Source organism: Adiantum capillus-veneris, chromosome 24, assembly GCF_014529385.1.
Source record: "Adiantum capillus-veneris isolate H3 chromosome 24, ASM1452938v2, whole genome shotgun sequence".
NCBI classification, from domain to species: domain Eukaryota; kingdom Viridiplantae; phylum Streptophyta; class Polypodiopsida; order Polypodiales; family Pteridaceae; genus Adiantum; species Adiantum capillus-veneris.
In genome coordinates, this window is record NC_140954.1 from 25,223,756 (window position 1) to 25,295,844 (window position 72,089).

The 72,089-nt window shown below is 43.5% G+C and overlaps 1 protein-coding gene across 2 annotated transcripts; it reads left to right on the forward strand.

The window, feature by feature from the left end:
- Positions 1 to 2,466: 2,466 nt before the first annotated feature.
- Positions 2,467 to 48,262, forward strand: LOC147426109 (cytochrome c oxidase assembly factor HCC1-like). 2 transcript variants are annotated; one of them, XM_086498097.1, is made up of 8 exons: positions 2,467 to 2,737; positions 3,408 to 3,542; positions 46,125 to 46,238; positions 46,604 to 46,682; positions 46,782 to 46,985; positions 47,060 to 47,149; positions 47,591 to 47,723; positions 47,862 to 48,262. In XM_086498097.1, the coding sequence occupies exons 1-8, from the start codon at positions 2,660 to 2,662 to the stop codon at positions 47,977 to 47,979; spliced, it is 951 nt and encodes a 316-aa protein (XP_086354223.1). In that variant the 5' UTR covers positions 2,467 to 2,659; the 3' UTR covers positions 47,980 to 48,262. The 2 variants fall into 2 exon arrangements, with proteins under 2 accessions (XP_086354223.1, XP_086354224.1); XM_086498098.1 differs by lacking the exon at positions 46,125 to 46,238 and having other exon boundaries at positions 2,481 to 2,737.
- Positions 48,263 to 72,089: the final 23,827 nt, after the last annotated feature.

A 72,089-nucleotide genomic window follows, 5' to 3' on the forward strand; every position in this document is an offset into this window, starting at 1 on the left:
AGAGAGAGAGAGAGAGAGAGAGTGAGAGAGAGAGAGAGAGAGAGAGAGAGAGAGAGAGAGAGAGAGAGAGAGAGAGAGAGAGAGAGAGAGAGAGAGAGAGAGAGAGAGAGAGAGTGCACGTGCAAGTACACCTCCTAGAGAGGAGTGCTACACAGGCACGACGAGAGAGGAGAGAGTGAGAGAGGAGAAGAAAGACACATACATTGGGTGTAATCTCCCCACGCAAGAGTGAACATTTTGCTCTTGCACACATTTATTTATAGATTTCTTAAATTCTCAAAATGATTACAAATTTTTCGCACGGACATAATAATGACATAGCTCATAAAGAGCACTTAAATAATGAAATATCTATAAACGTGCTATCCTTTCGCATAGTCCATAGTTCACTTATGCTTTTGCCACCAGTCAGCTGGCGCAATAAATAAATATTTTTCCATTTTTATTACAAATGATGCAATTTCAAACGAGGATGTCAATTCCCACTTTTATGGGTAAGTTGAACAAGGATGCCTAGGAGTTCTTAGATAATATAGAAACTGCTTGCCTTATCCCTAGAAGATATTATGAAGCGACAAATTACAAATGTTTCCACTACTCAAGAAAGTAGAAGGCCAAGCGTGACATGATGCCTTCTCTCTCTCTCTCTCTCACACACACACACACACACACACACACACACACACACACACACACACACACACACACACACACACCAAATCAGTGGGAAAAGTTTGATAACAATGCTTTATAGAAACCATAAAGCTGTAATATCATGTAGGGCTAAGAGGCACACTATTGGCAAAGAATAGCCGAAATGTGATTTGGGTAATGGTTGGCCTTTGCATGCCTCGATCTGTAAACCATTACCTGAGTATGGGCCATGTTTGGAAAAATAAAACATAGGAGAATCTATGAAAATTCTTTTCTCTCTCTCTCTCTCTCTCTCTCTCTCTCTCTCTCTCTCTCTCAGACAAGGAGAAATGGCATGGCCGCAAGGGACCCATGTGGCCAGCCACACACACCTTGTTTTCTCAATTTTTGTGGGATCACCAGTTTTGGGTCCACGGAGTTAGCAACACAAAACTCAAGAGGTCTTTGCTGTTTCACCTCATGCGAAGGCTAGGGAAGTGTTGCTACATGTGGCCCTCTTCTTCTCTTCCTCTCTCTATGCACCTCCACACCCTCAAAATAGCTATTTCTATATTGCGACTCACCCTTTGGAGACCCTTTGTCTGGCTTTAACGTAAGTGAGATTGCACCATGATGGGATGTGGCCTTACACAAAGATGTTCCCATGGGAGGGAATTCACGAGGAGATTGCTAGTCAAAAAGGCGTGTCGCGGAGGAGAGGGGACAAAGCAGTGAAGAGGAGGAGGAGGAGGAGGAGAGGAGAGAGAGAGAGAGAGAGAGAGAGAGAGAGAGAGAGAGAGAGAGAGAGAGAGAGAGAGAGAGAGAGAGAGAGAGAGAGAGAGAGAGAGAGAGAGAGAGAGAGAGAGAGAGAGAGAGAGAGAGAGAGAGAGAGAGAAGAGAGAGAGAGAGAGAGAGAGAGGACAAAGCAGTGAAGAGGAGGAGGAGGAGGAGAGAGAGAGAGAGAGAGAGAGGAGAGAGAGAGAGAGAGAGAGAGAGAGAGAGAGAGAGAGAGAGAGAGAGAGAGAAGAAGAAGAAGAAGAAGAAGAAGAAGAAGAGAGAAGATAATTTTAACGTGGTAGAAAACTATCCCAAGAGACCTTAAAGATCTATTCGACAAGGAGAGTTCAACTAATGACAATTTCTTGCAACAGAACAACAACCCCTAATTACTAGTAATCTCTCTCTCTCTCTCTCTCTCTCTCTCTCTCTCTCTCTCGTTCGTGTGGGTGTGCAAAAGGGAGAGGCAGGTCAGGTTCATTTTTGGGGTGGGAGGGGGAGAGGGAATCTTGGCAACTAAATGAATTTTTTAAGAAGAGCTCCTCTAGGGTAAAAGTCCTGATATGCAGACCGGGCCCCAGTATTTGGGACAATCTTTAAGTCCAGCCAAGTCCACATGAAAGAACCCGAAGGGGTGAATGGTGGGGCTGCTTAATTGGTGTGCATGATTCCCATTCGCAGAGATGTGAGTTCAATCCTGGTGCAATCCTAGTTCCAGGCTGCCCTTTTTAGATTGGAGGGGGTGCCTCCAGGTTTTGGTACTCATTTCTTTTACGCAAAGAATCAGAAAACCATATCATTTTTTGTCTATAGATAATCAAACGGAGAAACGCCAACATCGTATGATATCACATTTTTGTACAGATCATTAAACAAAGAAACACCAACATTGCCTAAGATTAGAGGTTCTTAACTATCATTTGCACATTGAATCATTGAAAATGATGCAACACAAGTGACACACAATTAATACTCATCTCACTGCCGAGAATGTGGGATTTACCCTAGGTGAAAGGGAGAGAGCACATGATCTGGCAGAACTGCCCCTTCGAAAATAGGAATAAAATTCCCAAAACCATGGCTAAAATCTTTAGAATTTGAGAAGAAGCCTATAGGTTCTCAGCCTGGTGACTGCAGCAAATGAAGTGCCTTGAGACACACTGCTTTGACTCTCGCTCACTCGCGCGTATATATATGTGCCTTCTTTGCCAACTCTCTAAGTTGCCAGGCTGACTTCGACACAGAGAGCATGGCTCAACACAAGTTCCTAAAGCTGGCTTTCCTCTCACGCTCCTTCGCAAGTCGGCTAAAATCTCCCTCGCTCGAGGTAACCCGTTCCTGCCTTCACCAATTCAGCAGGATAGACTATGAATGTATTTCCCGCTTTGCTGTATGTTAAGTTCTATGGAAATGTATGCAGGAGAATCTCTATGCGCTTACTTGTAGATGCACGATTCTGTGTATGCACGTATACATGCATGTTTTCTTGTAAATCCTCGTCAATGGAAATGTAGAGAACACGTCTCCTTGCATGTATGTATGCCTGCTATGAACGCACATACATGTTCATATTCAAATACTTAGTATGTTGTTGTAAATTCTCGTCAATGGAAATGTAGAGAACATGTCTCCTTCCATGTATGTATGCCTGCTATGAACGCACGTACATGTTCATATTCAAATATTTAGTATGCTGTTGTGCACACACTATATATGTATGAGTGTGCATTTAGGCTTTGTGTTAAGTTTAATGTGTTTGTTATCCACTGTATAGTATGTATCCTTTTGTGTTGGCTCTTATACATATTTTTGATCCTCTTGTATGAGCATATCTTCATGACATGGACTCCTTGTGGATATGTTTTCTTACATGTATGTGCATTGACATGTATTTATGCAGTTTATATGTATGTATCAATTTTAAATGCCATTTTATTGCTCAGTGCACATCTTGTTGTTTTCTAGCTTAGTAAAATGTTATTTGTCTTCTTGTCCAGCATTTGGTAAACCTGCACATACATCGAGTTTTAGCTTCAAGCTATTCTACAGCTTCTGAGGATGGCAGAAACAAAGCATTTTATAACCAGATAATGAAAATTTCATGTGAGAATCCAAGAAATACAAAACTGTTGGTAAGTCTTTGCACGCTTGCATCTTTTCATCTATGAAAATTCTGTATGAAACCTCATAATTAGTGGGGTAAGTTTTAGCTTGCAGTCTGGAACATCACTATGGGATGGATAATTAGTTTTGGTGTTTTGATGGGTACTTGTCTAGAGGTGAAACATTTTTGGCATGATTGTTTTCTAATGTCGGCTTGTGTTTCGCCATGTTTAGCCTTGGGTTTTGGCTCAGTTCCATAGCCACATAGGCTCCTTTTGCCATAGGGTACCTTCCCCCCTTGGACTACAGTGCCCTTCCAGAGCCCTAATAGCTAGCAGGCCTCTTTCTCCTATTTTTCCTCATTTATGGGATTTGTGCAGGGTTGTGGGTGCTGAGGGCTGGGTCGGGCAGCCAAGGGCAGGCCTACATATATGGGGCCAGGGGGGCCTTCACTAGCGCATGTAGATCAGTCCTAGTAGGGGGGCGCCCTCCCTTGGGTGCCCAATTGGGCAGCCCAGCGGCTAGTAGGTAGGAGGGGGGCAGCCCAGTGTTTTCGGGCAGCCTCCCATACCTGCGCTTTTGGGGCAGCTGGCAGCCAGCCATGCCAGCGTTTTTGGCCTATGTAGAGGGCAACAGGTGCTCCTTCCATAGGGGTGGTGGGTAGTAGATTCTCCTCTTTTCTTCCCCTCAGGGCATCCCATCTTAGCCATAGGTAGAGTACCTTTTTGATGGTGCTGGCCTAGGAGAGCAAAGATTTCCACCGTCACTAGAGGGCAGCCTTGAGGCGTCTCTCTCTCTCTCTCTCTCTCTCTCTCTCTCTCTCTCTCTCTCTGTGCCAAGGGGTGGATCTGTGTTGGGGTTTCCATCCCATGTTGAGGCCGTGTCAGTGGCATTGTTGGTAGTAGTCGCAGTTGTGTGTACCTCGGGTCTATCCAGTTGGCATGTTAGTTTTATGCCGAAAAACCGCCCTTGGTCACTTGTATGAACAAATTGTTATCAGCATGGAGAGCCTTTCCCAGATCTCTCTCTCTCTCTCTCAGATGTCCTACCTCTTTCTACCTCAGTGATCTCTCTTCTCCGCAGGTGCCTTGTTCATGTGTGTGGCATTGTAGGTGTTCTAGATCGGAGTCGAGGTGTTCACCAGATCACGAGCTAGTTCTTGTCTTCATTGCATCTCCCGCTGCCACCTTTAACATGGTATTAGAGCCCTATGGTGATACGACCACCTTGGATGCTTGGATTTGGCTGATCCGGTGCCGTTTTGGACATGATTGAGAGAGAAGAAGCTTGCCGTTTTCTCCTGTTTTTCTCCAAGTTTGGGGCAGATTTGGGTATGTGGAGGCCTTGGATCCTTGTCTACGACTTCCCCGTCCTTACCCTTGGTTACCTTAACCTCTTTTCACCGAGGGGAACCTTATGGAGGCTTCAAGATGTGTGGCAGTGCTGGATTGCTTTGGCTTTCCCAGATGGAGTCATATTGCGGTGCCTTCCTGCAAGGGGAGAAAGCATACGGTTGTTGGATCCAGAGGTGGAGTCATTCTTCTCTAGCCCGTCGTGATTCCATTTGACGAGCCGTCAATTCTTGTTAGCCCCGTACAATGCATACTACCATCCAGAACCTCGTCGAGGCAAAAAACCCAACAGATGGCACATTTACCGATGCAGTCAAGTGCCAGATAAGTGGCCCCTGACAAGCATTCAATTGACCATATCTTGCACATTTGGGATTCGATTCTCAACCGGTAGGACCGGCATGCTCCACAACTCGAGTACTTCACATTTACTTGCTAAAACCAGCCTTGGCCACTCGTCCTCATTTGCCCTGGCCGTTGGGGATCTGTAAAACCTTCTAGATTGAAACTATCATAACTTTTGTCACGATTGTGACTATGTTAACAGCAATACATCTACTCCTAGTTGCAAATACGTGAAGTGCCATGCCAAGGAGGACCCCTGCGCTTGGATGGTCACACCCCTTCGCCCAAAGGACGTATCTCTTCGCCAAAAGCCACACTCCTTAGACGACTGGTCACACCCCTTCGCTCTACGGGTGCGACTCTTCGCCCAATGGTTGCAGCTCTTCGCCGAAAGGACGTGTCTTTACGTCTAAAGCATAGTTACATGGGACGGCGGGTCGGGGTCGGGAACGGGGTCGGGACGGCAAAAGTCAGGAAACGGGGACGGGGGTTGGAACGACAAAAAAAAAAAGAGAGTTTTTTTGGCATTTTTTGTCCTACACACATGCCACACACATAGAGCATCACTTTGACCATAAATTTACACTAAATAGACCAAAGAACACGAGTCATATAGGCTGAAATGTGCTAATAAAACATCGATGATCGATGGATACAAAATGAGAAGTGCATGCCACAAGGGCTCAAGAGTCAAAAAGCCTAAAGGACTTAGGACAAGCCTGAGGCCTCAAGGATAACAAAAAGTACAAAGGGCTATGTAGTAGGTAGAGTCGTAGACTCAAGAGTCTAGACTCGAGAGTTGAGTGATCAATGATCATCAAACTCAAGAAGTGCTCGCCTGCTGAATCTCCACATCGTCGTCGTAGTCGAGGTCGTCAGCAACGTATGAGGGCTCCGGCTCGGGAGGCTCGCATTGAGCTCGAAATCCTCCTCTAGCTCCTCCAAAAGAGTATCGGCCATAGATGGATTCTCTTGTGCCATCTCCCACTCAGTGAAAGGATCTGCCTTGTGTGTGATGCTCTTGGCAAGCATGCGCAAGTTAGCGCTCACAAACACCAAATCATTGGCCCTCTGAACGCCAAGGCGATTCCTCTTCTTAGAGGCAATGTGGCTGTACACACTCCATAGTTGCTCCAAGCAACTAGTGGTACATGCTTGGCTAAGGACACGAACAGCCAAGCGCTGCAAATGTGGGCCATCTCCTCCATAGTCCTCCCACCAACAAACCGAGCCAATCTTGTTGCGATCAAGCTGTGCATCTCTACACATCTATAGGAGCCCTTCTTTTGCCTGTAGTTGAGTAGCTCGTCTCTAATCTTGCGCCTAATGTCACTGCTAGGCTCAAGGCGCTCCAATGCAAGCCGCCATCCTTTGCTCACCTCCTTGTCGGTCTCTTGACGCCTTCCTTGAAACTCAGGGTCAAGCACATAAGCTGCCGCATGAAGTGGAGAGTAGTATCCATTCCACCCTCGACACACACAAGCCATGAATTCTCCGCATACTGAACAGGGTCAGGCACAAGCTTCTCAAGTGCCTCTATCATCCGATCCATGGCTTCGTAGACTTTGCCAATGCATGGCTGCAAGCCATCCACCACTCGAAGTAGGTGTAGAATAGGCTTGACCATGGCGTCAAGAGTCTTCACCTCCTCCCACCAAGCGGCGCCGTCGGCCCATTCTCGGCATTTCAATCCTACTGCTGATGTAGACTCCGCATGGCCTGGAACTCATCACTGAGAAAGAGGCCCCTTAAGGCTCCCGCCACATGTAGACAAGCGGCCTAGCATAAGCCAATTGAATGCAAATCTTGTCTCTGAATATTTGAGCAAAGACAAACTGGCTCCTCTTTGAGAATTCATGGCGCACTTTTTGATGGTTGAGCACAAAGGAGACAATTCGAGAGGCGTCACCAATGGTGGGTGAAATCCATGACAAGTTCCCTATGTCCTTGAGGAGGTTATTGAGGCAATGCGCCATGCAAAATGTGACATGGATGCTGGGATACATGCCCTCAATGATAGCTCCGGCTGCCCTATTTGACGCCTCTCCATCTGCAACCATACAAAGGACATTCTCCGGGCCGGTGATCTCTATGGTGCTTGTCCACTCCGTAGCAAGCATCTCGGCGGCCTTGCCACTATCGGATGCATCATGTGACTCCACAAAGTACATCTCCCCCGAGAGTAGGCCACCACCCCGTGGATGGACCGCTTGCGGGTGTCGCTCCATCCATCTACAAGAAGAGAGACGCCATTGGTCTCCCACAAATCCTTTGTTGCTTGGGCCTGCTCCACGGCAAGCGTCTCTTTGTCAAGAAGGGTGGTGCGAAAGCCTCTCCGATGAAGGTGGCACATAAGAGGAGCCATATTCCCCTATTTTCGTAACCATGGTTCGAAAGTATGGAGACCTATCCACACAAAATAGAGCATGTTGCGTTAGTATGGAGAGTCGAGAAATTATAACCCATTATGAATACAAAATGGAAGATTGCAATGTGCATATGCCAAGGGAAACTCACCGCGAAGCATGGAAGACAATGTGGTCGTGGAAGAAGAATCGGGCAACCGACCTATCTACCTCTTCCTTCAATTTAGGATTCCAATTTTCGTTGAGAGTGGTTTGGCGATGCGGAAGGGAAGAGGACGGTGTAGATCCATGGCTCTTGAAGGTTCGAGAGATGTCGTCAAGGTTGGCTTCCCTTTGCCTCTCGCGGTGTCGCCGTGGCGGAGGGATCAACGGCAACAAAATGGCCCCTCTTGGCCGCTTCCGCAACCTCATACACCGTGAGTTTCTCAAGAAGATCCAACCTCTTCTCGGGAGCTACATGAGGGCAAAACTTCACCTCGTGACCGGTTCATGAAGAAGATGGGCTCGCACTTTGTTTGAACCACCCGATCTCTTGTATGGACATAGCTTTCACGTCCATGGTCTTGCACCGCCACCTTGCCACGCGAGCTAAAGTCGACTTCATCCCACCACGACCACGTTTGCACGGCGGGCCTCCTTCGAGAAGAAGCGGCTTGAGAAGTGGAGTTGGCTTGAGATGACATGATGGTGGAGAGACTCGAGAGAGTAGAGCTTAGAAGTTAGAAGGGTTAGAGGAGAGCTTGTGTGGAGAGAGAGTAAAGGAGAGCTTCAAAGTGGGTAGAAGAGGGAGAGGAGAGCTTCAAAGTTCAAACTTGAGCCTTGAGCTTGAGGAAATGGAATGAGCTTGAGCCTTGAGCTTGAGGGAAATGGAATGAGCATTGAGCATTGAGACTATGAGTATTAAGAGGCCCAAGGGAGCCTTTTATAGCCTCCCAAGGGCCAAGGCTTAAAAAATATGGCAGTTGGGGCTGCACAGAGCCGTTGCAAACGGTAAAAAAACGGTCACTTTTTTGAATCCGACCCCGGCCGACCCCTGCCGTCCCCGTCCGACCCCGGCCGTCCCCGGTCCGTCCCCCCTGCGACCCGCCCGTCCGGCCCGTTTTTCCGTCCGTCCCTCGGCGTTCCCAGCCGTTCCCGGCCCGGTTACGGCCGTTCCCCGGCCCTAGGGCCCGTCCCCCCGTCCCCTGTAACTATGGTCTAAAGTCATGTCTCTTCACCAAGAGACTTGTCTTTTCATTTATGTCTCTTTGTCTCCTGTATAAGGAGCCCTTGTATCACACATTCAATCAATCAAACACAGAGTCTTCTAAGTCTTGTCTCGAGTACAGTTCAAGTTTCTTAAGTCTTAATCATGAGTTTAAGTACTTAATAAAGGATTAGTACCTAGAATCCTTACAGTGGTATCAGAGCAAAATTTTTCCCGGGACCCGAAGGTTGTGAGCCTCTCACCCTCGCCGCTACCCTCTCCCGCCCTTCCCGGAGTTGCATGGAAGCAGAAGAAAGATGGTACGCATGTGCATACAAGCATGAGGTAACTTAAATTTATCCTGTTCCAATTACATACATATAGAACAAAGGACAGGGATGCAAATGTGGGTGTGCGGGAGTGCCACATACCTGGCCTCCTCATCGGGTGGTGTCCCTTCGGGATTGTGCGCGCACCTCTTCCTGTGAAAGGACGGTACCTCTTCACCTTGCTCGCACCCTTTCGCATACGGGTGTGTCGCTTTGCCTGTGTGCCCATTCACTCAGCAAGGGGCTGAATTCCCTTTGCTGGCTGCTGCATATCCAAAGGGCGCCTCTTCGCGAGAGGGCACCAAGGAAGCCACCCCTTCCCAAAGATCGCACCCCTTCCCTAAGAGTCACGCACATCGGAGGCTGAATTTCCTGCAAACGCTGGCTGGCTGAATTTGCTGCACTGGCTGTATGAAGGGCTGAATCGCTGGCGTGTGGGCTGGGCTGAAACGCTGCATGCTCTTCACGTACCCCTGGCGCACCCTCATGCTGAAACGCTGAAACGTTGCCATGTTGAATTTCTTACGCTGATGATATTTCGTTGGCAGACTTACGTTAGCACTTAACTTATCATAAGTTCCAAAAACACTTTGGCCGGCCCGATTGTCCATGGTGTGGAAACTTTAAAAAAAAATCAGCCAAAGGGTTTTTTTTGAATTGGCCGGCCAGCCTCATATAAAAAACCCCATGTGAGCACTCTGATACATTAAAAAAAAGTGCTCTAGAAAAAAAAAGGCAGCAATTTAAACTACGGCACGCTGCTCTTATCCTCTCACTCAGCGCTGGCCTCTTCTCTCCCTCCTACCTATGTACTGTACACGGTCATGGAAGACGCCCATATCTGAGTGCCCATTCCGCATCTCCGGATGTCACGTGACACATCCAACCCTATGTGTCCGTGGACAAGCTACACCATAACAGGGTTCCCGTCAGTCCAGTCAGTCTAGATTAGAAGTGATCTGGCACTTTTGTGAGTCTATTCGTAGACCGTGCATGCCCAGTCACTTAGCAATAGATGCATATCCTCTGGTTGCACACAGCATGATCATCAATATTCCCATAAGAATCCATTAGAATCAGTTAGGGGATTTTTCCAATGCATTTAGCCTATTTTCCCTATTTTTGACATTTTTCACTTATTAATTTAAGTGACTTCCCAACAAAAGTAGGTAGGGCAATTTGGGTAAGAAAATATATAAGCAAACCAAAGCTAGCACTCTTTGGCAGATGAGCAAGGAGCACAACAGGCCACAGGTAGCAGGTACTCCCTTTCTCTCAGCAAGAATCCCTCAAGCACCTCATTGCCAGCATCCCCTTCACCCTAGTGTTTTTGCCATCGCCAGCCCCCACACTTGCTGGCGTTTTTCAGCATTGCTTGACCGCAGCAGATACCTACACCTAGCCTTCCCAGATCGCCACCAAAGCTGCAAATCAGCAGTGTTTTCAGCCTTCAATTGCAGCAGCAGATCAGCGTTTTTTATCAGCCTATCTCAGCGTTTTCAACAGCCTAAAAACGCAGATTCAGCCTCTTTAAAACGCAGCCAAACCTGCGTTTTCAGCAGTCCCAAATCAGCCACAGATTTCCAGCAATAGCATGTTTGTGTACAACAGATAGAAGATCACCGATTTCAGCCCTTAAATCACCGTCGTCGTCACCGACATAGTCCAAGTTGCATCAGTTTCCATGCATCATCATTGTACCACCTTGTGCAATCAATCGTAGACCACTCTTGCCAACGAGAGTGGGGCCTTCGGAGGAGGGTTTTACGTCTCTGGTGTCGTATCTCTCTTCTCTCTTTCTCTCAGTCTCATACACTTGCACGCACAATATCCACTCACTTTGTTCGTGATCATATCACTCTCCATAAAGAACCGAAGGCTCTCCCTTCCATAAGAACTAAAAGGAACCTTGAGCAAATATGGATCAGTAATCTTGAGAAAATACAACATTCATTCCGCTGCACCTTACATTGGTATCAAAGCTTTGGAAGTGTTTTGTATCACTCAAGGAAAGAACCACAAGAATTTTTTTGCTTGTTGCGGTCGCACGAACCCAAGTTCGCTTGGGCGTGCTGATTCCTAATCGTGTTTTTTGAAGAGTGACAAGAATCCCAAGAAAGAAGGGCTTGTCCAGTCTACCCTTGTGTCTCTTTTCACTCATTGAGAGCGGACCGTGCACTTAGCGGCCGGCCAATCGACGTGAGGTGGAAAAAAGCAACCTTGGTGTGAGCGCAAGGCCGCCAAGGGGTGCGCCCGCGGAAAAGAGTAGAACTCGGGTGAAGAGAAGATCCTTCTCAAACGCGATTTGCAAGCAAAAGAAAACCTCAAGAACCTCAAGACCCTCAAGAACCCAAGTTCCTCGTGAACTTAAGAACCAAAGATCATAGTGCATAGTCGTCACTCGAAGCGGAATAGATACTTCGCATATAGGTGATGAGCATGAGAGAGGCGACGAAGGATTCTTCCCACCAGGAGATTTTTCCAACCCTCCCCCTTCGCCATCTACGCCACGAGTTGGACCCACGTCTATGGAGAGGATGGTCAAGTCGATGTTGGACATGATGGCACAACAACAAGAAACGAATCGAGTTGCGTTGGCACAACTCGCAAGCAAAGCAGAAGAACAAGCAGCTAAGGACCGTGAGCGTGACGAAAGAAACGCAAGACTTGCCGCAGAACAAGCAGCTAGGGACCATGAGCGCGACGAAAGAAACGCAAGACTTGCCGCACAACAAGAAGACAATCGCCTTGCTTTAGAACGCGAGCGCGACGCACACAAAGAAAGAAAACAACAAAGAAAGGCGGAAGAGATAGCAAGAAGCGCAGCCTTTGAGGTCGAGCGTGCAGCTTAAAGAATTGTTTTGGAGACCAAGCGTGAAGCTCAAAGAGAGCTATGCACTCAAGAATTGCTTCGATAAGTGCTAGCTTCGAAGACCGAACCATCGAAAGATCGTGGGAGTTCCTCAAGTGGTGCAAGCCACGATGCGGATTCCAACGACCCAGTCACCGAAAAGTCGACTTTTAGTAAGTATGATGATAAGATGGATGCTACGGTTATTCATTCGTGGTTGCATCAATTTAATGCTTATTTTGCGACAACTAAGAAAACAGGAAATAACAAAGTTTTGACGGCAGCTATGTACCTTGCCGGTGATTCCATCAATTGGTACCATGCATGGCAAGAGGCACAGCTAGCCGTGCACCTAGAGGAAGCCAACGAATTCACGCCCCTCTCTTTTAGTTGGGCTGATTTCCAAGACAAGCTCAAGGCGCGGTTTATGCCACCTCAGTACCTCGTACGATTAAAAGAGGATTGGCGCAATCTCAAGCAACATGGTATGCCAATCATGTCTTTTTGTAAACGTGTTTTGTAGCTAGGCACTCAATTACGCAAATCGGATGATGAGCGCAAAGAGGCTTTTCTCTTTGGGTTAGACGAATACATAAAGTTTGATGTTGAAGTCTTCGACCCCGCAGATCTCAACAAGGCGGTAGCGATCGCTCTCTCCCAAGAGATGAAGCACAACAAGGGAAAGCCTAAGGAGAACAAGTCTTCTCAAGGGACATCTCAGAATTCTCAGAACGCATAGAATGGTAAGAACGGTATGAATGGTAATTCTTCTAGCCCATCTTCCTCTAATTCCTCGGAAAAGAATTCTCACAATGAATCTAAGGGTAAAGCTAAAGCACCTGCAAAACCTAAGCTAACCCCTGATGAAAAAGCTTCACAAGGAATTGTAGGAGGATATATCACGGGCTGAAGAACAAGTGATCTATGCTAAAAAAGGTAGATGTTTTCAATGTCACGTCAAGGGTCACATTAAGAAGGCCTGTCCTAAGACAATCCCACCTAAAGAACAAAAGTCACCCACAGCAACCACAAGCACTATCACAAACCAACCTACATCTTCTCCCGACTCTGATACACACATTGATGAGTCTCTCAAGAAGTGTTATGGTTATGTAAAGGGGCAGCGTTTTATCATATTGTTTGATCCAGGAAGTATGCATGATGTGATTAGTCCCCCTCTTGTTGAGAGAGCCCGCTTAGAGGTTAGCCAGAAATCTCCTCTCGAGGTTTCTCGCTTCGCTCCTGGTATGGACTCTCTTATCACGAAGGAGTGCCTTGATGTGATGTTTACCGTTCAACAAGCTTCTTTTCGTAGGAAATTTCTTGTGTCTCCTCTCTCAGGATGTGATATGATTTTGGGCATTAAATGGTTTCAACCCTCTCATTGATTTTGAGGCTAACACTCTCACTTTACATGCCAAAACTGATTCCCCCCTCATCATTCGTGCTGAGGAGGGCTTGCATTCTTTGCCTCTCATCTCTCATGTGCAGGTAAAGCGTGAATTATGACGAGGAGCACAAGCGGCATTCATCTATGCTGCTCCACTTTCCCAGAGCATTCAGGCTCCAGCTAAGTATTTAGAGTTTAAACATCTCTTTTTGCAGGATGATCTTCCACCTCGTCTCCCACCCGAGCGGCCGGAGGACCATCGCATCGAGCTTATGGAGGGAGCGCAGCCTGTCAGTAAGGCTCCCTACTGTTTGAACAAGTCACAAGAGGAAGAGTTAGAGCGACAACTCACGGAGTTGGTGGCTAGAGGATTCATACATCCTAGTGTAAGTACTTTTACTGCCCCTATTTTGTTTGTTTGCAAGAAGGATGGTTTGTCTCGTTTGTGTGTTGATTACAGGGCATTAAACAAGATGACCGTCAAGAACAAGTTTCCGATGCCTCGCATTGAGTATATCCTTGATAGGCTCAATGGGGCAAAGGTTTTCAACAAGGTTGATCTCAAAAGTGGACCATCAGGTACGGGTATTCAAGGGCGACATTTTCAAGACCGCTTTTCGCACCGAGCGAGGGCAATGGGAGTATATTGTTGTGTCTTTAGGATTGACAGGTGCCGTGGGTACGTTCAATCGTCTCATGGTAGGTCGTTTCGGCGATATAGTCGGTGTATGTGTGTTCATTTTTTAGATGATATTCTCATTTTTTCTGCATCGTGGGAACAACATTTTCTTTTCTTGGTTTATGTCAAGCATATAGTTCGTACATAGAGAATTTTGCACGCATTGCTGCATCTATGGCTGATGTTTTGAAAGGGGTAAAGACTCGCCGTCAGCGCGTAGACTTGCCCGAGGCAGCCATTGAGGCTTTCGCAGCTCTCAAGGTTGCGGTGACAGAAGCACCGTGTCTTATTCTTGCCTCTTGGGATGATCCCTTTGAGGTATGGACGGATGCGAGCAATGTTGCCATAGGCGCTGTGCTTCAGCAGCATGGTCGTCCTGTAGCTTTCCTTAGCAGGAAGCTCAATAGTGCGGAAAAGAATTATTCAGTTTATGATAAAGAACTTTTGTCTGTTATTCACTCTCTTAAGCATTGGAAGCATTTTCTATATGGTATAGAGTTTATAGTGCGCACAGATCATCAAGCCCTCAAGTGGCTCCAGTCTATGCCTAGTGCACATTGGAGTGATTGCAAAGCACGGTGGTCACAATTTTTTGAGCAATTTGGAGGTTTGATTGAGTATGTGCCTGGAAAAGCTAACCGTGTTGCAGATGCATTGAGTCGCAAAGGACAGATTTTGGCTCTTGAGTCAAGAACCACATTTTCTATTCAGGGTGAGTCTTTTGACAGCATGAAGAATCAGTATGCAGATTCCGAGTTTGGTAAGTATTGGTTGCAGGCTCTTGCTTCCCAAGGGCCCATCAACTATCTCATTCATGATGGATTGTTATTTTTTCGTCAACGTTTATGTCTGTTGCCCTCTCTCAGGCCAACCATTGTCACGTGACACATCCCAACCCTATGTATCCGTGGACAAGCTACACCACAGCAGGGTTCAGTCAGTTCAGTCAAGTCTAGATTAGCAGTGATCTAGCACTTTTGTGCGTCTATTCGTAGACCGTGCATGCCCAGTCACTTAGCATAGATGCATATCCTCTGGTTGCACACAGCATGATCATCGGAATTCTCATCAGAATCCATTAGCATCAGATAGGGGAATTTTTCAGTGCATTTAGCCTATTTTCCTATTTATTGGTTATTTCACTTATTATTTTTAAGTGACTTTCCAACAAAAGTAGGTAGGGCAATTTTGCTAAGTTTCTATATAAGCAAACCCAAGTTAGCACTAAATGGCAGAAGAGGCAGCAGGAGCACCTTGCTCAACAGGCAACTTCTCAGCAAGACCAACCGCCGTGGATACTCTGGCGTTTTCTCCACAGAAGACCTAGCGTTTTTGCATCAGATCAGCCTTGGCGATTTGTGCACAGCAGATCAGCCCCGGCGTCATCACGACACAGCAGATCAGCCTAGCGTTTTTGCATTTGCAGAACCCCGGCGACAGAAGGACCAATTTCAGCCCCTGGCGTTTTTGGATTTAAGCAGCAAATTAAGACCGGCATTATTCACCTAAAGTGTAGCAGATTCAGCCCGTAAAAACCATCAGTTTTCAGCCCTAAGAAACCTCATTCTTCAGCCAAGATGACGCAGCCAAAACAGTCATTTTCAGCCACCAAAACAGTCCCGAAATTCAGCGATTAGAAGATCTCTGATTTCAGCCATTGTCGTCGTCGTCGTCATCGTCATGGTCGTCATCGTCACCGTCGTTGTCATCGGCATAGACCAAGTTGCATAGTCCATTGCATATGCATTGTACACCTTGTGCAATCAAGTTAGACCACTCCTCTCGCTGACGAGAGTGGGGCCTTCGGAGGAGGGTTTTACAACCTTTCGGTGTCGTATCTCTTCTCTCTCCTTCTCTCGGTCTCATTCACTTGCACGCACAATATCCACTCACTTTGTTCGTGATCATAGCACTCTCCATAAGACGGAAAGCTCTCTCTTTCCCTAAGAACCAAAAGGAACCTTGAGCAATAAAGATCACTAATCTTGAGAAAATATAACATTCATTCCGCTGCACCTAACAACCATATTGCATGATGCACATGATTCTCTCACTGGTGGGCACAGGGGAATGAACACCACATTGGAAAAAATTGAACGATTTTTTTATTGGCCTAAAATGCGAAAAGATGTGTTTCGTTATGTCACACAATGCACTATATGTCAAAAAGTAAAAGCTCTTCGGGGTAAGCAACAAGGCCTCTTGCTTCCGTTGCCTATTCCCGATGGACCTTTTCAGGATATTTCTATGGATTTTGTGACTAACATACCAGCAAGTTTGCATTCAAGGAACACTCAATGTTTAACAATTGTCAACAGTCTCAGTGGGAGCTCTATCTTCCATTGGTACAGGCTATTTTGAATGACTCTTTTTCTTCCGTTATTGGTCGAACTCCGTATGAGGCAGCTTTTGGCCGTCCGTTCCAGTCACTTTTGACTCGCTCGGTCAGTCAAATGCCTGATGCCAATGCTGAAAGTCAGTCATTGGATGAGATTTCTGAGAGTGTGAAGCTTCGGCTAAGCAAGGCTCAGGAATCTTATTCACGGTAGGCTAACAAGCATCGTCAGGATGTTTCGATCAAGGAAGGAGATTGGGTGTATTTAAGAATCATGAAGCAACGTCTTAAGCAAGTTGGAAAGAAATGTCCTAAGTTGTCTTTTCGTATGCATGGTCCATTTCCAGTCATTAAAAAGATAAATGAGGTTTCAATGAAATTGCAGTTACCTAACTCATGGTCAATGCACAACGTTTTCCATGTTTCTTGGTTGAAAGTGTTTCAGGGAACACCTCCAAAGGCCATTTCGGAAGAAGAAGAACCGGAGATCATTGATGAAGCTGAAGTCATGGAGCCGGAGCAAGTGTTGTTGCATCGGTTTCGCCATGGTTCGAAGAAGAAAGTACGACAATACTTTTTGAAGTTCAAGGATTGAGAAACCCACGAAGCGGTGTGGGTAGACGAAGAGTTCTTCAAAGATTATCCAGAGTTGTTGGCAGACTACAAGGAAGCCATGCAGCTCTGTACAAGTACCTCACTTTAAAAAGGAGGGGATGTCACATGACACATCCAACCCTATGTATCCGTGGACAAGCTACACCATAACAGGGTTTCCGTCAGTTGAGTCAGTCTAGATTAGAAGTGATCTGGCACTTTTGTGAGTCTATTCATAGACCGTGCATGCCCAATCACTTAGCAATAGATGCATATCCTCTGGTTGCACACAGCATGATCATCAGTATTCCCATCAGAATCCATTCGAATCAGTTAGGGGATTTTTCCAGTACATTTAGTCTATTTTTCCTATTTTTGACATTTTTTACTTATTAATTTAAGTGACTTCCCAACAAAAGTAGGTAGGGCAATTTGGGTAAGAAAATATATAAGCAAACCAAAGCTAGCACTCTTTGGTAGATGAGCAAGGAGCACAACAGGCCACAGGCAGTAGGTACTCCCTCTCTCTCAGCAAGAATCCCTCAAGCACCTCATTGCTAGCATCCCCTTCACCCTAGCGTTTTTGTCATCGCCAGCCCCCACACTTGCTGGCGTTTTTCAGCATTGCTTGACCGCAGCAGATATCTACACCTAGCATTCCCAGATCGCCACCAAAGCTGCAAATCAGCAGCGTTTTCAGCCTTCAATTGCAGCAGCAGATCAGCATTTTTTATCAGCCTATCTCAGCGTTTTCAGCAGCCTAAAAACGCAGATTCAGCCCCTCTCAAAAACGCAAATTCAGCCTCTTTAAAACGCAGCCAAACCTGCGTTTTCAGCAGTCCCAAATCAGCCACAGATTGCCAGCAATAACATGTTTGTGGACAGCAGATAGAAGATCACCGACTTCAGCCCTTAAATCACCGTCGTCGTCACCGACATAGTCCAAGTTGCATCAGTTTCCATGCATCATCATTGTACCACCTTGTGCAATCAATCGTAGACCACTCTCGCCAACGAGAGTTTGGCGAGAGTGGGGCCTTTGGAGGAGGGTTTTACGTCTCTGGTGTCGTATCTCTCTTTTTTCTCTCTCTCAGTCTCATACACTTGCACGCACAATATCCACTCACTTTGTTCGTGATCATAGCACTCTCCATAAAGATCGGAAGGCTCTCCCTGCCATAAGAACTAAAAGGAACCTTGAGCAAATATGGATCACTAATCTTGAGAAAATACAACATTCATTTCGCTGCACCTTACACCGGAATACAACTGAGATTGCTGATGAAATCTTACCGGAGAATTTCTCTATACACGAAGTGATTGTGATTCCGGATTCTCCGTACTCAGAGCCGGCGGTGATAATTATTCCCGATTCCCCGACTCCAGAGCGCCAACTTATTCGAGACGCAGTTTCCGCTCACGAAGTACCCGTCTGTTCTCGACCCACAGCATTTCTTTGGTGGCAACGACGGGTTGCTGATGGTAAACACACACCTTCTTGGGATAAATTCCGGCGCGCTATTCGCAAGGCGTTCGAACCTGCCAATGCGGATTTTCATGCCCGATCCTCTCTTCGCCGCCTGAACCAGACAGGTTCCTTGGCCACGTACATCACAGAGTTCCAAAGGCTAACTCTGGAGATAGAGACCATTAGTCCCTTTGATAAACTTCACAGCTTTATCGACGAACTCGAATCCAACCTGAAGGATGATGTGCACAAATACAACCCTACCACCTTGGATGCTGCAATTGCCTATGTGGAGCGTCTTGGCGATAATCGACGCCCTACACGGAATTTTCTCCCTGGTGACAGATCTTCAAACAACGCTCACTTTTCACAGTGCGATCGCAGAGACAACTATAGCCAAAGTCAGCAACATCAGTCTCAGTTCAGACAGCAAGCAACGCAATCTTATTCAGCTTCAAGGTTCTATTCCCAAGATCGACATTTTGAAAGCAAATCTTCTTTACATGTTTCTCCACTTGGTCGTGGTAAAGGACGTGATTTTTCTCAAGATCGGCATTTCAATACTTAGCAAGGCTCTTCGTCAAATGGATCTTCGACTTCAAAGAAGGAAGGATTATGTACAATTTGCAGTGGCGACCATAGATGGTATCAATGTCCAAAGAGACCAAATCCGTCTAATTTGAAAAGAAATTCCAACGCAGAAACATCATCTAATTTTGAACAACCAGACTCTGCTAAGGATAAAGGAAAATCTGTGGTCAATACGATTCGTGTCTCATAGGATACGAGTATTCTTATGAAGCATGCTCAGTGCAATTCTTCAGTTTTGGAGCCTCTCTCAAAGCAAGTTTTGAGCCTTCTTGGAACACTCAATGGTCACTCCATCAATATTTTGGTGGACAGCGGATGCTCGAATAATTTCGTCAGCACTCAGATAGTTCAATAGCTTGGCTTGCCAACTCAGAAGACATCTCACTTATATGATGTGGAATTAGCAGATGGATCAATTTTGACTTGTGATTAGACAGTTCGACAGTTGTAGTTTGAGATTCAAACTTATGCAGATCAATTGGATTTTGAAGTCATGCCTTTATCTTATTACGACATGATTCTTGGGCAGCAGTGGTTATTCCAATATGATCCCGCAATTAGCTTTCGAGGACATATTATCAATTTGTTCAAAGATGGATGTGAAATGACTTTACACGGGCTTTATCATGCGGAACGAGTGATTCAAGCCTCACATGTACTAGTCAAACAGCATGATACCGTGGATTATGAAGAGAATATGATTTTCGATGCAGAAGCAGATATTATTATTGATGAATTTTTGAATTCATTAAATTCTCTTGATTCAATTGATAAAGACAAAGATGATTTCAAGCAAGAAGTTTTCCAAGTGATACTTCGTTACCAGATAAAGATAAGGAGATAGTTGCAGATTTTGAGTCTGAAGACGACTATGCTTTCTTTGATTCTTTGCTGGATGATGATATGCCAATTGTAAGTCATGAAGTGACAGTTCCTGAAGATGATTCTGAAGAATTTTGGGATTCATTAATGGAAGATGATTACAGTCTCAAGCCACAATCCTCTCCAGTGATTACTAAAGTTGAAGTTACCCCATTTGAAGAGTACCTTGAGAAGATTTCCTCTTCCCCAAATATTTCACAGTTACTGGAATATTTTGAACCAGAAATCTTACATCACGTGAAGAATTTTGAAGATCAACCTCTTGTTGCAGTTAACCTGATTATGCCAGATTCCTCTAAAAAAGTCTTTGAACAATGCAATGATATGGGACTTAGCAGTCAAAGCAAAAAGGTTTTGCAAGAAGCAAAGGTTCAAGACAAAGGTTTCCGATATCTTATTCTTCCTGTTTGGATAAGCAGCGAAGTTGAGATCACATATTGTCAAGTTTGGTTCTTTGCTCTTCGTAGGTTTGTAGTAGTATTCATTTTTCGATTTCGTATTTAGCTTACCTGAGGACTTAAGAATGTGTTTTGTTAGAAGTTGTTGTGTGAAGTTTGATTTCTAGGATTAAGTTTTTAAGATGTCTTATCCTTTTTTTGCTTAAAGTTGAGTACTTGTTTTAAGCCAAATACGTTGCATCAACTTATTTTACACATGCCCTTTTTAAAAACATTTTTAAGTTAATAATGTTTTGTTTTATCTAGTTTTGTTTCGTAGCAAACAAAGTGATTTAGTTTGTTTGTTTTTGTTTTTCTTTTCTTTTCTTGTGTCCCTTGCTTTTATAGTTTTATGAGTGCTTTATTCCCTCTTATAATTCGTGAGTTCATACTCTTTTGAACTTATGAAGGTATATGTTTCCGGTAACTCAAAGATTGAAGATTTTCAAAGATTCAATGCTTTTCCAGAGTTCTATCAACATCATAAGTCATTTCTTTGACACGGGCTCTCATTTTAAATGGGAGGGAATGTCACGATTGTGACTATGTTAATTGCAATATATCTACTCCTAGTTGCAAATACGCGAAGTGCCATGCCAAGGAGGACCCTTGCGCTTGGATGGTCACACCCCTTCGTCCAAAGGACGTATCTCTTCGTTAGAAGCCCCACTCCTTCGACGACTGGTCACACCCCTTCGCTCTACGGGTGCGACGCTTCGTCCAATGGTTGCAGCTCTTCGCCGAAAGGATGCGTCTTTACGTCTAAAGTCATGTATCTTCACCAAGAGACGTGTCTTTTCATTTATGTCTCTTCGTCTCCTATATAAGGAGCCCTTGTATCACACATTCAATCAATCAAACATAGAGTCTTCTAAGTCTTGTCTTGAGTACAATTCAAGTTTCTTAGTCTTAATCATGAGTTTAAGTACTTAATAAAGGATTAGTACCTAGAATCCTTACAACTTTGGCACGGGAGCTCGGTTTGAGGAGCCGTCTGGACTGGCTTCTAGAGCACTTCGAATACTACATTCCGAAGCATTAATTCAACACTTTGGACACTTGGACCCACTACCCCAATTAGCCCTTTTTGGCCTAAGAAACCACATTATACATACATTTCCGTTGCCATGTGCATGCCCAGGGTCTTTATACTTGCTTAAGCCCTTTATCCCTCACTTGTCAGCATCCATAACATTGCACAACACAGTTTTCTGCATCGACCAACTTTGGTCGCACCAGCATCTTTTTTGGAATTGTGATGAAGCTACCTATTCGATGGGTAGCAGGTCGATGATTAGGTTGCACTTTTATACCATATTGTGAATTATGGATGACGGAGGGGGATCACTTTCCTTCTAGAAGCAAGGATGATCTTTGATCTTCCATCTAAAGATGGAAATTCCAGTTTTGGCTTCAGGTGACTCTTACTCATCCGGTATGCAGCAATTCAGGTGCATGTTCCAGTGTATGTGTTGTAGCTGGCTACGAGGTGGAGCATGTAATGCCAGACCCTTAGCCAACAATGACACCAGTTCAAGGAGGTTGACGGAGTGTGGACTTCTCATTTCTCTATGTTCTCTCCTTCCCCGGTGGTACTGTGGCCCTACAGATTTGGTCATCCCTTTGCATAGTTACCGGGGAACGCCACCCCTGGGCTGGGAACGGCGTTCCAGAGGGGTTTCATGGCTTGGAACGGCCCGGAACGGCCAGCCCGGAACGGCTCGGAACGGCACAGAATGGGCAGATTTTCAGATTTATGTGCTTTATCTTGTGAGGCTCCCCCTTATTAAATGCCCTTCCCCCCACCCCTTACCTTCACAATGTACACAAGCTTTCAAGGGCCAAAGCTCAAGCCCTACCCTCTCGAGTCTCGAGTCTTGGCTCTCGAGCTCTAGCCTCGTTAGTCTAGACTCTAGACTCTAGAGTCTACAAGGCTCTCTCCCTCTCCCCCTCTCTCTCAACCTCTCTCCCTCCCTCCCTCTCTCTCTCTCTTTCTCTCTCTCTCTCTCTCTCTCTCTCTCTCTCTCTCTCTCTCCGTGTCTCTCCCTCTCTCAAGCTCTCAAGTCTATACGACACACGTTTGCCATAGTAAGGTTGAATGGTCGTCAAATCAAGTTTTTTGTGAGTGTTAGAGTCAAAGGACTGTGATATTACTATTATTCAATCACACAAAGCTTAAAATTGCATTAATTGGGAGTTTTTATACCTCCTGTTCCGCGCTGTTCCCGTTCCGGACCCCTCGCTGTTCCCCCTTTCCGCGGGGATCCCATCGCCATTCCCGTTCCACATTCCGGGTAACTATGTCCCTTTGCCCTTTTGTGAGCTTGTCAGCACCTGTTTTGGGACAAGTTTGCAACCTTTTTGGGCGGTAGTCTTGATGTTTGACATCAAATTTGTCGAGATCCTATGGAAGACAGGACTTATTGTCGGCAATTGGTGGGGACATCTAGCTCCTACTCCCGCAGTCAGCAACATCTGGATGCTTCTGCCATGCATCCCTTTGGAGAGCTCCAACCTTGGAGCGGTCTTTTGGGTGCAGATATGGCCACGGCTCGCAAGCATAGCAGGTTCTTTCCTTACGGTTTTTGCCCAACTTTTTGGCATGTTATAGATCAGTTCCAACGTTCTTCACGGGCTTGTTTCCTGATCTGGTTCCTTTACTCTTACCTCGAGTGTAGGAGTCATGTTGTGTATTGGATATTGATTGCACAGTTCAGTAGTTGGTGTTTTCTTCAGTACAACTACAAAGGACAGTTTTGATGAAGATTTTAAGGAAGCAAGTTACAAAAGTGGGAGTATATGTGCTCTTCGGAGTCTATATGCAACTTGACATATTGTATTGGATTGTATCCATAGGTTTGATCATAGTAGATGCAGAGAGGTGGCGGACATTTGGTTTGATCTTAGGAAGTTTGCTTGAGTAGCTAGGTTCTTGTTGGACCCCAACAGCCTCTTTGGCGAACATGATCCTCAAGTGACGACCCTTCAGGTCCTCCTATTCTTAGCAGTCCGAGTTTACCGATGGTGTGATTCTCTTTGGGTCTCGAGTTCCTTGAGATTCAGGTTTTGCTATTCAGTTACAAAGGAAGCAGTTTTACTCCAGGTTGTCTCAGATTTCTTACTGTTGGTACTCATTCTCTTTTCCTAGGATTGAGCGGAAGAAGGGCTTCCTATCTTGGGTGGAGTTCTCAGCTTTAGCTTTGGAGCTTTCAATGACAGTGTTTTCTCTGTTTTGACGTGGGGATTGAGTCAATTGTTACCTTAGAGGGTACTTTTGAGAATACGTCTGTTTCCAAGGTATTATCTTCAGTCGACTACCGGTGCTCCATTGAGCGGAGTACCATGCATGATGTCTTCTAGTCCTTGGTTTCCTTGCCCATTTCTTGCGGCTTTGGATGGTGTGCATTAGCCCACAGTGCAGATAGTATCTTGGCGGTTGTTTTCTTTAGCCAGTTCGGTGGTTGCCTCGTCTTTTGGATTTGTGGTGTGACGGTTGCTCTTCCCAGTGCATCCGAGCAGTAGTTCCTAATACCTATGCCGTGTCTTCAAGATCGATCCCTAGAGACTGTACCATTCAGGTGACACCTACTTCCCTTATGCTTTGACTGGCATGATGTTTCGTACCGGTGCATAGTGGTCCTTCTTGGACTCGAAATCATTTACAATTAGCTCGAGCATTCTTCACAGTGGAGAGACAGTCTTCTTGGTTCTCCAGATTGGGTTCTTGGTTCCATAAGCATATTATTTTTCCCTTTCGGATTTCCCTATCCTGGGTGATCAAGTGACACAGTTAGAGACTGCTGGAGAGTTATGAGAGTTATCCATGGTTCGGGTGTTCTCCCTTTAGAGGGGGATATGGCAAAGTTACTTGGAACGAGAACGGGGAACGGAACGGGAAGGGGGGACTCCGGAACGGTGCTGGAACGTGTAAGCTGGGACCGAAACGGGAACACCGGAACGGTCCACAAAAAAACGCTGAAATTATCCTCAAAACAACCTATAAGTTAGGAAACAACTATAAGCCAAGCTTCTAACACCTAGTTCGACAATTAGAATCATGTTCAAGCATGTTTCAAGTTTCAACATGTCGTTTGTGCGCTTTAGTGGTTGCGGACGTAAATTCAATTTACTGGGGTTGTAGACACCTCACAACATCTTAAGCGCATCACAAATAACATTATCTAGGAAGTGCAGAGATTGAAGAGCTCAATAGACAGATAGATGGAGTAAAAAGACCATGACTATAAGTTCAAGTGTGGCTTATAAGGTGTAGGGTGGAGCGGAGGTGAATGTTGAACTTTGCTCAAGATGAGTGCTCCGAACTGTGCTCAAGGATCCTTTTACTTAGGGAAGGGAGAGCCTTCCGTTCTTTGATGAGAGAGTGCAATGGACACAAACAAAGTGAATGGACACTGTGCGTGAAAGTGCATGAGACTGAGAGATAGAGAGAGAAGAGAATACGACACCAGGGAGTTGGAAACCCCTCCTCCAAGGGCCCCACTCTCTATGGTGAGAGTGTTCTACTTATGATTGCACAAATCTCTACAATGCTTGGACTTGCCGACGATGTCGACGACGAGACGGGCTGAATCTGAAAATGCTAAGGGGCTGAAATTTGCAAATCTTTATTTGCTGAATTCTGACTCTATGTCGGTGACGACGACGCGCAGAAAACACAGATGCTGAAATCTGCGTTTTCCGGGCTGAAACTGTAAACTTCGATGGATTCCACCGTGCGGCGAGGAACTGCTGTGGGAAGGTGAGATCTGCGAGGATCGGGACTTCTTCTGAAATGTCTGACTGCTGAAAACTGAAAACGCTGGTGCTACTGTGGATTCTGTCGCGAAGGAAATGCAAAACGCTAGGTCGCCTGCTGCTCCAAAAACGCTAGGGCTGAATTCTGCTAACGCTAGGGCTGATCTGCTGTTTCTGTCTTGTTGAGAAGTTGCCTGTTGAGCAAGGTGCTCCTGCTGCCTCTTCTGCCAGAAAGTGCTAGCACTAGGTTTCTTATATACAAACTTATGAAATTTGCCCTACCTAGTTCCCAACAAAAGTCACTTAAAAATAATAAGTGAAAAATGTCAAAAATAGGAAAAATAGGTCTATGCACTGTAAAAATGCTCCTGATGGATGCGGATTACTCCCCATCCAAGCCAGCCTCGAAGATAATACGTTTAGCTACTGCGCCAACATCTGTTCTTTCTCGCTCCCCATGAGGATCGTCTCATGGAACGTGCAGGGACTTGGTGGGCCCCAGTTTCAGCGTCAGCGGAGCTGACTGCGTCAGGAGCTTCATCGCTGCCTTGTGGAAGGAGAGATTGATCTCCTTATGCTACAGGAGCATCATCTGTGTGAGAGCCGCATTAACGTTGTGGTCAGCTCTTGCGTGGACGATATGATACTTTTTGGTCAGCTGCTTTTGGACTTGGAGGCATCCAGGGTGGGGTATGTATGACTATTGTGGATTCTTTGCAGCAGGCCATTGTGAGCAGAGGGATTATTGTGCCAGGCAGGGCTCAATGGATCACTATGCAGGTTCATCATTGATCTTTTCAGAGATCTAGAAAGGTCCGTAGTATCTCATACTAAGCTTTGGAAAAAGCCTCTCCTTTCCCTTTTTCTTTCTCAGGCGTGCCTTCTCAAAACGTAAGAGCACCCAATCATCCTTCTTCAATTTCAAATCGCGACGATGGCGATCCGTTGCCTTCTTCTGTCTTTCCTGAGATTTCTGCAAAGCCTCGCGGATCTTGGCAAAAGCCGTGTCCAAGTCGTGCGTATACTCATCAGCTTCAAAAATCTTATCTTTTGTGCTTAGGAAGGGTGGAGCCTTCGCAGCACCTTCAACAATCTCAAATGGCGTCTTCCCCGTCGAAGAGTGTATCGTGTTGTTGTAGGCAAATTCCACCAAAGGTAGATACTTTTCCCATTGAGTCTTCTGATCCGAGATATAAGACTTCAAAAAATCTAAAACATTGAATTGGCAATCTCAGATTGCCCGTCAGTCTGTGGGTGGAAAGATGACGAGAACTACAACCGCATGCCAATGTTCTCCCAAATTGCCTTCCAAAACAAACTTGTAAATCTAGGGTCCTTGTCGAAGACAATTGTCTTGGGCATGCCATGTAATTTGAAAATCTGGGCCACAAACAGTCTCTCTAAGTGATCTTGCTTGACTGTTTTCTTCATTGGAATGAAATGAGCCTGCTTGCTAAATCTGTCAATAACAGTCCAGATACCATTGTGACCATTGTGTGTTCTCGGGAGATAAAAAATGAAATCCATTGCATTACTTTCCCAAGGGCGGGTGGGTATGGGCAAAGGCTGTAACAATCCCTGTGCTTTATGCCTGTCAAACTTGACCTTCTGGCATACCAAGCACCTGTGCACAAACTCGTCCACATCCTTCCTGAGTCTCGGCCAAAAGAAATATCTCTCTACCCCTTTCATGGTGGTTGCAATGCCGCGGTGACTCGTAAAAGGTGGACAGTGGAATTCGGTCATAACCTTTTCTCTCAACGGCTGTGTAACGCACAACATGGTTTTCCTCATCAAGTAGCCATCCCGAATGGAATATCCCGCTACTGTCTCCCCATATGTCTGCAAAATCCGGAGTTCGCAATAGTCATACACCCACCTCCTTAAATGCATCCAGGCCCAAGAGCAACTGACCAAAATGTCTCATAGCGACCACTCAAAATCTGTTCACATTACTCAAGACACCTAGCCCCTGCAATTCTATGAGACAATCCTCATGGGTGCTGCCACAACGGTCAATCTTGCAATCTTCGAGGCAAGCTTGGATGAGGAGTAATTTGCATCAAAGCGACCTCGAGATAACCGTGTTTGAAGTGTCTGTCTGACCCATGCTCAAGCAGAGCGTGAAGTCCGTAGAGCTACATCCTCTGTCAAGGAGTCCTCATGCACATATACATAACAGGGCCCACTATGAGTGACTGGGAAAAAGTAAATCACAATGTGTCTACATCCTATTGCATTTGGTGGTGTCACAGAGAACTTGGCCAACGGCCATAGAGAGTCTGTATCAAGTCCGTCATTCCCAAGTCTCCCATGTGGTGAGAGAACTCGAGGGCCTGGAGATGGAGTCCTCGTGCGTGGACAGGCCTTTGTTGAGATAGTACCCGGCTGCAAATGGAGCACTGATTTGGGAGTCCCAAACACTCCATGCTTTGGCAGAGCCATCCACCACTCACTTGAGGTAGCAAGACTACCTGCGGGTGTGTGTGTGTCTTGAACCAGAACGTATACGTAAGTATGTCTACTGCTCTGGCGGCAACTGAAGCTGCTGTGCAGGTGTCTTGAGAACAGGCTCAATCTTTGAAACTATCCTGGCTAGTAGCAGGAGGTACTCTCTCCTTAGGCCGGGGAAACAGACCGAAATGGACAAATCTGCTTCCTTGACAAGAACATCGGTAGCCGGGTCGAAAGCATGGTGCCATTGTCGAAAGTGAGCCCTGACTACTTGGATGGCCAAGGGGCTCATCAAATAGTAGCAGCATCCGAGAGGCTGAACGTCGATGATCTTCCCCACCTCCGCAAGAAGGCGGGCCTGGAGGAGGTCGCGCACCTCGCCTCTGCTAGGTCGGGTGTCGACAATCTGGTAGTAGCCGCGCCCGAGGAACTGAATGTTGATACCTCCACGAGACGACGGGCGTGGAGGAGGTCGATCACCTCGCCTTTGCTAGGGCGGGTGCCGATAATCTTGCAGATAATAAAGGTGACCTAGAGATGCTCCACTTCTCCTTCGAAGCCACTTGCTCTGTTGGAGAGAGCAAGTCGGATAGTAGGTTCTGCAGTGTCGGGTGTAAGGTGCAACCGAATGAGTGTTTGAACTTTACTCAAGATGAGTGCTCTGAACTGTGCTCAAGGGTTCTTTTTACTTATGGAAGGGAGAGCCTTCCGTTCCTTTAGTGAGAGAGTGCAATGGACACAAACAAAGTGAATAGACACTGTGAATGGAAGTGTATGAGAGTGAGAGATAGAGAGAGAAGAGAGATACGACACCAGAGACGTCGTAAAACCCTTCTCGAAGGCCCCACTCTCGTCGGTGAGAGTGGTCTACTTATGATCGCACAATCTGGTACAAAGTGAATGCATGTGACTGATGCAAGTCTAGGCTATGTCGACGATGATGACGGGGATGGCGACACCGACCTAAGGGCTGAAATCTGCAAACTTTTATTTGCTGTCCAAAAACGCTACGGGCTGAAATCTGTGGCAAATCCAAAAACCCTGGTTTTGTGGCTGATTCTGCTAATCTTTGTCGCTGAAATTCTGCAGGTCTTAGGGCTGAAAACTGATGGTTTTTTATGGCTGAAAATCACCTTCTGCAATGGTCCAAAGGCTGAAATCTGCGGCTGTTCTTTTAGGACCAAAAACGCTAGGCATGGGGGATCTGCTGGCGATGGCAAGGGCTGAAAACGCTGGTGTCTGCAGATTGCCGGCGGTGATGCAATTGCTGAAAACGCTAGTCTTCTTGCTGATGAAAACGCTAACTGAATTTGCTACTGCTGGCGTTAGTGGATGAAGCTAATGAGGAAAACGCTAGGTGCTGAATCCTTTTTGCTTGGAGGGGAGACCACCAAGTTCTTGCTTGAGAAGTTGCCTGCTGAGCTTGGCTCTTGTTGCCTCTTTTGCCATTTAGAGCTAGTCTAGGTTTGCTTATATACAAACTTACTCAATTTGCCCTACCTACTTTCCAACAAAATTCACTTAAAAATAATAAGTGAAAAATGTCAAAAATAGGGAAAATAGGCTAAATGCACTCGGAAATCCCTGAAGGATTCTGATGGGAATGCTTATGATCATGCTGTGTGCAACCCGAGGATATGCATCTACACTAAGTGATTGGGCATGCACAGTCTACGAATAGACTCACAAAAGTGCCAGATCACTTCTAATCTAGACTGATTGGACCGACTGAACCCTTGTTGTGCTGTAGCTTGTCCACGGACACATGTGTCAGGTGACATCCCCTCCTTTTCAAAGTGAGGTATTGGTACCGAGCTGTATGGCGTCGAGGGAGATCGCCAATAGCATCTGGAATCCTGGAAGGGACTCTTCGTCGGCCCACTCTGATGTGTGGGTCGTGCGGTACTTGAACTTCCTAAAGGCCTGCAACGCTTGCTTCTTTGGGCCGCGCTGAAAGCGACAAAGTCTTCTGTGGCTCCTTCACTGCTTCAACTTCGTCGAGTGTCATGCTTCTTTCTCCTTAAAGAATCTCCATGGTTGAAAATTCCTGAAACCATTTCCAACACAAAACCATGAACATACCTATTCCATGTAAAGTGAGTGGAAAAAATCTTGTCTTCCTAAAAGATTGTGCATGCAATGTAGATGAACCAAAAGACGGAGTGCCAAACCATTCACCACACACACGCAAACAATAAGATCGAATCTTTCTCTGATGATCTAGAGCAATCAACTGTGGCAAACAACGGAAATGCCCATGCTTGGTGCTCATACTTTCATGTGCTCTTTCTACGAATGTGTCATGCCAAGGAAGAGACATGAAATGTGACTTCCTTGAATGCATACTTTTCAGCTTTTCATGAACAATCCGCATACATCCGTGCTCATTCATGAGTAAAACGTGCTCAACGTACAATATGTCATGCCTAGGAAAAGAGATCACATAAAGACGTTGACTAAAATACAGGAAACGATCACAAATGAAACACTCGAACAGTGCGTGCGTATCAATCATGCGTGCACATAATACTTCATGTGAGGGTTCTTTGGACCTAGACTCGAGAGCCAAGATCGGTTCTTCCTGAAGGGGTTCTTTGGACCTTGACTCAAAAGCCAAGATCGGTTCTTCGTGATTGATCGAATCTGCAATGAGGTTAGCTTCACTAGAGAAAGTATCAACTAAGACATCATCCTTGTGAACAATCACGTCTTTTTCATGCAAATCATCATGCTTGTGAGAAATCACATCTTGATCATCATGCTTGTGAGAAATCACATCTTAATCATCCAAATCATCATACTTATCATTGTCATCAAATCATCATGCGTATCATCATGCAAATCATGTGTGTCATGCTTTGGAGAAGAAGAGACTGAGAGAGTCTCCTTTTCCCGAATCTCTTGCATCTGTGCCTGCACTTGAGAAAAGAGTCGCAACAACTCTTGCATGTGTCGCGCTTGCTCATGCTCACGCTCTATGGCTGCCTTTCTTTCTGCTTTTCTTTCTCCGTGTCTGCGATCCATTTCTGCTTTTCTTTCTTTGCATTCATGATCAAATTTTACCATTCTTTCTGCTTGTCTTGCTTCGCGTTCTAACTTCCTTTCCATAAACATCTGGTCAAAAGCCTCCATAGGAGTTAGGGCAATCCTTGACGTAGATGGGTAAGGGGGAGGGTCGGAAAAACCTCCTGGTGGGGAAAATTCTTCTTGGCCTCTCTCATGCTCATCACCTCTAAGCGAAGTATCCATTCTGCTTCGAGTGATGACCATCCACTGAAATCGTGGGTTCTTAAGTGCACAAGGAACTTGGGTTCTTGAGGGTCTTGAGGTTGTTTGAGAAGGATCTTCTCTTCACCCAAGTTCTGCTCTTTTCCGCGGGCGCACCCCTTGGCGGCCTTGCGCTCACACCAAGGTTGCTTTTTCCCACCTCACGTCGATTGGCCGGCCGGTAAGTGCACGGTCCGCTCTCAATCAGTGAAAAGAGGCACAAGGGGAGGCTTGACAAAACCTTCTTTCCTGGGATTCCTGTCAATCTTCAAAAACACGATTAGGAATCGACACGCACAAGCGAACTTGGGTTCGTGCGACCTCAAGAAGTAAAAAAATTCTTGTGATTCTTGTGGTTCTTTCCTTGAGTGATACAGAACACTGCCAAAGCTCTGATATCAATGTTAGGTGCAGCGGAATGAGTGTTTGAACTTTGCTCAAGATGAGTGCTTCGAATTGTGCTCAAGGGTTCTTTTACTTACGGAAGGGAGAGCCTTCCTTTCCTTTAGTGAGAGAGTGCAATGGACACAAAGTGAATGGACACTGTGAATGGAAGTGTATGAGACTGAGAGAGAGAGAGAGAGAAGAGAGATACGACACCAGAGACGTTGTAAAACCCTCCTCCGAAGGCCCCACTCTCGCCGACGAGAGTGGTCTACTTATGATTGCACAATCTGGTGAATGCATGTGACTGATGCAAGTCTAGGCTATGTCGACGATGACGACGGGGATGGCGACACCGACCTAAGGGCTGAAACTTGCAATCTTTTATCTGCTGTCCAAAAACGCTATGGGCTGAAATCTGTGGCAAATCCAAAAACGCTGGTTTTGGGGCTGATTCTGTTGATCTTTGTTCTTGAAATTCTGCAGGTCTTTGGGCTGAAAACTGATGGTCTTTTATGGCTGAAAATCATCTTCTGCAATGGTCCAAAGGCTGAAATCTGCGGCTGTTCTTTTAGGACCAAAAACGCTAGGCATGGGGGATCTGCTGACGATGGCAAGGGCTGAAAACGCTGGTGTCTACAGATTGCCGGCGGTAATGCAATTGCTGAAAACGCCGGTCTTCTTGCTGATGAAAACGCTAACTGAATCTGCTACTGCTGGCGTTAGTGGATGAAGCTGATGAGGAAAACGCTAGGTGCTGAGTCCTTTTTGCTTGGAGGGGAGACCACCTGTCACGTGACACATCCAACCCGATGTGTCCGTGGACAAGCTACAGCATGATCAGGGTTCAGTCAGTCCAGTCGGTCTAGATTTAGAAGCGATCTGGCACTTTTGTGAGTCTATTCGTAGACCGTGCATGCCCAGTCACTTAGTGTAGATGCATATCCTTTGGTTGCACACAGCATGATCATAAGCATTCCCATCAGAATCCTTCAGGGGAATTTTTCAGTGCATTTAGCCTATTTTACCTATTTTTGATATTTTTCACTTATTATTTTTAAATGACTTTTGTTGGAAAGTAGGTAGGGCAATTTTGCTAAGTTGTATATAAGCAAACTAGAGCTAGCACTATTTGGCAGAAGAGGCAATAGGAGTCAAGCTCAGCAGGCAACTTCTCAACAGGACCCTTGGTGGATTTCCTCCAAGCAAGAAGACCATCACCATCAGATCCCTTCCACTAGCGTTTTTGGAAATTGCACCACCCTGGCGTTTTGCATCAACACACCATCGCCCTTTGCATAGCGTTTTTGCACGAGCATCATCGCCAGCAGCAGACAAGCTAGCGTTTTTGACAACAGCAGCCCATGACTAGCGTTTTCAGCAGATACCACTCACAGCAATGCAGTGATTTTCAGCAATGAAGTAGTTGCAGATTCAGCCCCCTAAAGGTAGCAGATTCAGCCCGGAAAGACCATCAGTTTTCAGCCCTTAAGAACCTCTCTAAACCTGCAGAATTTCAGCGACAAAGACCCACAGAAACTGCCCCAAAAATCAGCGTTTTTGGACCCGCAGCAGATTTGAGCCCATAGCGTTTTTGGACAGCAGATACAAGATTGCAGATTTCAGCCCTTAGGACTCGTCATCCCCGTCGTCATTGCCGACATAGCCTAGACTTGCATCAGTCACATGCATTCAGTTTGTACCAGTTTGTGCAATCATAAATAGACCACTCTCACCGACGAGAGTGGGGCCTTCGGAGGAGGGTTTTACAACGTATCTGGTGTCGTATCTCTCTTCTCTCTCTATCTCTCAGTCTCATACACTTGCACGTACAATGTCCATTCACTTTGTTTGTGATCATAGCATTCTCTCATCAAGAACGGAAGGCTCTACCTTCCATAAGAACAAAAGGAACCTTGAGCACAGTTCGGAGCACTCATCTTGAGCAAAGTGCAAACATTCATTCCGCTGCACCTTACATTGGTATCAGAGCTTTCGCAGTGTTCTGTATCACTCAAGGAAAGAACCACAAGAACCCAAGACCCCCAAGAACCCAAGTTCCTCGTGAACTTAAGAACCCAAGACTTCAGTGGATGGTCATCACCCGAAGCGGAATGGATACTTCACATGGAGGTGGTGAGCATGGGAGTAGCGAAGAAGAATTGTCCCCACCCGGAGGTTTTTCTGACCCTCCCTCTTCCCCATCTACGTCAAGGATTGCGCTAACTCCTATGGAGGAGTTGGACCAAGAAAGAGAAGCAGACAGAAAGGCCTACGAAGAAGAAATGGCAGCCATAGATCGTGACTACGAAGAAGAAATGGCAGCTATAGAACGTAAGTACGACTTGGAAGAAAAAGAAAGTCCAGCCAAATTTGATCGCGAGACCAAAGCAAGAATGCAAGAGATGTTGCGACTCTTTTCTCAAGTTTAGGCACAAATGCAAGAGATTCGGGAAAAGGAGACTCTCTCAGTCTCTTCTTCTCTAAAGCATGACACACAGGATTTGCATGATGATAAGCATGAAGATTTGAATGACAATGATAAGCATGATGATTTGGATGTTAATGACGAGCATGATGATTTGCATGATCAAGATGTGATTTCTCACAAGCATGATGAGTTGCATGAAGAAGATGTGATTGTTCACAAGAAGGATGATGTGTTCGTAGATACTTTCTCTAGTGAAGCTAACCTCATTGCAGAGACGATCAATCACGAAGACCTGATCTTGGCTCTCGAGTGGAGGTCCAAAGAACCCCCACAGGACGATCTGATCATTCAAGAAGAACCGATCTTGGCTCTCGAGCCTAGGTCCAAAGAACACTCACAGGAAGTATTATGTGTTCGCATGATTGATACGCACGCACTGTTCGAGTGTTTCATTCGTGATCGTTTCCTGTATTTTAGTCAGCGTCTTTATGTGATCCCTTTTCCTAGGCATGACATTGTACGTTGAGAACGTTTCACTCATGAATGAGCACGGATGTATGCGGATTTCTCATGAAAAGCTGAAAAGTATGCTTTCAAGGAAGTCACATTCCATGTCTCTTCCTCGGCATGACACATCTGTAGAAAGAGCACATGAAAGTATGAGCACCAAGCATGTGAGTGTGGTGAACGGTTTGACACTCCGTCTCTTTGTTTATCTACATTGCATGCAGAGTCTTTGAGGAAGACAAGATTTTTTCCACTCACTTTACATGGAATGGGTATGTTCATGTTTTTGTGTTGAAAATGGTTTCAGGAATTTTCAGCCATGGAGATTCTTGACGAAGTTGAAGCATCGAAGGAAACTCAGAAGACTTTGTGTCGCTTTTGGCGCGGCCCAAAGAAGCAAGCGTTGCAGACCTTTATGAAGTTCAAGTACCGCACGACCCACACATCAGAGTGGGCCGGCGATGAGTCCCTCCCAGGATTCCGGATGCAGTTGGCGATCCCCCTCGACGCCATACAGTTCGGTACCAGTACCTCACTTTGAAAAGGAGGGGATGTCACGTGACATATCCAACCCTATGTGTCCGTGGACAAGCTACAGCATGATAAGGGTTCAGTCAGTCTAGATTTAGAAGTGATTGGCACTTTTGTGAGTCTGTTCGTAGACCGTGCATGCCCAGTCACTTAGTGTAGATGCATATCCGGTTGCACACAGCATGATCATAAGCATTCCCATTAGAATCCATCAGAATCCTTCAGGGGAATTTTCCAGTGCATTTAGTCTATTTTACCTATTTTTGATATTTTTCACTTATTATTTTTAAGTAACTTTTGTTGGAAAGTAGGTAGGGCAATTTTGCTAAGTTTGTATATAAGCAAACTAGAGCTAGCACTATTTGGCAGAAGAGGCAACAGGAGCCAAGCTCAGCAGGCAACTTCTCAACAGGACCCTTGGTGGATTTCCTCAAAGCAAGAAGACCATCGCCATCAGATCCCTTCCACTAGCGTTTTTGGAAACTGCACCAGCCTGGCGTTTTGCATCAACACACCATCGCCAACAAGTTCCTCTGCATAGCGTTTTTGCACCAGCATCATCGCTAGCAGACAATCTAGCGTTTTTTGACAACAATAGCCCATGACTAGCGTTTTCAGCAGATACCACTCACAGCAATGCAGCGATTTTCAGCAATGAAGTAGTTGCAGATTCAGTCCCCTAAAGGTAGCAGATTCAGCTCGGAAAGACCATCAGTTTTCAGCCCTTAAGAACCTCAGATTTCAGCCTTAAGAACCTTTGTTTTCAGCCCTAAACCTGCAGAATTTCAGTGACAAAGACCCACAGAAACAGCCCCAAAAATCAGCGTTTTTGGACCCGCAGCAGATTTCAGCCCATAGCATTTTTGGACAGCAGATACAAGATTGCAGATTTCAGCCCTTAGGTCTCGTCATCGCCGTCATCATCGCCGACATAGCCTAGACTTGCATCAGTCACATGCATTCAGTTTGTACCAGTTTGTGCAATCATAAGTAGACCACTCTCGCGAACGAGAGTGGGGCCTTCGGAGGAGGGTTTTACAACGTCTCTCGTGTCGTATCTCTCTTCTCTCTCTATCTCTCAGTCTCATACACTTGCACATACAGTGTCCATTCACTTTGTTTGTGATCATAGCATTCTCTTATTAAGAATTGAAGGCTCTACCTTTTATAAGAACAAAAGGAACCTTGAGCACAGTTCGGAGCACTTATCTTGAGCAAAGCGCAAACATTCATTGCGCTGCACCTTACACCACCAAGTTCTTGCTTGAGAAGTTGTCTGCTGAGCTTGGCTCCTGTTGCCTCTTCTGCCATTTAGTGCTAGTCTAGGTTTGCTTATATACAAACTTACTCAATTTGCCCTACCTACTTTTCAACAAAAGTCACTTAAAAATAATAAGTGAAAAATGTCAAAAATAGGGAAAATAGGCTAAATGCACTGGAAAATTTCCCTGAAGGATTCTGATGGGAATGCTTATGATCATGCTTTGTGCAACCAAAGGATATGCATCTACACTAAGTGACTGGGCATGCACGGTCTACGAATAGACTCACAAAAGTGCCAGATCACTTCTAATCTACACTGACTGGAGTGACTGAACCCTTGTCGTGCTGTAGCCACGTGACATCGGGCAAGGGGGATTCCGTTGAGTCCCTCTGGGGCGGAGTAGAATCCTCCATCTATGTTTGTTGTTGAAAAGGGTGAATTGGAGAAGCGAAGATAGGTGAGAGAAACCCCGCAAGAGCGGGACGAGAGGGGGAGGTGCTGGGCACGGGCAGGCAAGGGGGGCAACGCAGGGGGATAGGTAGCAGGAGTCGCATGTAGGCGGGCGGAGGAGCGAGCAAGGGGGGGGAGGGGACACTGCGAGGGGAGGGGGAAAGGGCGGGTTGGGGGGGGAGGGGGGGGGAGGGTCGCGTTAGGGGGAAGCAAGGGGTGGGAGCAACAAGCAATGAGCTAGTCTCATTGTCACGTGCTCATGGCTCTATGTGCCATGTGGACATGCTTCATCGACCTCTAGAGCCAATTTTGCAGTTTTGGAACCGTCTTGCATAAATGGTTTGTACACGCGTTTTAACAAATGTTGTTACACTACGTTGGGCATCTGGCATGACGTGCATGTAGGTTTAGGTTAGAGGTATCCAACGAGAGCTATTCCGCGCGTCAATCAGATTCCCGGCGGGGCAGATGTATGACAGTTTCGCCCAAAAACTTAGCGAAAGTGAGGTTTATTTAATAAATCATTTTATGATTTATTATTTTTATAACCGTCTTCTAGTTTTGCCCTACCTAAGCCTTCAAAAGTTCTAAAGCCCGATTCAGGGGAGCCTAGCATTTGGATCATCTGTAGCTAGTGCATGGGAGTAACGGATCAGCCCTAGCGTTTGTGCACCAGATCAGCCAACGCTCTGCACCAGCATTCAGCCCTAGCGTTTTTGCTCAAAAAACGCCAGATCAGCCCAGCTCGTGCACACTGCAACAGATCAGCCCATCGTTTTCTGCCCATGTCTCCGAGGACACTACGAATTCATTGACTGAACTTCTCATTGCAGCCCGGAGTTATCAACAGCCCATCAAGCCTCTCCTCGGCCATTCCCTCACCGCATCGAGCGCTCCCATTGCTGCCCATCATCAGCTGCGTTTTCAGCCTTGCTTTTCGCGACAGATTGCCTGCATTTTGCGTGCGAGATCTACATTTTTGCAGTCAGCCTTTAGTCCTTGATTCCTCTCACATTGGGAGGGCGGATCAGCCCCAGATCTACCCCTTGGTGCCCATCAGCAATCCCACATCGTGACGGATCCAAAGGTGCATCAAATCGGCTCGGAGGTGTCTCATCTCGAGGAGTTACTGCAGTGACATTCCCCATTCGAGTCAGTAGAGTCTGCACTTGAGGTGTTGCATGTGTGTACATTCCATTTACACAATCAAAAGCAATTACCACATCGGCAACAATGTGGGGGGCCCTTGAGAGGGTTGGTCGGGATGGGGTCCCATTGGGTGTCTCTCTCTCTCTCTCTCTCTCTCTCTCTCTCTACACATCTCTACTGCTCTCTCCTTCCCTCTCTTCGAAAAAGTAAAAGGAACCATCATTCAAGCGAAAAGCAATCACTAACATAAGGAAAAAGAAGTAAAATTTTTGTGGATGTGTAAAGTCTAGATTTTTACCATTTCAATTCTGTTGCACCTAACATTGGTTCAAAGCTTTGTGATTTTGCACTAATCCATTAATCTTTGGATTTTTTTTTCTCTTTAGTATTTGAGTGTGTTGCAGTGTTTCGGCCAACGACGCCTTTCTCACTCATGGAATTGCAAGACCCGCCATTGCATGTGGGATCGTGCACCTTGAGCATAGGAAATGCAAACACTGTCACTGTATACCGGGGGTTACAGTTGTGGTGCACCTGTGAGAGGGTAGTTGACTTGGTGTGCGTGCTTGACCACCTCGACATAAAGAAATCCTAGGATCGATATTTGCAATCATAACTTCTTCGACATGACAGATCGCGTCAATGAAGACATGCATTGGAAACATGAAGATGTTGATTGCGAGTGTTAGAATCTATTACCGGCCTGTGATGACAAAGGAAGGCGCCATCAAGATCAGCCTACTAGCTTTGGAGTCTTGGCCTTGTTTGCAGAATGATCTCTTCTATTTGCTTGGAGAATTCCATCATTTGAGAAGAGGCATTGTATCGTCATCAGTCAGTACACATCTTTGGTAGTGCATCTCTCCACACCATCTACTTCTTCTTAGCAATCGGTGGCCATCATGCAAGGAAAAGAAGTAAAAGATTTGTGGACGTGTAAAGTCTAGATCTTCACCGTTTCAATTTCACTGCACCTGACACACTAGCCCAAATCTCATGGACTTGTCACGTTGCAATTCAATAGTTAGCAAATGTTTTTTCTTTGAATCGACATTATAGTACAGAGTTCCTTACCTTTGGGTGGTAGCTTATCCGCATACTTGAAGAACCTTGGTAGTTGAAACTGTCCTCAAGCTAATCAATTTTATAAGAGAAAGTCGTAGGCTTACTCGAGCGGCATAACTTTTAGCTAAAAAGTGGCAATCTTAAGCCTACAAGCTAATCATTTATCCTTGTCTAGAATTGAAAAACTTTCTTTATGACCATTGGGTTAACTTTGCATGAGATTGGCGATGAATGTATTTCTCACTTTTGGAGTTTGTTCAATCGTTTAGGAGCCTTATTGGACATGGCTTAACAATCATTTGTTGAATGAATCTTCAAAGACCTTTGATGCATTAGCCAAAAATTTTATCTTTGAAACCATGTAGCATGGTGTGTTTTTATGTTTAGAATAATATTTAAAAGATAACACACATACTTTTTGTAGCAATGATTGTATATTTTGTGCCACTTCAAATATTGAGAAACATATTCATGAACATGTCTTGCTCTCAAGTATTTAAGTCAAAACATTGTTATCATAGCATTAATGCAACTTAAATACCACAATGCCTTTTAGCAAGAAAGACATGGCTTTAAGCACAATCTTCTCTCATCATCATTCATGCGACACAAATTCTAGCCTGTTAATTATAGTAGTAGCATTTGCGATATCTACCATGCTAGGTAGCCATGGAGATATTTGAATCCTTGTGCATTATGAGAAAGCATAATTTACATAGCTTTGCTTGCAAACTGTAAGCAACATGAAAAATCAAATACATAATAATAATGAGTGTACCTTATTTAGTGAGAGCAGATATCTCTCAAACAATTCTTCCTTCAAAAGAAGAGCAAGTATGATTGCTAGAATTGCATCCTTGATGTTTAATCTTCATGCATAGAGAACATCCGACTCTTTGTGAGAAATGCATTGATGAGATGCTCAAGTCGGTGCTTATAGTTCTCTTCTTTGAATGTCGTCTTGTGACTACAGATATTTTGCCTTGCATTCTCTTGGTACTTATGTTACTACACTTTGTCTTCTGATTGCCGGGACACAATTTTCCAAGAGGAAGTGCATGCTCTTTTTGGGAAGAGATTCATGACAAACATAGATTGACTCGTTTTTCTTGCTTCACAATAGCTTTTAAGAATCTCAACATGATATCTTTCCTGTCCTTGAGAGAAATCCATGTGCATTTTTTGAGCTATTCAAGATTACTAATCTAAAATTGAGAGCTCTTCTACTCTGACTAAAAAAACTATGACATTAGTTTTCAGTCACAACTAACAACAATCTATTGTAGACTATCTCTTAATGTCCTTGCAATCGCTAACTATTCTATGAAATATAGACTTCTTTTTTTTCTTCTAATGATAAACTCATTCTTGAATCTCACCTTGCGATGATGGTCTTTTAAATCGGGTTGCTCCATAGAAGAAGTGAGCTTAGGCTTTGATACCAATGTAACGATACTTGAGTAGTCAACAATCACCATCACTCGAATATAATCAAAACAAGAGATTCATAACACAATCGCATAACCATAAGCATTTAATTAGCCTTTTTCGGGATCATGGGGTTTTGGCCTAGGTAGGTCAAATTTGACTTTGCCCTATGTACGCAAAGCCCCCCCCCCCGCCCGTATTTTAGGCATGTAATGCAGTGTAGATCATCAAAATTTTGCCACACACTCTCTCTCTAGCATTTTCTCTTGCCAACGTTGTATCTGGCATTTTATGCCGTGGGTTGTATAAGCTCACTTTGTTTGACAAGTGTGGGCAGAATTTTGCAAATGTAGTTGTGGATTCAAAGGCTGTTTCAGATGTAAAACTTTGGCATGCACGTTTTGGGCATATGAATTTTGTGAGTTTGCAGAAATTTGATATGGTTGCTTCTTTGCCGCCTCTTGAAGCACATGTGAAGCATGTTTGTGAAGGTTGTATTTTGGGTAAGATGAAGCGTTCGAAGTTTCCAAAGAAGGGTTCAGTTAGGGCTACATGTAAATTGCAACTTGTGCATAGTGATGTTTGTGGGCCTATGCAAACTGCATCCTTGGGCAATTACCTTTACTTCGTGCCTTTCATTGATGAATACTCTAGGCATGCATGGATGTATCCGTTTAAAGCTACGTCCGAAGTGTTTATGTGCTTCAAGCAAATTCTAGCTATGGCTGAATTCTGTGTGTGTGTCCTCTCTCTCTCTCTCTCTCTTGGTTTTATGCAGCGATCTTTCTCTCTAGTGCTCCCTCTCCTCTGCATGTAGACACCCTACACGCGATGTTTGTGCTTGCAAGTGGTTGTGATGCTCGTAAGGTGGGCGGTTTGCGCTAGGAGCATGTGTATGAGGAGATCTATCGCGATAGATCTAAGATCCATTGGCTGCCCGCTCCCAAGAGGAGGTTTGCTCACAATTGCAGACGAGATCATCACCCGATTCACCCTATTCCGTTACACCTTTGACAAACCGCTCCATCTGTTCTAGAGAAGGGATCCTCTAAAAAGAAGCTATGGGCAAAAAGTTTTCCCAAAACATTGACAGTAAGTAGTTCCTTTGTCATTCTAAGGTGATTCCAAGCTGTAATGACGCCTTGTTTGTACTCCTGAACAGTTTTTGAACTTTACCCACATTTTTGGAGCTTTCTTATGCAAGAGTAGGGTCTACCACCATGTTTGAGCATTACCTTCAAGAAAAGACGCCGCCTTTTGCACCTTGGAGGCTTTCAAGAAGTCACTCCCAGAGAAAGTGGTGTCAAACTACTACATGTAGGCAAGAGCTCGAAGGGCATCCTTGAAGCATGAAGAAGTGTCAAACCGTATGGCTTGACACTGATCCTTAACCTCTTGGGTCTTGTATTTCTTCTTTTCAATTATTCGTAGTGAGTCGGTCTCATAGTGGTTTTGCTTCTTTCCAAAGATGGTCCTTAAGGCTCGGAAATTACTGTTTGAGCTGAGACGAAGAGGATGAGGTGCTCTTGTTTGAATTGCCAGAATGCTTTTTGTCCTTTCTTGGATTTTCTTTTCTCGCTTTTCTTTAGTCTTTCTTTGCTTCTTCCGCCTCTTTTCGTCCTCACTGGGATAGAGGAAGAGGAACTCTCCGAACTTTTTGAAGACGAAGAATTGGGGTCACCTTGAAGCGGACATGCTTCTTGGATTCACTAGCCTCCTCGAGAGTTGATTTTCAACCTAGGTAAATCGGGGTAATCCTTTAATTTTCTTTCTTCCAAGAGTCCCTTTTGCTTTTCATTAATTGATTGACTTTCTGCTCAAGACTGTCGTCAAACTCTTGTTGCGAGTAGAGTTTTTGTTTTTCTACACGTGGCTTTGCTTTAGTCTTCATGGCCAATTTGAGAGGTGAGTAGATGACATCTCTCCATCGAGTGAACTTCATCGAGTGGGTGATTCTTTTGATACTTCACGTATTTCGGGTCCTTGGAGTACTTGATCATTCGTTTGGCACATGTGTCAACCTACAATTGACGTCGGTGTTCCGGTTTGTCGACATGGCTTGGTCTTCTCCCGATTCCATGGAAGGAGGCTTGCTTCTGCTGGAATCTCCCTTGGTTCTCTTCGTTTTCTCGTTGGGCTCTTCATCTTCCGGGAGTTGAGTAGTCGGTGTAACACTGTCCTCTCTACCAGATTCAGTGCTAGAACTGATGTGTGCTACAGAAGATGGATCAGATCCTTCGTAGGAGAAGAATCGTCTGGGCTCTAAGGCCCCGAGCGAGAAATCAATAGCAAACGTGTGATAAACTGTAACAAGAGAGCTTGAAAATAGAGAGAGAAGAGGAGAGTCGACACGAAGCGGTGGAGTTTCGCTTCCAGATGCATTGGCCCCAAAGTCTGGTGCCCCTCTTGATATTTCTTTCTTTAGTGCTTCACAAAGGTACAACTGTTGGGGGACTTTCCCGTTGCTTCCGCACACTAGGATGCCAGAGTCAGCCCCAAGATTGTGCCTAAAAGCAGGAAGCTCTTTACTGAAAAGCTTCAGGAACCAAAAGCTAGTGCAAAATACTAGCATTCATGTTCTCGGCCTCATTGTACAAGTGCCATGTCACTAGCCTTTCGTGATTCACAGGTCAGTCCGTACGATCATGCCACGTCAGGAGCTTGATCTTGTGCGACGATAGCAAAGAAGAGGAGATCATGTAAAAGGAGATGACAAAGGCCCGTGCTTGTGGTCTGCCATATTGCTCAAGAGAGGATCTCTATCACAAAGTATCCAACCGGACTGGAAGAGGAAAGCAAGATTAGACTAAGGAGCCCAATTGGAAGAGCCAACCAAATCAAAGAAACACGGCGCATTTTGTGTGGGACTCACGGGCCATACGATTGTTGTTGTGGCAAGTTGTATAGATGATAAGGTGGCAGCTAGAACGCTGGACTCTTTGATCCAATTGATTCTTCTTCTACGAAGATTTCAATTTGACTTTTATAGAAATCAACAACAGACGTCAGCACACTCAGCAAGTCAACGACCGTTTGCTTTATGACTCACATCATCTTTAGCCTCATGTGCAAAAATCTCAATAGAAGTTGACATGTATCGATGGCAGGTCAAAGCATCTACAATCTACATATTTGGCTGCTCTTCCTTAGCATATTTCACAAAACTTTTCTCACTTGTTTTTTTTTGGTCAGATGCTAAGAAAGCCTTCACATGACTATAGAGCCTCAAACTTCAAATTCTATAGTAACAAAGAAAAGGCCTCGGCCATCTATTTGCGAAGGAGTGTGTTTGCACTCAGACCAAGAGGGAGACAGAGATAGAGAAAACACAGTGTGGGTGGAGCTCGTGCAGGTTGTAATCTCTACAGATCTTTACTCTTCATATATGTACGATAAGAGAGAAATGTGTTAGTGTGGTTGATGGGGAGTTGGACACAGCTAGACACGTTGGCCATTTAACCCAACAATCTCCCACTTAAAGGCTTATGTGCCTTTAAGCAAGCTATGGACATATGTGCAAGGTATGTAGAGTATGGATCTCTAGCCAATGCCCAGAATCACTTGACAGTGTGCAAACCTCTTCGAGGTTTGACCTTTAGTTAGTAGATTAGCATGGTTATCATGTGTGTGAATCTTGACAAGCTCACTTGTCCTCAAGCACCTTACGAATGAAGTGAATACCTCTCATCGATGTGCTTTGTCTTCGCATGAAACACTCGATTTTGTGCTAAATGAATAGGGCTTTGACTATTGTAATGAAAAATTGGAACCTCGACATTGATGTCCAAATCTCCCGCTACATGAGCAAGCCATATAGCTTCTTTGTTGGCATTTGATGCCGCAACATACTCTGCTTCCATGGTAGATTGAGATGTACAAACTTGCAAACAAGATCGCCATGAAATTGCATCGTTAGTGAATATAAAGACATAACCCGTCGTAGACCTTATGTTGTCGACATTCCTTGACACGAAAATTGTACTCTTTCTATGACAAGTAAAGAATCCTCTTTGACTTATCTCACATATTGCGCATGCCAAGAATACGGTTTGCTTCACCCAAATCCTTATGTCAAAGTCTTCATGCAACTTCGATATCAATGCATCCACCTCAAGGCTACTCTTCGCAGTGATAAGCATATCATCCACATTGAGGATCAAAATCAAAAGACTACCATCCGTAGTTTTCTGTGTAAAGGCAATGAAGTTTCGCTCCGTCTATACCCTTGAGACTTCATAATAGCATCAAACTAATGATACCACTTCCGTGGTGCTGCTTCAAACCATAAAGCCTTCTCTTTGTTGTTTTCAACGGAACCCTCTGGCCATGTAAGAACGCTGTCTTGACATCCATTTGGATCAAATTCATGTTCTTTTTGGCAACCAAAGCAAGTACTGTGTGCAAGGTAGTAATCTTGACAATCGTCAAAATCTATGCCTTGTTGTTGCTTGAAACCTATGGCAACCAATGTAGCCATGTACTTCGACTTCCCATCATTGGGTGTGACCTTCAACTTGTAGACCCATTTAAAATTTACACAACAAATCATTCTTCTCTTTTAGCAAAGGTATTATGTTATAAGTCCGATTCTTCTTAAAAGAATCCATCTTTGATTTTATAGTACTCTCGTGCACCACAATCCATCAACATAATGTAATCTAGGCTTTGCACAAACCTCTTAGGCGCCTAGACACTCATTGACCTTCTCAATGTAGCAGGTTCTAGATGAGGAATAAGGTGTCCCACTGATATTTCACTACCACTTGACGTAGTGCCAATACTGTCTACATGGTCAGAGCTATGAGGAGCATCATTCTGCACACTTTGCTCACCCTGTCATGGATAGCCTCATGTCTCCGTTCACAAATAGGTGGCGTAACATCCTGAAACACAACTCTTCTCACCTCAACTTCTCGGGGAGGAGCTTTGTGCGTTGGAGTCTTCTCATTGAATATCACATCACCGCTAGGATAATTTTACGAGAAACTTAGTTAGCTTAGGATCTAGCTTGGCACTTTGTGAGCCTTCAGAAGGACGTGCATGCTCAGAAATATCATAGTTGCATACCCTCACTTGCATAGTACGGTCACTCTTAAGCATATAGGCATATGAAGAGTCACTTAAGTCATTTATTAATTAGTTACTTTGACATGACATCTATAAAAAGTAGGTAGGGCAAATGGCTAAAACCTATAAATAGTCATTTAGCCTTCAATTTTAATCATATGAGAACTCAGTACCTGCAGAGCCATCCAATGCCCACAGCACCTCAGCACCTAGCGTTTCCATCACCAACACCCTAGCATCATCAGTGTTTTTACATCAATTCCGCCCATAGTTGCCAAGAAATTCGTTTCTTTAACTAAGAAACTGTACGAAACGTTTCAATTGTTTTGAAAGTTCTTTTAAACGTTTCAAAGGCCAATGCTTTCTTCTTCATCCCAAAGCATATGCTATGGCATATATGTTACTTTGCTCCACATTTTGGACTTCAAAAAAGTGACTGTTTACTCTCTTAGGGATTTCATGATGGGTTTGTGTGCCAATGGGTAGCGTGTAAGCTGTGCACTTATATGTTTATGGCTTGTTATTCATGGTTGGTGACGAAACTTCTATAGCGTTTCTTAGTCTAGCAAAACCGTTTTGAAACTTTTGAAACTCATTTCATATGAAATGTTTTGAAACTTCGTGGCTACTATGGTTCAGCCGAGCGTCGCATCAGTTTATGCTGATCCAGCCCAGCGTTTTTGCACCAGATCAGCATAGCATTTTAGCATCAGATCCATCCTTGCGTTTTTGCATGAATTATCAGCATGAAGCATTCAGCATCGCATTTAGCATTTAGGTGTTGTATCAGCATTGTGCAAGTAATGTAAAGCAAGCACTTGCTTTGGCAACAGAGCAAGGGGGCCCTTGAGGGTGGTTGGGACCTGACATGCGATGTCATCTCTCTCTCTGTGCCTCTCTCTCTCTCTCTCTCTCTCTCTCTCTCTCTTTCTGCTCAGTTATCTCAATTGAAGTAAAGTACCCTTGTGTTTGTGCAAAGTACTAGATCTGAGTTAAAATCCTTAAATCCTTCCGCCGCACCTGACGCTTCTTATACAACCCCTTTGGTGCACAGTCTACGGTGCTGCTGCTCAGTTGTTTCGAGGTGCCTGTCTTTCAAAAACTGTTGGGAGTCCTCTTCCTCACTGCCTCCTCAGGATGCCAAAGCATATCACTCTCTTTAGGAGAGGTTTTTCTCATTAACATTTTCAGTTTTTACTAGCTTTTTTCCATTGAGTATTGTACACAGTTTTCTACAGTGTTTCAATTATCTGGCTTTATTTATGTATTCTCAATTGTATTAGGCTTTGCATACTCTCTAGGGACAGGCCTGTTCTTGGGCATCTCCAGGGAATTTCAGTGACACAATGAGCTCTATTTTATTGTTCCAGAAGAAAAGAAAGATAGTAGGGTATGAAGATGTTCATATGTTGGCAACTAGCAGAAATATCTAAGATAGCTAGCAAAGACTTTTTCTGACATGCTGCTTCTGGTTTTTAAAGCTGTTGCCTGTGACTTCCAGACATGATTTTGAAATTCAATTGTGACGAGTAGGTACTGGCTGGAGGATTTGTTACCATTGTTGGTGGGTATTTTATCTATCATAGCAAGGAAAGGGTGGGCCCTGTACAAGGTAAATTCTGCACCAAATTTGTTTCATTTCAATTATTAGTCTTTAGCATCTTATCTCGTAGGAATCAACTCCAAAGAAACCTGGTTTCTTGGAAAACAGCGAAGAGGCCTGCACGTAGAGAAACATTAGTCGAGCACAAAGCAACAATTGGAGGACCTTTTTCACTCATAAACCATAAAGGACAAGTGGGAACAGATCGAGACTTGAGGGGACATTGGACACTGATCTACTTTGGCTATACATCTTGTCCTGATGATTGCCCAGAGGAGTTGCAAAAGCTGGCCAATGCTGTCAATTGCATACGTAAGCTCTTCACTGCTTTAGAATGAGAAATGCAAACTTGTCAGAAATGAAAGATTGTTTTGTGTGATATGTAGAGGAACAGACGGGAGAAAAAGTTACTTCAATTTTTATCACTGTAGATCCCAAGCGTGACACTCCGGCACAACTTCAGGCATATCTTTCAGGTATAACAAAACTAATGATAATGCATCGTTTTCATAGCAGCTATAATACGCGTACTTTATTTAGAATACGGGACGTCACGTATTGAAACGTACAGTACGTCTCATAGCGTTTTCTATTCTACCGATTTTTTTGCTCAAAACGTATTCTATTCTGATGTCTTTTGCTAGTTGATCAAGTGTGATTTAGAGCTTTATGATGCTTGTTTATGTATGCTATTATCAAACATTGAAGACTCATTGAGGAGGTGTATGACTCGCTTCATTTTTGCCTATTAAAGAATCATATCTAAAAAAGTTGACGTATTTTATTTTTGATATTGAAAAATACGTATAGTATGCAACACCGCATATTAAACGTCCCATCCCGTACCATGGCTGCTATGATCGTTTGTACCAAACATCAAACTCTAAGAGCCTTAACGGTTTTCTTATGGCTTCCAGAGTTTCATCCGAGGTTTATGGGATTAACTGGCTCTGTTGATGACATACGACAAGTAGCACGGGAGTATAGGGTGTTTTACAAGAGAGTTGAAGATGAGGGATCTGATTACCTTGTGGAGCATTCAAACCTAGTGTAAGTATCAAGCACATAGATTTTAACTGTGAACATGCATGCGAGCTGAGCCTATGTTATAGTATCCATATGTGTAGGTTGGAGTTTGATTCTAATCTAACTTGAGATCAATAAATAGTCATGCTGATTTTCTTGCAGATATCTAATGGATCCAGACATGGAGTTTGTTAAATTCTTTGGAAAAGAATATGACGACAAGAGGCTTTGTTTGGGTGTGATTGAAGAAATGAAGAAGCTTACGAGCACGTCTGTATGATGAGTGTATGATTGAATTTCTTGGGTACCTTTACAACATCATGCCTTCAATGGCAAACGCCAGGCGTGTCTGTTAAGCTGATGAGATGAACGTCTCCAACACATTCCATGGAGTTCAAGTGTCAACATTACAGCAGGTAACTGCTTTCAAACACTGAAGTCTGCAGCGACGCAACTCCAATCCACAAACATCAACAAGGTAGCAGCAATCTGCTCCATAAATAGCTGGGGGAAGATATCGTGGCTAAAATACATTGGTTTTTCAATTTTGAAAGGAAGCGTCCCTGGTTTCCTGCAGGAAATTCTTTCACAACAGGCACCTAGGTGAAAGGACATTGTGGTTACTATGCCGAGGCTTATTCATTCTGAACCCAAGCTCTTTTGGGTATACACATTACTGATCAGGTCATGCTCATTCTCAAGATACTGGTTAGGCTGAAGCTCGGAAGCAGTCTTCAGTTGTATATTTTTCTGTTGCCTCGGATAATGCTTTAAGTAACACATGAGGTGGTTAATAATTAGTGAAGAGTAATCAATTTTAATGTTCCTTTGATGAATATGGCTATATGTCAACTCATCTGCATGCTAAGACTCACCATCGAGCCCAGAAATCCCAAATATGTGTGTGAGAGAGAGAGGCAGGGTAGAAACACAAACCAATATGGTGAATGAGCGAAGTTACGAGAACATTGGAAATAGGAATGAAGCTCATTATTCTTTTCAATACATATGTTGAGAGAAACCTAATGATCTTACCAATGCTCCTGTGCCAAATGTGGATGGGTGAAGGGAAACCAGTTTGGATCTAGATGAGGAAAGACCAAGGAACATGTTGATAAAGATACTCTAGAAGTAGCGAGTGCTTCAAATCTTTTACTTTATGTAGAGGTGTGAAGGTGAGGTTGAGTGATCAACCTCACCATCACATCTAGATGAGGAGGAAGAACCAAGGAATGTGTTGATCAAGATACTCTAGAAGCAACTAGTGCTACAGATCTACAACTTTATGTAGAGGTGTGAAGGTGAGGTTGAGTGAGCAATGGAGAAAGAAGGTTTCAAGCCTTTGTTGCAAGGGTATTTGAAGGGAAAAGTGGGCTTGAAGAAGGAGATGCAGGTTTCACAGTTGGAGGAGACAGAGGATAGATGTAGCAATCTTGAAGACAGTAAAGAGGAGAGAGAGTTGCCATCACATTTGTGAAAGACCCCCTTTTAGGAGGAGAGGGAGAGTTAGCAGCCTTAAAAGAGAGAAAGAGGGGTTTTATCCGAACTTTATAAGAAAGGTTTATTTTTCTTTATTTTCTCATTTCACTAATAAAGAAAAGACGACTCCACCTCTAAGCCTATAAATTTGGTCTCTCACTTTTAAGATCTGTCACACCCACCATTTCAGTCCACACGACAGTTTCCCATTTTCTCATTTTTAATCCCATGGAAAATGAAGAGGCCCCCCTATATCCCATTCCCTTCTTAATGAATCACTTGAGTTTAATTTTTCTCAACCGGTCTCAATTAAGTGACATTGAAACCAACTTTGTGCAATTTAGTGCAGTTCAATCCAATTGGACCCATTTGAGTAAGCTTGATGTCTCCAATTGGGCTTAGTGAATTAAAGGTTATATATGGAAGCACGCATGTGGTGGGTAATATCCCACATCCTAAGTAGACTAGCCATTGATGTAATTATTGAAGTTGGATCCAAAGAATTATGGCCTTTACCCATTGATAATGACTATAGTCGAGGACAACTATGATGTAAGCAATGCTTCACATCATCAAAATAGCACTATTAATTCTTTTAAAGAGTGATTAGAGTATAAAAGCATGATTTTTGCGAGAATTTTTGTTTCCTAAGGTAAGAGAAAGAAATGCTTTTTAATGCTTGAATTGTAAATATGAAGCTAATGGAAAACATAATGCCAAGTTCTAGAATTTTCCATTCAATTTGGAGCCGTTAAATCCATTAGGAAAATCTCAAAGGACTTTGACAAGATTTTCATTGGCTTTAAAAATGACTTTGGGTATTATTATGTATATTTATGTATAAGAAAGGGGGAACAAAGGAGCTAGCTTTGTTGGTTGAGCATTTGTCTTCAGTGACTTGGGTCTTGAGTCGAAATGCTGTCAAACAACCTGGTAATGCTCACGGGCATTTGTATCACCTTGGACCGGAAATAGCGATTTGCTCCAAAAAAAAAAGGAATTGAAAGGGGAAACAAAGTCCATAGAGATAAGTCAAGGTCTTGATCAAACTAATATGACCCCAACCATTTTTGAAAATTTAAAAAAGGAGGGATGGGCCCTCCTCATGAAGAAAAGAAAGGAGGAGGAGCAAAACCTACTTTCATCTACTAGAAATGGTTTTGGAATATATTATGAAAGAAACCTACTTTCATCTACTAGAAATGGTGAGGCTAACATTTTCATTTGCAAAGATGAAAATTTGGAGACCCCATGAGGAAGTTACACAATAATTTTTGAAGCAAATGTATATGTAAAATTAATATTCCAGGCTCATTTTTCACTCTCGGTTTCTACATTGGGTATGTTTAAGCTCTATGTGAAGCTTCTTGAAAGTTTGACCATCCTCTCTACTTTATTCTTTGGAATAGCATATACCATAAACATGCTGCTAGTGATGCACAAAGTTTGGATTTTTTTGCATGGATTTGTCTCTTTTCCATACCCGCATTCACAATCAATACGTATTTATCTTTCCTCTACATCTACCTCGCTCTGGGGCTATTTACCTACGTGGATTTGAGCCTTTAAGATAGAGAAACATACTAGCATCCATATGATCCTTGTTCCCGCTCAAAACAATGGTGACCAATCTCAATAATGCTTGTAGCTTACATATTATTGCGAAGGTTATAGCTCTTAATCATGGACAAAGTAATCACCCCCCATCAACATGGGTTTGTTAAAAAAAGATCAAGCTAAACAACCTGACAGTAATAATCGACATCGAGTATGAAAAATTCACCAAGCAAGAATGCATCCTCCCACAACTTGACTAGACAAGGCGGGCGTATGACAGAAACTCGTGGCCATACGTTGAAGTAGTCGTGAAGGAATTGGGGTTTGGACCTAGATTGTGCATGATAGTACAAGATTATTGCGAAGGTTATAGCTCTTAATCATGGACAAAGTAATCACCCCCCATCAACATGGGTTTGTTAAAAGAAGATCAAGCTAAACAACTTGACAGTAATAATCGACATCGAGTATGAAAAATTCACCAAGCAAGAATGCATCCTCCCACAACTTGACTTAGACAACGGGCGTATGACAGAAACTCGTGGCCATACGTTGAAGTAGTCGTGAAGGAATTGGGGTTTGGACCTAGATTGTACACATCCTAAGGGAGGGTAGGTGCTATGAGCTCTTCTTCAACAAGGTTGTAGGAATTCTTGAAGTAAAGAGATTAATCAAGGAAGGTTGTCTGCTTTCCTCTCTACTCTTTGCAATTCATTTTCACCCACTAGTGATACCACTTAAGGACAATGCTATAAAAGGGGAGATTCAAGGACTCTCACTGTCAGGGGCAAACAACCGTCGGTATAATTATTTGTCAATGATTCTTTGTTGTTCATAAAAGACAACTCCTAGATGCTAAGAAGAACATCCGAGATCGTCCTAACGATTGCAAAAGCTTCACGATCTAAGTGCAACATTGAAAAATCAAGATTGATTTTCTCACTGTAAATTACTTGTTTGACCCTACTAAGTGGTCCCGGAAGATTGTTTCAAAAGCAAAAGTGTTCAAACACCTTAGTGCACTACTGCGGATGGACATCTCATACAAACAAAGATTCAATGGGATCTTGAAAAACATTAATAGTATGATGAGGAGGTGGGAGTACACACTCTTCCCCTTCCACGACATAGTGACTTTCATTAACTCCTTCATCATTCTTTACATTTCATTTGTCTCGCCCATTTTAAAAATGTTCAAATGCCATTGAAAAGAATTTTTGAGACCCATTAAACGATTTCCATGGAAGAATAGCATAAAATACGTAACTCCATGGCAGTCGGGGCAATGGAAATGGGTGGTGAGACACTAGGTCCAAGGTGGCATCGATATCTTGGACCCAACAATACACGCAAAGCCATGTGTGCAAAATGATTACTCTTCTTAACAAATCAAAGGTAGGGTTGGGTGGTCATGGCATGGGATGTGATTGAAAAAGTAGAACTCTTCTCCCATGTATTCTCCAAGCTGGGCTTTTCTAAAGCTTGGAGGCTACATGGGAGAGTTACCAAGAAAGTGCAAAAAAGAAGCATTGTCACTTGGATGGAGGGATACCTTCAAATAATTTAGGTGCTTCATCTTAGACTAGTCCCATTGGCTCTTCAAGTTAGAAGGAATATCCTTGAAGACCTTTTGGAGGAAAGTTTCCAGATAGGTTAATAAACAAAGCGATCTCCAAGAGTGCTATCATTAGGACGGTGTCAATTGCTTCTGGAAGGATGTATAATAGTTGATGGTGCAACAAGGGTTGAATCTAATATAAGGATTTTTATCGGTAGAACCTCAGAAGCTCTACAATGCAACTGCTCAATTCTTGGTGCTCAATTAGATTTTTTTTGGAAAGCTTGGTATTAGTCAAAAGATAGTCTTTTTTTAAAACTTTGCAAAGCATTGGATATGTATGGCAAGCTGATGTGTAAAGCCGATTGGTTCGCTTCACTCATCAAACTATAAAAGGTAAATTGGTCTAAAGAGAAATGGCAAGAGAGTGTAAACAACATTAGGAGACGAAAGAGCCAAGCTCAATGAAAAGATGCACTTGGAAGGTACTATGTGACCATTTCAACGGGGAACAAGATTCTTGTTAGAGGGCTTGGACGAAACACTTGCTCTAGATGCAAAGCAGCTTAAGAAGATCCCTTGCACCTGCTTAAAGATTGCCCTTCCTTATGAGGTCATGCCGCCCAAATCCATAGATGGGTGACGAGGACTTGGAAGGTGTTTTTTTTTGTTGTTGCAAAACTCACAATTGTGAGTGGATAGTATTAAGAAAATCAGAAATACATACCAACCTCAAGCTCAGACCGAGCCTTGAGGGTCAAAGGATTACAAGTTTCTGCTTGACAGAGAAACCACTACTACTCCTAGGCTTCACTTATTACAAGATGTTATGTATTGTTCTAGACCAGTCCTCCAAGGCTTGTTTGCCTCCGATCATGTGGATCGTCACTCTGCTCTCTTGTATGGTTTCACAAAAGCTTGCCACAGCCAGATCCCCCTCAAACATGCGGCGGTTCCTTGCTTGCCAAATATGGTGAAAGAAGTAGTACCTGATTATTTGAGTGCAGACAAGAAGATCAAGACTTCCCAACCTGTTACTACCAAAGAACATATCATTCTTGAAGAACTTAATTTGCCATGTCCTTTGAATCCACTTGCATATTTTCCCAGCCATGCCACTAATTGCCTGACATCCCATGAAAAGGTAGGCTAGGTCTTCACTAGCTATTGTGCACCCTGAGCAACGATTGGACGCGATGCCTCTTTCTTGTATCTTTACGCCCGTTGGCACAACACCCCACATCACTTCCACAAAAATATCTTCATATACTGCGGCCACCTTGGCTTCCAGATGTTCTCCATGACTCCCTCCCACCGTTTTTCCATCAAGTGCCTCTTCCATAATTTGTTGAGGGGGACTACACCAATTAGCCTCGTGCTCTTCTTAATTAGATATGACTTGATTGTGTGAGAGAGAAGACCTTAGATCAAAGCAATAGTACTATGCACACAAATCACCAAGTATTGTTACTTAAAGAAAATCTGGGAAGCAAAGAACATTCGGTCTTTGAGTGAAACTTTGCAAGGGCCCATATCAAGGATATTATGCATGAAATCACGAAGCTTATATTTAGAATAGGGTCAAGAGTAGAGTCTAATGTCCAGCTAAAGGATAAAAACATACACTAAATTGTATTTGTGGCTTGGGTTGCTAAATTATACAACCCATTTTGTTGAAATGTCGTCTCCTGAGGGCACATTGGGGCTTGAGGTTTATTGTTTATTCTTTAATGAATCGATCCAACTATGAATGCATAATTGAGGTAAAAACACCAAAGAAAGACTTCAAAAACTTGATATTAGTCTCACAAAACAACGAAGAAGTAGGTAGGAAAACAACACGCTTAATTGTTTCATTAAGCTCTATTGAAGATCTATGGATTCCGGTTGCGCCACCACTCAACATTGGGAATCTTTGTAGATTCCTCTACGATCGATGGCCTAAGAAAAACACGACGAAACTCTTGTAATGAATTGAGCTCGACACCTTCCAATGTTGATGCCGTCACACCACACTAGGTTCGTTTCCCTATATTTATTAAAAAAAAAATCATTTGCCTCTCTCCTCGACTGTTGTGGGCCTGTGTTGTCGCAGCTATCGGGCCCTCCAGCCTTCCCTCACTTGCCAATTTCCATCCAACGCCTCTCGCGATGTGCTGGCCGCGATGCTCACCTGTCTTTTGTCCACTCGCCCCCTTCATTGCCTTTGCCAGGTCGCCCTCTCCCTACCTTGAAGCCCTACTTGTAAAATTGAGTAAACCTACTGGCTCGCTGCATTGTTTATTCATTGCTCCAAGAGATTCCCCGAATCTTGAGTTCGAATACCTTGGAACTTCCCAACCAACCTCACCCTCTAAAAGGGATTGAGAGGGTCGAACTCGCGTGGACATGGAAGCCAGCGCTTTACTGTCATGACCAACTCACTGTCTGCGCGACGCTGTTGTGAGCGGCAAGCATAACATATTAAAAAACTACTTAAGCAACGGACCACTGCATGTCCGAATGTTAACTGGCGCAGCTCAGCCCTGCGTGCATGGCGTTCCTCCTCGCCAATCGTCTGAAGCCTGCGCCTCCTCGTGCCCCACCTCGCCTTGCCTCCCCGTTTGTCGCCTGCTGCTTGCGAATGGATCTTTGCCGATTCCCATTAATAACATATTAAACAAGATTGGGTACCCCCTACTACTACCGGGTCATTGTCGCTGTCATTCTTAGAGAATCACTCGTCTTTATGTGCCACGAGGTCCAAACCATGGGATTGGTGGCCAGTGATAGGATTTGACGTCCATTTGCCCTTCTTAAGGCATTTTGCCGGTCGTATGAAGGCCAAAGTTTTTTTGAGTCTATCATTGGAAGGGCTTGTTCAAAAATTATCCTTCTATAGAGAAGGGTGAAAAAATAGAATACATGTCAATGAAGGGATAATTTAAAAACATTTTATATATATTAATGCTCATTTATAATATCTATATGTATATTGGTTATACTCATTGACAATTGACAGAATATACTATCTTGCCTTGTAAATTATGCAAAATTTTCTCATTGGAAGGGCAAACTAAAAATAGACCCTTCTATAGGGAAGGGTGCATTTTTCTACAATCCATCTTTTGAAAGAATAGGTTGCCCTTCAAATCCTAAGAGTGTTGGTGGCTCATATTTAAATCGAGGCTATCGTCAAATATTGGCTGTCAGATCCGTAAAAATTAACCTCGGGATCCTGAGATTTTTTTATTTTTAATCTTGAGATTATACTTTATGAAATTATCATCCTGTATTTAGAGTGCAACGTTCGCATGCAGACATGATGGTAGCTTTGATATCGTTGGCGAGGGTTCAAATCGTGGGTGCGAGGGGGTGGGATGTCTGGAGATTAAGCCCCACATTCCGAGATTAGTTTCTTATGCACTAATCTCGAGATGGACGACTGAGATTCAACGACGACCTGAATTTGAACCTGGGTCATTGATCCCATGGTTTGCATCTCTCCAAAAGAGAGAAAACAGTGGAAAAATAAAAAATAAACCTAATTTTCTAAAATTTCCTCTTGGCAAATTCAAGGAAAGGAATTTTGTAGGGTTGGAAAAATGATTTTTCCCGAACACTGATGGCTAGTGAAATAACTTGAGAATTAAATACCAGTTAGCCAAAGCGAGAAACTTGAAAGACGTACGTGCACGTCGACATATGCACTTTTTCCATATAGGGTACTTCTCTTTCCTTTTGAAAGATTATATAAATTAGAGACTAGATCTAGTCAGTGGTGGAGTATATTGTTAAGTTTGGACTCTGGAGTTGCAATTGGGTCTATTCTCAAGTTAAACAAAAGGACACGCCATACGTTATATAACTTTGAAATAATCACTTTTGAATGCAATCAAAGATCTCCAAGGTCGAAGCACATTTTTAGTTTTTTTTTTTTTTTTTTTGGGGTTATAAACAACAAGCATCTTGTTTAATTTTGGACAGAAGTGTCCTTTGCGTGGAGAGGTACAATAACGGGCATTAATCTATCCCATAAACTAAGCCTCTTTAGTGATTTTGTTTGCAAAAAGAGATGATACAAGAGATCGCTAAAATCATTCTCAAATCCACATAAAATAGAGCTTCAACTGTGCCAATTGTCTCGAGCCACATGGCACATCAATATTCCATTGTGTATGCCCCACTCTCTTGCCTTTAGCATCACATGAAGAAAACATCTCGTGTAGGTGTGTAAATAGGTGTGTCCAATTTTGCGTTTTGGGCTTTATTAGAGGGTATCTTTGGAGTTTTGGGCTTTATTAGAGGGTATCTCTGGAGATTCCCTTTTTCTAAAGTGAAGCAAAAAGAGGAAAAGGCATGTGGAAGAGAGAGACAAAGGGGGAGAGAGATATTTTCTAGAACCCAATCAAAGGGGGTGACTCAATGCAGACCTCAAGGCGTCCACTAAGAAATATATAAGATAGCACGTGTGAACAAAATAAGAGATTTATAATTAGGTACATTTACAAAAAAATGTACTTACATAAAGGGTGTTTTAATTGAGAAAGTGAATTTTTTTTTACATATGGGCCAATGTTTTTATAAAATTGCATACATAAGAGGTATATATAATACTTGAATATATACAGATAAGGGGTTATTTAAATACCTCTTGTTCGCACGTGCTTTATACAATTTTAAAATATCGGACTCTTTGGGATGTAGACCCGAAGAGAGAGAGAGAGAGAGAGAGAGAGAGAGAGAGAGAGAGAGAGAGAGAGAGAGAATGCCATTTGTAGGGTGGAGGTGAGAAATTTGGAGAGAGAGAGAGAGAGAGAGAGAGAGAAGTGAATTTATAACGTTGTGGGAAACTATCCCAAGAGACCTCAAAAATCTATCTCATGAGAGTTGAACTCAAGACTTGGAGAGAGAGAGAGAGAGAGAGAGAGAGAGAGAGAGAGAGCATGGGTGGCAATGGCTCGCAACTGAGGGCACAAGAAAGGGAGGGGGCTTCTTGAAAGCATCTCTCTCTCTCTCTCTCTCTACGCATTTCACAGACAAAAGGAGATAATTTTTCGATACGATCCTTTGGATCGAACACATGGCATATATATTGATTATTGCCATTTTTGTGTTGCAGAGGCAATCGAGAGTGAGACTGGCAACTCTCTGTGTCGGCATCGCGAGGGATGCAAGTTGCAATGGTCGTGTACGTGAGGGAGAGTGAAAGGTGCGTGATCGTAGAGAAGTGAGTGGGTCTGTTGCTGCTAGCCTTTGCAAGGAGGATGAGAGAGAGGAGTTCCAAAGTTGGAACTGGAACGTAAAGATGGGAGGGAGGAATCTCTGGTATTGATGAATATAATAAAGAGGGGAGCTAGTATGCTAGTATGAATGTGATCCATTACAGGGCAACATTTAAATTTCCATGCTTTGCGACTACAAAACGGCCTACTCATGGACATGTAGCTTTCAATCTAGTTGATTAGGACTCTATTGAACCCCCAACATGCCTCAAATTAGCCTATATGCTTACACATCATCGAGAAGCTTTGGTAGTCAATCGTAAAAAGATATTCCCAATATTAAATTATCAGATCATGTCTATGCGATTACAATTTATTTGACCATATTTTGATTGTAAATTTCCTGTGCTAGATGAAATTTTAGGTTTGAGCGAATTACATGTAGATTCCAAAAGCTCCAAGTAAGGGTAGGCAAGAAGGAAGGATGAGTAACCAAGGAAGAGGGTGTGCAAGAATGAAGAGTGACTTAACCAATTTAAGTGGTTGAACAAGCAATTATCACTGATGAAACCCTTCTTTTGTGGAGCCATGCCCATTTTTCTATGATTTGAATGAAATGCCACATGGGAGCGATGGTTTGAGTGAGTAGGGTTCAATAGCGATGGTCTGAGTGAGTATGTAGGGAGGGTGATGAGTTTGTGTATGGGCGGTTGGCAAGCTTGACGGTGTGTGACACAGGTGGCCTTAGGATTGTTCATCAGCACTTCTGGAAAGGTTAGAGGGCAAGGGAGGAGGAGGTTGAGGCGGTGGTAGGACTTCAGTCGGCGAGGTGTTAAGATCGAAGGGTTCCATTGGTAGTGCCTCATGGAGCTTGGCCTTGTGCAACATTTTCAAGCTATTGCACTACAAGAGCCTGCTTGAATTTCGACATCAAATTATCGGCGTCAATGACGGGCGTCGAAATATATGTAGGTAAATCTGGTGGGAGATCAACTTTAAAAAAAAATAAATTTTGAATTTCTGACGCTTGTACTAGTAGTTATTTCGGCACCTGTATCGAGGTACTTTTTGACGCCTGTACCGAAGTTTTTTTTGACGTCTCTATCGACACCTGTACCGGTGGACCGTGCAAAAAACGAACCCGCGGGTCTTTCCTTGCACATTTCCCTCATTTTTCGTCTCTTCTCTTGCCCTCCTCCTCCTCACCTATTGCAAATTTGTTGCCAAACGAGTTGCCGAAGGTGAGATTCTTGCTTGTGGACTACTCACCAACATCAAGGTGAGATTCTTTTCAAGTTTGCTTGTAGGTTTTTGTGTATGTGTGTTTAACATACTGTGTGTGTGTGTGTGTTTGTGCACGTATTTTTGCAGGTTTGAAGACGTTTTTATGACCCTTTCTTGCTCAAATAGGCCGCATGTGAGTGCTTGAAAGTTTTATGCATTTTTATTTAATTTAAAATTATATTGTTTATTGACAAAAAAAAATCATTCATTAAGCTTTCAATGCTTTAAATTTTTATGCAATTTTGTTTGAAATTATGCTTTGTAATTTTTTTGTTTTGGGGTAATTTTGTTTTGAAATTATGCTTTGGAGAAATTTTGTTTCGAAATTATGCTATGGGGAAATTTTGTTTTGAAATTACGCTACCATCTCATCATCATCATCCGATTGATGAGGTTTAGATTATAGGTTTCGGTTAGGTTTAGGTTTAGGTTATAGGTTATGTTAGACCTAGCGACAAATAGTGAAAAAAAGGCAAACGAACTTCGAAAATGACTCGTGTACTTCAAAAAACGCGAACGGACTTTGGTTATGTTAGGTTATAGATAAGGTTTAGGTTTTAAGTCAGGTTATAGGTTAGGTTATGTTATAGGTTAGGTTAGATTAACTTATAGGTTAGGTTTAAGTTATAGATTAGGTTAGGTTATAGGTTGGGTTAGAGCTAGAAGCAAATAATAGAAAAAATACAAACGGACTTCAAAGACTCATGTATTTCAAAAAACGCATTCGGACGTCGGTTATATGTTAGGTTTAGGTTATAGGTGAGGTTAGGATGTTAGGTTATGTTTAAGTTATAAGTTATGTCAGGTTAGGTTTAGGTTATAGGTTGTACGTAAAAGGTTAGGCTAGGTTCTACGTAAAAGGTTAGGTTAGGTTGTATATTAGGTCGGGTTTAGGCTATAGATTATGTTAGAGTAGGTTGTATATACGTTAAATTGGGTTAGGTTAGGTTGTATATTAGGTCGGGTTTAGGCTATAGATTATGTTAGGGTAGGTTGTATATACGTAAAAGGTTAGGTTAGGTTTAGGTTATAGGTTTCAAAAGCGCACATAGACTTCAGAAACAGTAATATATAGTCATTGACCAATAAAGACGAGATTATTACCCGATGGTCCTAATCTCCGTGCACCTCTAGACCGAGGTGTACGGGGATCGGGCATGGCTAGAGAATGTGAAGTTGTTAGAGCTAGCGGCAAATAGTTGAAAAATGCAAACAGACTTCGAAAATGACTTGTGTACTTCAAAACACAAACAGACATTGAAAAACGAAGTAAAATAATACAATCAGACTTCAAAAGCGTACACAGAGTTCAAAAACCCTAATATATAGTCACTGATCAATAAAGACGAGATTATTACCATGTGGTCCTAATCTCCGTGCACCTCTAGACCGAGGTGTGCGGGGATCAGGCCTGGCTAGAGAATGTGAGGTTATCATGTATTGTCATGTAGTTAGTAGTGTGTAGTTATAAGAAGAGTGTTTTAATTATTTGTTGCATCATTGGTAGATAAAGTATGTCATAAAATATAATATCTAACTTTACCAAATGATTTTCTCATATTAACTGATCATTTAATGTGAGAGAATAAATGGGAACAAGAGTTAGAATAGAGACATGTGCTTCTAGACCTATCTCAACATGGGACCAAAAGGAGAGATGGCTGCATCTCAGTAGGGGTCCAAAAGGAGATAGTCTATCAAAGAGCAATGTGCAATAAATGCTTCTAGACTTACCTCAGCAAGGGACCAAGACGAGAGATGGTTATATCTCAATAGGGGTCCAAAAGGAGGTAGTCTATCAAAGAGAAATGTGTATCTAATGGAGCTTAAGAGACCTTAGGGTTAGCTTCATTAAGACCTCCAATGGTTAGTGTTAAAATTCCTTTGACCTTAGGCAAGCTAAGGCTGAGCTTGAGGTGGGAACCCGACCTAAGCTTGAGGTGCTTGATGACTAAGGTGCATGCTTGATGACTAAGGTGCGTGCTTGATGACTAAGGTGTTTGAGGTGCTTGTCATGCTTGATGACTAAGGTACTTGAGGTGCTTGTCATACTTAATGAGGAAGGTGCTTGAGAAGCTTCCCATGCATGCGGGGTGAGGTGCTTGAGTCAAAAAGAGACCCTACAAACTTAATGAGGAAGGTGCTTGAGAAGCTTCCCATGCATGGGGGGGTAAGGTGCTTGAGACCCTACAAACTTAATGAGGAAGGTGCTTGAGAAGCTTCCTATGCATGAAAGTCCCCAAGTTAGGGGAATCTTTGACTTAACCTTCCACTCACCCAAAGGGCGCCCCCTTTTCTCAAAGGGCACATGGGACACATGTCAAACTCTCCCTATGCTTAATCACATGGTGTGCTTGAATGCTATTGGTTGGGCTAATGAGGGGTCCAATGAGCTTCTAGTTCCATTCAACAAATATCTAGATATTTTCAAGCTCTCTCTCTCTAAGGGGTAAGGAGAACACTTGTCGAAAGACTACCCATGTACTTGAATGCATGCTGCATGTGATTGGCTAGGGATAGAGGGGTCCAATGAGCTTGAAACATGTGTAAAAGCTACAACTCACCCCAAGCAAGCAAGGGGGGTGCTGGGGGGATACACACACACACACACACACACACACACACACACACACACACACACACACACACACACACACACACACTCATTTTGTGGATTCATTCTCACTTGGTGAAAGTAGAGGAACTCCACCTCCTTCTCCAAGCTTGTGAGAAGTAAGAGCCTACACCAACACTCTTGGCTATGGAATGCAAATCCAACCAAGAGCCATGCTTCAATGCCATCTTCTCCATCTTCATTACTATGCTATTATGTATGCTAGCAAGAAGAGTGATGATAAGTGAGGAACTATTTCTTTCTCCTATGGAATGTTTCTTCTTCCTCTTCCCTACCCTCATGCCCCGCTAGCTCTCTCCACCTTCGACGGTGTTTGAGGCCTTGGGACTGAGGCTTGGGATAGTTAATGCTTTCTACAAAGTTTATGTTATGCTTGTGATGCATGAAGCTTTCCATCTTCATTGCATCACCAAGGTCACAAGGAACAGAAAGATTGTATTGTACCAAGTCTCTCTTGATGGGAGAAACTATAATACAAATGTCTTTTGGATGGGGGACCACCGGCTCCATATGAATCCGGTCCTCAACTATTGTCATATTCTCTAAACTCTCTCTCTTGCAAAAGTATTGTTCATGCCAAGTTAACTAAGTATCATGTTTATGTTGCTACCATCAATTAAGTTCACTTGCTATGCTCACAAAGTAATCTCACAAAAGTGCTTCATCTAATTTCCTAATTCCGCTACTCTCAAAGTTCATAGGCCATTTCCATTACATTGGTATCAGAGCATTTGTTTTCTCTTTTCTTTCTTAAGAAGAGAGGTACTTAAGTAGCCTATTAATGGTTGATTTTGTTGATTATATTAGGGTAAGTGGGACTCGGATCTATTATCGGTTTTGTTGAGCCCACTATGTGGGATATGGTGCACACCTCGGGGGCTTTGGTCTTAATAATGGAGTCTTTTTAGACTTGCCTACGGATTTATCATTATTGAGCCATAAGAAGTCTGAAAGGAGATATCCCTTGACAACTTCACTATGTTAGACTCACTCCACTACTCTCTACAATTACCAATTCGAGCCGTGGGTGTAGATACTTAAGTGCCTATTTTCAAAGGTTGAGAGGAGTAGCAACTAAGGTTTTGAATTGCCAAAGCATATACTAAGTAAACACATAAGCTCAATTAACATGGTTGACAATAACCAAGAGAGTAGAATGAACATTGATAACTTTGATTTTGCACATGAAGGTGCTAAAGATGATGCCCCCATGTTTGATAATTATCTTGTCACTAGGTTGCAACAATCTATGGGAACCCCGCTTTGCAAGCCGAAATTACTCAACAACTTCGTGCTTATGTGATTTACTTTCCTCTCCAAGAGGAGAGAGAGATTAGGAGGCCTCTTGATGAGACCCCCAAAAGAAGACTCTGTCCCATATGAGAGGAGGAATCCAAAGAACAAGAAAGTAATGAATCCCTAAGTTCCTTCAAAGATGTGGCTCCACGCAGATGGCGGATTAAACGATCACCAACTCCTCCCAAGAGGAAACGGTTAACCCATAGTCCTTCTCCTCATCACTTCAAAAAGGGAAGAGAGGAAACAAAGGAAGAAAAGGACAAGAAAGACGTCACCCTTTTCTCCTTCTTCTTCACCTTCCTCCTCATCCAACAAAAGCAATAGTTATTCTCCTAGAGAATACAAAAGGAGAGGACATCGCAAATCTTATCCTGCATGGCGAAGGTCACAAAATCTTAAGAAGTTCAAAGAGGGAGGAAAGAGTATCTCTTTTCTCACCTATGATGGCACCTTTGGTGCTGCTGACAAAGTATTGGCCTTCATCCAACAATTTGATGCGGCCTTTGGAGATGAAGGCTTCACGGAGTCCTCCAAGCTACACCATGTAGCTATGCACTTCCAAAAAAATTGACTCGTCAATGGTGGGGTAGCCTTCGTGGCAACGGCAAAGCCCCAAAGACATGGAAAACTCTACGAGTTTCTATCATGAAGCAATTCCTTGCAAGTGATGCAAAGGACAAAGTGCTTACCAAATGGTGAAGTTTAAAGATTCTCTCTCACGAGTCTATTGACAAATATGTGGACAAGTTTTGGCATTTACATCTCAAGGTTACTATCTTTCAAAAAATAGACTTTGTTGAGCAAAAGCAACAATTCTGTGCGGGATTACCCAAAGAGATGACCGAGTATGTCAACTCTCAACGGCCTGGTTCTATCACCAAAGTAATCCACCACACCATGGTTTCTTTGCGCATCAATTTCCAACAAGGGGCTAGACGGAATGTCAAGCCCATGGAAAATAAAAAAAGTGATGTCAAGGGGAAAACCAATGCCCAAAATTCTTACCAAGGCTATTCCAACAACACTTGGTCCAAGGAGAAGGGAGTTTACAAAGGTAAAATATAAACTCTCTCCTAAAGAGCTAGAAGCTTTTCGTAAGGACCACAAATGTTTTAAGTGTGGAGAGCCATGGTTATCTTCCTTGCCCCAATATAATTGCCCGCAATGGTCTAGACTCCTAGAGCCTCTATGTTTGAAGCTCCAAAAGAGGATGCTCATTGCCAAGGATTTCTCCTTTCCTATTCTTGGGAAAAGATGCAAGAGCATGATGCCTTTATTTTGTTTGACCTTGGTTCAACTCCACGGAGTTGACCACCAAGCTAGGCTAACAAGCCTACAAGATGGGAGATACATTAAAAGAAAATGGATCTATCAAGGGACAAGACATCTCAGATACTCCCTTAATTGGAAAATTGAGGCTTCATGTCCAAAGCTATGTGGACAAAAAGGATTTCTTCATCTCCCCTCTCACATGAGAATGTTATCATTGGGACACCATGGTTTAACCGCATGGCTTCCAACATGAAGTTCCCTGAAAGGAGAATCTACTTCACCTACAGGAAAAAAAGCATGTACATAGATGCTAATGAGTCGGGGAATACCATATCCTTGCAATAAAGGGAATGAAGAGGAATTAGAGTTGTATAATTTCCTAAATGGATCCCAAGATGTTTTCACTGATGACATCCTTAGTGAGCTACCTCTAAAATGAGGGATGATGACCATGCAATTGAGCTCCTACCAAGAAGCTCACTACCTAACAAGCCTCCCTATCGAGTTTCACAAGCTCAACAAGAGGAGATCATGAGGTAAGTGCATGAATTGGTGGAAAAAGGGATGGTGAGGTCTAGCTCCTCTCCATTTTGTTCACCCTTGCTTTTAGTGCAAAAGAAAGACGACACATATCACATGTGTGTCGACTATAGAGCACTAAATAAGATCACTATCAAAAATAGATTTCCCGTGCTGCGAGTAGAAGATCTATTTGATAATTTACAAGTTTTGGCCTGACAAATGCTCCAGACGCATTCAAACTCATGATGGACAAAAATCTTCAGGTCATTCAAATTCTCTTGAGGAGTACAAGCGACACCTCCTGGTAATCTTTCAAGTTGTAAGAGAGAATAAGCTTTTCATTAATCAAAAGAAAAGTGAATTTTTACTACAAGAGATTCAATACTTAGGTCACTTATCTCTAAAGATGGCACCCGTATGGATGCAACAAAGTTAGAGGTAATAAAAAGATGGCCTAATCCAAGGAATCTACAAGAGGTACGAAGCTTTGTAAGTATGTGTGCCCATTACATAACAAAAAAGAACGTTAAGTATTCATGGACTACAAAAGTGCAAGAAGCTTCTAAAGAAGCTTAAGGAGAATCTTATCTCTCAAGTGTGCTCACACTACTAGATCTCTCAAGTGTGCTCACACTACTAGATCTCTCAAAGCCATTTGAGGTCCAATGTGATGCTTGTGGTAATTGCCTTGGAGCTATTTTGCTTCAAGAAGGGCATGCCATAGCATATGAGAGTCAAAGACTCAACTTCGATAAGTGAGTATTGGGAAAATACAAAAAAGAGCTACTAGCTATTCTAGATGCCCTAAACACGTGGAAACACTATCTCTTGGGGACTCCATTCATCCTACGAATGGATCACAAAGCCTCAAGAACTTCATAACGCAAACCAAGCTCTCCAACAAACAAATGAGGTGGGCAAATTTTCTTTTGCAATTTAAATTTCATATTGCTCACATTGTTGGCAAGCACAATCAAGTGGTCGATGCACTTTCACAATGACCAAGGGTAAATGTGGTGTCTATAGCAACTCACAATGATCTATCTTTTATGATAGATGAGTATGCTACTGACCGAGACTTTAAGTATGTAATTACAACCTTTGCAATAGGGAAGAAAACAAGAACCATTCACCTTGAAGGATGGTTATCTTCCAAACGGCAATAGGCTATGTTAATCACCCATACAATACAAAAGTCATGTTTGAATCCCATACTTCTCCTTATGTGGGGCAAAGAGGGATTCCATAATCTACTGTTCGAGGAGTAGAAATGTATTTCTGTTGGTCTACCATGAAAAGTAAACATACAAGAGGATGTTTCAAAATGCGTGGTATACCAAAAGTTGAAATTTGATCGAGGGAAGCAACTTGGATTGTTTCGGTCGACAGGCTTAACAAGAAAACACACTCTATGACTCTCAAAAAGACTATTAAGGCACATCAAATGGAAATCCTCTTCAGATCTCAAATTTTCGAGCATCATGGCTTTCCAACATCCATAGTGTCGGACAAAGATCCTAGAATGACCAGTAATTTCAATAAGGGTCTCTTTGAGAATCTAGGAAGTAGATTAAATTTCTCTTTTGGCCTATCATCCACAAACGGATGACCAAAGTGAAATAACTAATCTAACGACTCTTGATCTACTAAAAGCCTATGTCATGGAAGTAGATCAATTTTCTCGATGATAGAAGTACCTACCTCTTATGGAGTATGCGTACAATGACAGTGTACATACTTCTATGGGGAAAGCACCTTTCGAGGTTAAAGAAGGAAGATCCAAAAGTCCCTTACTACTTAAAGTACATGGGAAGATCTTTGCTGCTGATGAATATAACTGAGACCTACAAGAATCTTTTCCAAAGATTGAAGGGGTTATATCCATCTCATAGGAAAGGCAAAAAGGGTTGCTGCTAATAAGCACAGAAGAGCCTTAGCCTTTAAGGAAAATGATTGGGTCTTGCTAAAGTTTCTCAAGGCTCATCTGAGGCATACTACGGGCAAGAGTCCTACGTACCACCAAGAGTATGATGCTAAACTAGCAAAAAGATACTATGGTCCTTAAAATTCTTAAGCTAGTCAATGAGATGGCTTATCAATTGAAGTTTCCCAACCATTGGCTCATGCACAATGTTTTCCATGAGAACCTACATAAGCGTTACAAAGGAGCACCATGAAAATAAGCAATAGTTGCAGACCCTCCAAAAATCAAAGAGCAAGAAGAAGTACTTCAATCTAAGTCCATCCTATGACATGAAGACAAGGCCCTTAAGAAACGGTAAGATTATCTGACGATATCTTATTAAGTTAAAGAAATATCCTTTTAAAGATACTAAATGGATGCAAGAAACCTAGCTTAAGGATAATATGAACCTTGTCACTGCTTACAATGCTGCACTAGAGTAAGCATATGAAAATGCATTTTAAATGAAAAATGTTTTTGTCTTATAAGACTAGTTCTCTTTTTATTGTGCACAAATTTAAAAAGTATGCATGCTTAGAATCATGTTTGTGGTGACGAAGTCTCCCAAACACCAAGTAGAACTTGTCACTCTCCTTTGGAAGTATTATATGGACTAAAGAGCAGACATGCTTGCGGCAACTACGTCTCCAGGAACCAAATGGACTAATCATCCCATTAGAAAAAGTTTGGACTCAAAAAAGGACTTTTTGGCGTTAGAGAGAGAATGCTGTTCGACCAATAGAGTTTGAGTCACCACAACGGTAGCTCCAATTTATTTGATTTTTATCTCAAATTTTTGCGTTTTCAAAAAAGAGTTTTTTTCTGTTAAAAAGATCTGAATAAGAAGATACGACGCGATTTGTGCAAATTATTCCCCTGCCATGGGCGACGAACGCTAAATGTGCCATAACTCACATTCAATGAGGCACACCTTTTGATGAACACTTTTCAAGCTACTACTTCTTGTGTAAACTAGTGGGCCTCTTTCCTTTTATCGTTTTTGCGTAGTGTCACTTCGCAGCTAATAGAAGCAGAGATGGAAGGAAGACGACCACGACGACCATCCGCCTCTGTTAAATCTGTGGAACTATTCAACAGCTTTGACTTAGACCATGGTCGCTGGATGTCTACCACAGTCACCATTGGTAGTTGGGTTCTGCTTCAAACAAGAAGAAGAAAACGGATGTCAAATGAAATCATCAACAGCTACGAAGGACGTGTGAAAGATTTTCGCTTGTCTCAAACGGGAAAGACAGTGAAAGAGGTGCTCATTGAGCATGCATATATGCACTCCGAACTACGACTACAACAGTCACCTTTGGGGTTTCCTGCTCATAGACCAAACTGTGTGACTACTATATTGATAAAAAGTCTTTAAAGATCCTTCAAGTTATTTTGTTGACTATTTCTTGTGACCATTCTCTTATCTTTTGTTTTTGCAGATATTTATCCTTCTAACACAGAAGACTGGCAACCAGTTGAGTGCATAATTGGTATTTCGATGCTTTTCATGCTTCGGTGGGAGAACTTATGTACAGAACTAGTGCGAGAAGAGCTCTCGCAGAGAGGGGAGTTTTCTTCTATGACTACTTTTACAACGCCCCTTGCTCTGTCCATGGATTTGGCACTTTGAAACCTTTCCCTCTTCCCCAACAAGATTCCCCAAAGTGGCCAGTTCCAACTTCATAAACCTCTGAGTGTTTTAAACTCAAGCTTCATCAGGAAATTTTGAAGTGTTTGCGACCAAACATTGCAAGTAGGCAAGTACGAGTCAGTCTATTTATTCCATTACATGTCTTTATAGATTTCTTCCACGATGAGGAGGTTAGAAAAACAGAAACCATGTTCATCTGCAAATCCCAAACTTGCCTTGATTTTTTGGATGATAATTGGGATGTCAGTGATTCTGAAGGCATTTTGTGCAAAGTTGACAAGCTCTCGGTTGTGTGCAAGTGTATGATAGCATCATAGAATTTTATAGTTTCTTTCTACTACATGAGGTGGCATCGAGTGAATGGTCAGTTGGTAGCTATGGATCAAGATTTAAGTAACAATGCTTTTAATCCCTTGATGTCCATCGAGATATGGTTTTCAAATTATTTGCTTACAGTTCTTGTGGTCATATCAAATGTCACTTTAAGACAGGTTCGAGAGGATCTGTAAAATGAGTCCGATCTCAATTTTCCTTCAATTTTTTTTTTCAAGTGTAACATGCGAAAGGTACTAAGCTACATGTATTACTTTTATACGTTGATGTTTCTATCGTGCTCATGTATCCCAATGTCTTATCGCGTACGTTGCATTGCAGGTACCTCACACACAAGAAAATATGACTCTTTGTGCAGAGATTACTAGCGACAGACTTGAAATAGTGAACTAACTGTACACAATGATTCAAATACTATTCTCAAAGATTACTCGACAAAGGCAGCTCTCTACATTACCAAACACCATTGGATCCTCACTCTCTCATTTTTTTGGAAAGCTGTACACAACATTTTGTAAACTTTCAACCATAATCAAAACAAAAGTCAAATTTCGATCCACTGCTTGTAATCAATTTGTCAAAAGTACATTTCATAATCTCTTTCTAATCTTGTGCGTGCGGTGATGTGGGGGCTGTTGGTTGAGGTTGAGGAGAGGTGGTGGTTGGGGGTTTGGGGGCTCTAGAGCTGCTTCATGAGTAGGAGAGGTGCTGGGTGGGGGGTTTGGGGGCTCTGGAGCTGCTTCATGAGCAGGAGAGGTGCTGGGTGGGGGGTTTGAGGGTTCTGGAGCTGTTTCTTGAGGACGAGAGTTGGTGGGAGCTTGGGTTGGGGAGGCATATGGGGAGATATTGATATGTGCTTGTGTTGGTATGGCAGATAAGGGGTATCTTGTCGGCGGAGGCCTAGGCGTGGGCCTTGGTGTTGGCAGGATAAAAGCAACACGTGCTCCGTCTGGATGCATGGTCGCGCAATTGATCAAGTTTTCAATCATTCTGTTTCTAAACGAAGAAACATCAGCCTTTGAATAATCTGCCAAATTTCTTACCTGCGTTAATTTCTTACCCTCCACTAAACATGTATCCTCGGCCATCAAAACGACCGAGAGGTTTGAGTCAAGGACGGCGACATCATCTTGCATATTCCAAGGCAAATTTGAAACTACAAAACTGTAAAGAAATTCATGTCATACAAAATTGAATATATTAAAAGAATTTATTGTGAAAAAAAGAATAGCACGCACCAAAGCAAGCAATTGATGATTGAGTCTGTGAGTTCTCTCGTCCGGTTTTGTAAAATTGCAATCTCATGGAGATGATAGGAAAAATACAGAATGCGTCCCCACAGAGGAAGGCCAACATGGAAATAGGGAAACAGCAATGACAAATCATTAGCGTTGGTGTCGCTGATGGCATCTGCCATTTGTTCCTCCATCATCTCAAGGCGTAACTGCTCCAATCTTTCACTATCGTCTTCTGTTGTGTCCCGCTCGATGTTGAGACGGGTGCTGTATCGATGCAGTTGTGTAGACACTTCATGAACTTTGACCTTGTCAATAGGTGGTATTCTAAGAATATTGTCCATCTTTTGGTCTGAAATACCGGTAGGCGGTATTGTTTTGTCATACCTGAACCTAAGAAGGCGAAGTGTGTTGATGTCTGGCGGCATCAATGTTGCCCTATGGGTGTGGGCCGAGAGAATGTAGCTGTCCTGGAAAAGATCTACAAAAAAATCCTCGGCGGTCTCGTGCAAGCATCCCATTGCACTTCGAGACCACCGAAAATTCAGGTTGTGTTGCTCGCAAATCTCGCGAACAACTCTCTGGAATGGAAGTTTAGGTATTGCCAATGAAATGTGCTTTTGGAGCTTACGAAGTTCGAGTAGAACTCTCCTATTCTGCTCGTATCTTCTTCTTCGCATTGTTGCCCGTAAAACTGTGGCACGGTCTTGCCCAAAATCACCTGCGATGTTGACGGTTGCACTGTAGACGAGCTAGCCTCGCCCTGCGGACCAGACTGGCCAGGATAAACCTTCCTTGCTGTTTGCTTTGTGCGGGTCATGACCTGAACAAGGAGAATGCGAGGAAATATGGAAATTTGGATGTGGGTAAAAACGCAGAGTGACTAGAGACACTTCGGAAAAAACGATGAGAAAAAAAGGGGGGGGAGTGTTTATATTAACGAAATAAGTATAATGAGAAGAGGCGGCTGCATTAATCATGACATTACGAGGTATGACGGGAAGCATGCAAGCATAATGATTACGCACCACGTGGCACATCGGGACTCAAGCGATATTGGTGGTGCCAAAATTAGTGGCACTGCCTATTCGCGATGTGGCACAACGAGGAAAGAAGCGCCCCAACGGGTTGCCCTAGCAACAACGGTATGTCACGACACAACACGAGGAGGAAGACCTGAGTACTTTGGACTGGCCGTATCGGGTTATAACGCGACAACAAGCTGTCGCGCCAAAACGCGATAGCGGTGCTTTTGTGGAGCGGCGGCACCAGTTTCGCGTTGTGGCACGACCGTTCCACTGTGGCTGACACATGGCGTAATCATCACGACGACTGCATGATGCACGGGTGGCGTGACAAAAAGGCATCGCGGCACAACGCGAGGAGGCGGACCCGAGTACTCTGGACTGGCTGTATCGCGTTATGATGCGACAACAAGCTGTCGCGCCAAAACACGATAGCGGTGCTTTTCTGGAGTGGTGGCACCAGTTTCGCGTTGTGGCGTGACCGTTCCACGGCGGCTGACACGTGGCGTAATCATCACGGCGACTGCATGATGCACGACGGCCCCATGATGCACGTCAATCGAGGTCCTCAATGTCCTCGAGAGTCCTATAGCTCCGCCCCCGTTTGCCCTTTGTTTGGATGTTGTGCTCTCTCGTCTATCTTCGCTTTTGAATTTTCATTGTGGACCCCTTCAATGTTGAAGCAGAGGAGGAAGTGCCTTGCTCTCAGGATGCCCCCCAAGACAAACTATCTCATTTTCTATACCGCATTGGGCTTCAGCAGTGCGAGATAGAGATCAGGTCGATGTTCAATCCAGATTTTTCTTTGCATGAGTGGATTGTCTCCGCTCAACATTACCTATCAGGTTTTGAGCAGACCTACCAACAGCAAACGTCCGGTGGCACTGTCAAGATACAAGGAGTTCGTTTTGTTCACATGAAGGATATCAATTCAGACTCCTCCAAGAAACACATATTTTCTAGGAGTTGCCTTAAGCTGCCAGTGCACTTGCGGATAACAGACTACAAGTGTACACTTCATAACTGCAAGTGTCGAGTGGTTGAATATTATGCAGGTTTTATTTTATATTTGCATTTAATTTTGGATGAGCATGTTGATGCTGCAAAGGCCTTGCTAGAGGATCAGATTGGGGAGGGTCAAGAGCCCAAGTCTCGGGGAAGCCTTGCTTGGCAGGTTTCAGAGGGAGTCCAGCTTCAGGAGGGTGCTTTGCCTACTAGTGTTCTACCTACCATACCTATTGGTGATTTGTAGTAGGTCATGCTTAGTGACATTATGGAGCTTTTCGACCTTTGAGAGGACTATTGCCTTGCCATTGTGGCACAAAATCTTGAAGAGGATGATGCTGTCATTGACTGTGAGCACAACAAGT

Excerpts from the sequence above, each read along its gene's own strand:
- LOC147426109 (XM_086498097.1), top strand. The coding sequence starts at position 2,660 with ATGGCTCAACACAAGTTCCTAAAGCTGGCTTTCCTCTCACGCTCCTTC. Across the intron at positions 47,150-47,590 it reads ACTTCAGGCATATCTTTCAG|AGTTTCATCCGAGGTTTATG; the intron begins GTATAACAAAAC and ends TATGGCTTCCAG. Across the intron at positions 47,724-47,861 it reads GTGGAGCATTCAAACCTAGT|ATATCTAATGGATCCAGACA; the intron begins GTAAGTATCAAG and ends ATTTTCTTGCAG.